At 34.7% G+C, this 72,089-nt stretch overlaps 1 protein-coding gene and 1 long non-coding RNA gene across 3 annotated transcripts; one reads left to right on the forward strand and one right to left on the reverse strand.

The window, feature by feature from the left end:
• Positions 1-25,929: 25,929 nt before the first annotated feature.
• On the reverse strand, positions 25,930-51,572 carry LOC149566600 (uncharacterized). The gene is made up of 2 exons (XR_016362261.1): positions 51,192-51,572; positions 25,930-26,301 (listed from the first exon to the last, which is right to left on the reverse strand). It is a non-coding gene; the product is annotated as an uncharacterized LOC149566600 (long non-coding RNA).
• Positions 26,159-51,353, forward strand: LOC149566601 (potassium transporter 2-like). Of its 2 annotated transcripts, XM_089819900.1 has the most exons (9): positions 26,159-26,322; positions 27,709-27,943; positions 28,131-28,376; positions 28,525-28,578; positions 48,920-49,180; positions 49,279-49,331; positions 49,430-49,553; positions 49,658-49,912; positions 50,040-51,353. In XM_089819900.1, exons 1-9 carry the CDS (start codon positions 26,278-26,280, stop codon positions 51,131-51,133), a joined length of 2,367 nt encoding a protein of 788 aa, XP_089676026.1. In that variant the 5' UTR covers positions 26,159-26,277; the 3' UTR covers positions 51,134-51,353. The 2 variants fall into 2 exon arrangements, with proteins under 2 accessions (XP_089676026.1, XP_089676025.1); XM_089819899.1 differs by lacking the exon at positions 26,159-26,322 and having other exon boundaries at positions 27,467-27,943.
• Positions 51,573-72,089: the final 20,517 nt, after the last annotated feature.

The raw sequence follows: 72,089 nt of genomic DNA on the forward strand, positions 1-72,089 counted from the left end.
TTATGTGCCACCAGCTCATCCTTATCTTCCAACTTGTTCACAAAATTCAAGGTAACCACTTTGTCAGCTTAGATTTGGCGAATCTTTGTCATTTGAAATAATGTAGCAGCTAGACACTATTGAAATACTAGTACTCGACACATACTGTGTTACTCGGCATCAACTGTGTTTTTCTTGATGCTCAGTACCTGAAGATCACTTGGCACCAACTAAGATTTTCCTGATGCTCAGCACCTAATCTTCACTCAGCACACACTAGAATTTCCTGTTACTCAGCTTCAATTAAGAATTTTCTCGGCTTCAACTAACTTGCTCGGCACCCACTAAAGATCTTAGTTTAAGCTTTGCAGTCAACCTTGTTACAACTTCTTCCTCCAATGTTTCTAAGTGTGACCAACCTTTGTATCTTTGAGTATGTTATAAATACATCATTTAACCATTGACTTAACTGATCCTTGCACTTCATTACAACATCATAACTCAACCTTTCTCTTAGGTGCTCTTGTTACATCTTGTTGATCAAATCCTCTTCATCAATCAACTAGTGATAGTACTTGGATCTTATAAGAAAATTTCATTCCTATAAATAGCAGGTTTGACATCAATGACAAAACAATGATTGAAAACGTCAATCTTCCTTCTTTGCAACAATCTCCCTCTTTGATCTTCAACAATGAGCTTTTCAATCAAATTTCCAACAAAAATAATTTAAAAAGAAATTCTCAAACAACAATATCTCAGTCATCTGAACTCCTTTTTCAAAGCAACTTTTTTGTTTTGGCATAGAATTTCAAAATATAGACGGTGGTGCATGTGATTTTGGATCTCTATTTCAGATTTTTTTTTGATAATCACAAATCCTAATTATTGCAACTTCCAAGGCTTTGTTTGGGCACATATGGTAACATTTTTAGGTGTAATTCTTTTTGAAAGTGTGTGATTTTTCATCTAGTTTCCAAATCTACAATCATTTTTATTGATTTTGAGTAGACATGTCACTTTCATAAATAGGTCTTTTTTGGCTATATTTGCATTTGGTGAATACTTAGATTTTAGTTTTCTAATTTGTATTAGTAATTTGAAGGAGATATTAGTTCATTTCAGTCATTCTTGGGGTTTATTGTGGATTTTTCAAAAGTTTCATTTCTCACTCCATATTACTATCATGAATGGAAACAAGAAGTTTCTAATCGGTTGATGAGTATTGGATTTCTTACAATGATTCTTGGACATGATCTAGAACCAGCTCAAGGTGATGCAAAAAGAAGGAAATGGTTTGATCCTTTGTGCCAATAGTGTTTGGCAACTAGTTTACCGATATCATTATATTAGTTGCCTTTACATGTTTATCCTTCTTACCAATAGTGACCAATTTACCTATTTGGTCATGTTCACCAATAAGACCTATATGTTTTTCCATTTCCTTAACTTATTTACCTCTTGGCCTAACTACTCAATAGTGTTATTTTCCTTTATCATGATTTGCTAGCAATGATAAACATGTTCCAAAATCTTCATCAATGACCTCTAAGTGATTTTGTCAATCAACATCTTCTTCATCCAAATTCATTTTAATAAAATCTAAGATAAAAATAAAACTATCATATTTATTCCATTTCAAGTTAACTCCCTCACTTGGGTTATCCATATGTTGGTCAAAGAAAATAAAAAATCAATATGTTCTTGGGGGAGTAAGGAGAATGGAAGCATGCTCACAATATCTAACAAATCGCTTAAAACAACAATTGCAAGCACAATTGTATTTGATTTTTCTTCATATTTGATTTTGTTTGGGATCAATCAACATCAAGTCCTTTTCTTCTTTAGGGGGAAGAACGAAAGGTACCTCACTAGGTTAAGAAATGACATCAATGGGAAGTTTACAAGATAAAAGAGGAGGAATAAATTAAAAGAATATAAAGGAGGTGTAAAAGGTTTATGAAAGTTCAGGTCTAGGGAAAGGAGATAAAACATCCTTAGGATCTCTAAGCTTACAAATATTTTTAAATTTTTAAATTATGATAAGATAGAAAATTCGTGTCTTTATGAGGTTGGGTTGATTGAGGCATGGAAGGGAAAAAGAATTCAAGGTAAAAATATCCTCATGGTGTTAAATGTTAGTAGAGACTGTGATCAATAATGATTATTTCCCTATAATGGGGGAATTTCAAACACTTTTGAATAAGAGAGACTATAACTTTCATGGAGATGAGCCAAGGAGGACCAATCCTAACTTGAAACTGATTATAATTTGAGATGAAAAAATGTGTCGTCTAGAGTTTAACCACCAGAATATAGAGGAAAACTAATGAAACCATGGGCAGGATAGCTAAAACCTTAACAAGTTTAGATCATAACATTTATCATACAAATCTCATTGCAGTTGTCTAGTGTAAAAATGTCGTTCAATTATAATAGTCACCATTCAAGCATTACCTATAAGGACACCATGAGAAAGAAGACCACTAACCCTTGCTAAAATGTAAGGATGATCATCATGTTCTTTGATTGTCTATTTAGGATCAAAATATAATGAAAAACTTAGGTTTAGGTTCAGATTGATCAATAACGTTAACAATATTATCTGTTTTAATACACTCAACATCATAGTCAACAACATGGGTGGAAGAAGATGATAAAGATTGACTAAGAAGGAAAGGGGTTGCTATAAATTTGCATGTCTTCATTGGAAGGCGCTAGAAATTTATTTCCTTGATCATTAACACCCTCAATGGATATATAATTACAATCAATAAGATTTTGAATTAAAAAAATCAATAGGAAACACTCCTTACCATCATACCCAAGGTTATGATGGTATTTACAAAAATATTTGTGTTCAAAGGATAAATAAGAAAAGGTTTGGATGTGTGAATCCATTTAATGTGAGGAAGTTGTATCACATTATCATTAATTAACTTCAACATCACATTATAAAAAGTTTTGGAAAGAAATGTAAAATTATGAGAAGGTCCAAAAATGGATGACAAAGGGGCCACACATTTAGGTGTTTTTATCACTTGCTCGTTGAAATGATTTGATGAATTATTAATTTTGATGATGCTTTCCATTTTTGAAATATTTGATAGAACTAAAATGTGGCATCATTCTTATCAGCTAGAGCTATTGAAGGAGTGCTCTCAAACTAACTCACTTGAAGTTGATAATTGTGAAACACTCACATAACTAGTTAAAAGAGGAAAATTTAGAGAAAAAAATCTATCCCTAAGGTATTTTTGCAAATTAGAAATGGAAATACATTGTATGTCAACATTAGGCACATGATGAGAAATGTGAGCATGCAAATACATAAATATACCAATTAAAACGATAACTTTTTGTTTAAAACCTTTTTTATAGTGTATCAAATTAGTCAAAAAAATCCGAGGAAAAATATTGTTTTGGAACACTATTGAATGAAATAATTAGTAATTTTTTTAAAGGAATTCATGTAATAAGGAGACAAAGAACAATATCATTGCAATGCATTATCTCAAAAGGTCCTAGTAAATAGTTTACAATCATTTAGTTTGAGTGATTTTTGTCATGTTCGGTTTGAAAGTCTTCTATTTGTCTTCATTTTATGGACATCATTGTGTATGAATTTAGCTTCCCCAGTTTTATTTCATTATGCTCTAGTTTGTCATATTGATTTGAGTGTTTTTTGTTTTTCTTTGTTCCAAAATCTTCCATTGGCCTTCATTTTATGGTCATTAAATTGTGACACAATGCAAGGCAAGAGAATCCCCAAAGGAGATGTCCTAGCCCCCAGCAATAACCACATACTGGAAACACAACACAAGATAAAAAAAAATGCTAGATCTAATACCAAATCACAACTCTTTATTTATAAAATAATTGTTTACATGCAATATGCCTGGTTGTAAGGCCTTCCAAGTTACAGCCAAATACAACAATAATTACAATACCAGTTCTGCAAGATCCCTCAAGATCCAATCCAAACCCTAGCTAGTCCAGATCCCCAACTGGATAAGAACACCAAGAAGAATCCACACTTGTACCCTCAGGTCCACCAAGCTATTCTTTGGTTCTCAAGCCACAACCCTAGCTGTACTCACAAACTCCCAACTCTACCACAATCATGTTGTAAACTACCTCACATTCGGTGCTTTGTCCATAGACTTAGAAAAACTCACCCTTTAGCTACTCTTCAGATTCACTCTTCTAAAATGAATGAATTACTCCATCAATGAATTACTAAAATACTCCACAAGACCCCCTACTTATACCCAACTAAGCCACAAGTCAGCCTAGCAATTACAAATTAAGTAAACCCCTTACATTAAATATAGGTCGAGCCACAAGTCAATTACAACACTAAATTAAATACCCATACATAAATTAAATGCCAAAAGTCAGCTCACAAACAACTCAGCACCAACAAAAACCAAGACCAAGCTGAGTGTTAGCAAAACCAAACTGAGCACTAGTAAATTCCCAAGTATCACCGATCTTGTAGTGCAAACCGAGCATCATAGACCATGCCAAGCTCCCAGAGCATGCCAAGCACCTAGACCATGTCAAGCTTCATAGACCATGCCGAGCTCCTAGAGCATGTTGAGCACCAACCCTTCTTCAACCAAGTACCAGTCCAAGCACCCTCCAGAGAAACTACTGAGTCTCCTCCCATGTACTCCAAAGTAGTCACCGAGCAAACCCAAGATGCTCCTGAATCAAACTCCCCAAGTAAATAGAAAAGTGTGTCCCATGCTTTGATTCCAAAGAAAGATCAACAACCATCTTTATCTTCACCAAAGGCTTCCACTCCAACAAGGATACGAAAACTAATATGCACATCATCCACATCTACATAATTCTATCAAACACCAGAATCCCAACCATCCAATTAGCATGCTCACTTCCAAGAACAAACTGAACATAATTCTTCAACATTAAATCCTCATCCACAATAGCAACTAGTGAATCCACACCAGCAACAAAAACCTCCACATCAACAACAATATGCAAATCTCCATCAACACATGCCAAACTCACAACACTGATAATCTCATTGCTTACAAAAAGATGCTTTGGAACACAATACTCACCACCAACAACAACCAGATCATCCACAACCAAGTGCTCTGCAATCTCCATGTCAAACTCAACCAACTGATCATGAAAACCACTCTCCATCCTAGCATCAACAAGGTTAGGAATATCCTCAGCAACAACCTCAAGTTGCTCTATAAGTTCTGTATCAAACTCCACAAACTGATCAAAAAAACTAAGCACTTCCACCTTGACCTTGTCATGTCATCTTCTCTCTTAAACAAGTCTCTTAACCGGCCAGACAACACTCTTCTAGATTGGTAGACTCCAACTCCATAAACATCTATGAAATTCCTTCCTCATCCTATCCTTAACTCAATTAGCCAAGCTAGCTTCAAACTTAGAAAACCTCCTCTCCACCACATCATGGAGATTTGCAATCATCTCAAGGTCCAATCCTCTTAGAGCCATCTCCCAAGACCTTCGTAAACCCTATGCAACAAATCCTTTCCATGCTCCTTGTGAACCCAAATTGTTTGGAAGTCAGAGTGCAACCTGCCACCTCGCACGAATAATTGGGAACCAAATAACAAGTTCAGGACCATGGATCTGCAATATGCAAACTCTATAATCATGCCTCAATAAAAATCAATCGTCCATCTTTGCATCCATGGATCAATTTGTGAGCCCTCTGCAATTGCAAGTCAGAACCACAATCTGCCACCTCACAACCAAGAGATCTAGGACCCCAAAAAGAAAATCCACCACTAGATCAAGATCAACTCAAATCCACATCTCTCAACCCAAGTCTTGGTGAAAACTACCACAACTTCGGTGATTTGTCTACACATTCAGGAACAACCTTTGCTCTAATACCACTTGATGCAGTGCAAGTCAAGAGAATCCCCAAAGGAGATGTCCTAGCCCCCCAACAATAACCACACAACGAAAACACAACACAAGATAAAAACAATGCTAGTTCTAATACCATATCACAACTCTTTATTTATAAAATAACTGTTTACATGCAATATACCCGGTTGCAAGCCCTTCCAGGTTACATCTAAATACAACAACAATTACAATAACAATTCTGCAAGATCCCTCAAGATCTAATCCAAACCCTAGCTAGTCTAGATCCACAACTAGATAAAAACACCAAGAAGAGTCCACACTTGTATCCTTAGGTCCACCAAGCTATTCTTTGGTTCTGAAGCTGCAGCCTTAGCTCTGCTCACAAACTTGCAACTCCACCACAATCTTATTGTAAATTGCCTCACATTCAACGCTCTATCCACAAACTTAGGAAAACTCACCCTTCAGCTACTCTCCAGACTCACTCCTTTGAAATGAATGAATCAGTCCATCAATGAATTACTAAAGACTCCACAAGGCCCCCTACTTATACCCAACTAAGCCACAAGTCAGTCTAGCAATTACAAATTAAATAAACCCCTTACATTAAATATAGGTTGAGCCACAAGTTGGCTACAACACTAAATTAAATACCTATACATAAATTAAATGCCAAAAGTTGGCTCACAGACAATTCGACACCAACAGAAACGAAGACCAAGCCGAGTGTCAACAAAACCAAACCGAGCACCACTAAATTCCCTAGCATCATCGAACTTATAGTGTAAACCGAGCACCATAGACCATGTCAAGCTCCCAGACCATGTCGAGCTCCAAGACCATGTCGAGCACCCAGACCATGTTGAGCTCCATAGACCATGCTAAGCTCCCAGAGCATGTCGAGCACTAGCCCTTCTTCAATTGAGTACCAATCCAAGCACTCTCCAAAGAAACTACTGAGCCTCCTCCCATGTACTCCAAAGCAGTCTCTGAGCAAACCCAAGATGCTCCTGCAATAAATTGTATGAATCTATCTTCCCAATGATCATTCTCATTTCTTTTAGATATCTCTCCATTGACTATTTGGTAAGTGAACATGCTCTTTTCATGAGTTTTTCTAATCATTATTTCTCTACTTTGACATTTAAAAAAAAATTGACCTTTCTATAAGGCTACCCTCTCCCATCCACTTCCTCCACTACAATGAATTTTTATTGCAATTCATTTTATATCCTAAAGTTAAGCCTTTCTATTTTTTATTTTATCTAATATAGATATATTTATCTATTGAAAAAAATAGAAATATAATACTAGTTGTATTTATTACATAGACATTTTTAATTTTTAATTTTTAATTGTAAATAAAGTCGTTATCAAACTAGCTAGCTAATCAACTTTTCAAGGTTGTCCTATTCACACCTAATTCAAGTTTACTTAGGATTCTTCATACTTTAATCACATCTCATGGTATTGAGATATGTGTCCTCATCATTTGTGACATCTAGCACATGCATATGATATTTTTATATGTTGTGCATTTTGGAAGAGTTTTGAGTTTGCATGCATATCATGACTACTTTAACATACATGGCTCCCTAAGGATTGAAACTAAATAACAGTTGAAATTTTGGGCATCTTTTTGTAACAACCCCATTTCTACTATTACTATTTTTGGGGTGGAGGAGATTGTCCAAATCAAGATGGCTGATGAAAGGATCACATGTGCCTGTGAGCTAAACTTGAGGGTATTATTGAGCTGTCATTTTGCATGATGCTTAACGACATGAATCCTTTTGAACTCCTCTCTTGAAAAGCTGATCTAGGACCAACTCCAAGGTTTCGAGCGATCTTGTGACCTACTAGAATCTGCTCAGTTGAAGATAAATGTATTTGTTCACAAGGAGTCCTTTGCTGGTTCGAACAATTTGGATAAGATGTAAAATCTGCTTGCTATTTCAAAAGAATAAAACACACACAAAAATATATTTTTAAAATATTTTTCTTCTTTTTAATGAATTCAATCTAACAATGTGACTATATGAATTCCTTAATTAACTAAGTGTTTGTAAAATCAAATAACGAAGATAGGGTGACAAGAAGTTCAAGCAAATAACATGAAAAGTAAAATCCTAATAGACATAAACTATGGAAACAATGCATCTGCGAGTTAAGCTTTTGAAAAGATCGGTAGGTAACCAATGAAAATAGGAGCAACACTTCCTCAATTTCATTGATGCAATCATTGATGGGAATTCAATAACCATAAAATGTTTCACTTTTCATCAAATCGCAAGGCCACAAAAGTGCGCTCATGCAAGACAAAAAGCTATGCAGGAACAAGATGGATGATCTCTTCTTGAAGTACGTCAGTGAAATTTGTAGAACCATAGCAAACACCAAAATTAAAAGATCGTACAACCCAAAATAATGCAATAAAATTGTTGGCTCAATCACACTTTACGAACATACATTCACAAAATATAACACACTTAGGCAAGAATCACTACACTCCAAATGCGAGCACCAAAAGAATATATTATTGCATAAAAATAGCAGTGGCCCAAAATACATATTACATTCTTGAATTTATAAGAAATATTCTCCTCAATTTGTGTTGAGAGTGAGAGATAACTTTATGCAATCATATGCTTCTAAACAAATTTAAAAAATCTATTTATGTACAAACTGACTCTCTAACTGGTGCTTGGTAGGACTCCATCCATATTTATATTATTAATTGGATGCATGAGCCTTTACATGTCTTAAAACAAAGAAAGCATCAGAAAATAAGAAAGAGAAATCCATCAGTTGATGTAGGAGTGTCTAGAAGTGCCAAAAATAGAAGCTCCATCTTTACTAGGCGTCCGTAGGAGTTAAACTGTTGTCAGAATGTGTTTTTGATGCATGGGAAGCTCTAAATTTAGAATTGGCAGTTAACTGTTGACGCACCTCTGAATTCTTCAAAACTTTCAGCACACCCTTGAAAAAGCACACCTGGCACACTTGCGCACCTCGGAAGTAGGTTCAAAAAATGCAAAATTTTACCAAGTGTCAAAACTAAAATTTTGGCTTCTAGGTTTTGCTCCCCTTTATACTAGAGCTATGTCTAGGTATTTTCCCTTGAATTTCTCAATGATCTCGGTGACTTGAGCTGCATCTAGAAAATCTAAGGCTTCATACTTATCCTTCACTTTCTACTTGTAGTTGCCCACCTCAATGCGAGTCTCTACAAAATCTCTGACTTTCACATCCAAATCTAATAATGTGTCTTCCGTTCTGAATGCTTGTCTAATGTCATCATCATTAGAAGCTTCTTCAAAAGTCTTCCAAAATTGCTCAACTACTACCTCTACCTTTATCAATTTATCCCTTGTATCATCCTCAAAAATGTCTAAAAATGCATCACTATAATGTTTCTATACCTCCAAAATTTGCTCTTGGGTTTGATCCTTGAGCTTATGAATCTCCGCATGTAATGTCTCCATTACTTTATTGCCATCCACAATCTTCTCTATTCAATAATCAATTTTATCTAATTCCTCTACTATATATACCTCCATTAACATCTGATACCTCTGGCCCTTGATTGACTGCTTGCAAGTATTTGTCCTAGGTATGTACTTCGTCCATCAAACCGAAATCTTGATTCAAAATGGCCACTAGCCTATCTGCATTATCCTACATATGGTATAGCAGCTTCAGATTTCCTTGTATAGTTTGTACACCTATTTCTTTAAAACTCTCTCTCCATTGCTAACAAGCTCTCAAAAATGGATCTAAGTGCATTGTCTTCTTATCCCTTTTCTCCAATGTTGCATTCAAAGTTTCCTCGGGATTTGCATGATCTAAAGGACCAACAACTTCACTTAGATATCCTTTTAGGATCTCATTCTATCTATAAGTATCATCAATTCATCCCCATCTTGTTCTAAGTGCTTAAAAACTTCTTTAAATCTCGTTGTCACCATCAACTTAGTCGTGTCCAACGTAGGTTTCCCAAGCATGACCTCCTTGATCTGATAATCTCTTGGAGTCAATTCTTCAACATTTGTACGCAAAGGAGGGATAGCAACATGTGCAAATAAATCTTAATTCTAATCACTCATGATGAAGGCTAATGCCCGTGCATCCTTTGGTGGCGACTCAGGTTTCCTGATAACTTCAATAAATTCCATCCTATCCTCTTCCTCAGTAGTGAATTATTGCCTTTTGTTTCTAATGACTTCTTTCCTCAACCATCTTGGAACATGTTCTATCAGAGATTTTCCTTTTGAAGATGAAGGAGTTTTCTCTGCTATGCTATTTCCCTTATCACTCCTCTCTAGAGTCTTCTCCTTTTGTGAGAGATCCATATCGGGAGTCTCTATATCTGTGGAGTCCACAATTCTCACCTCTATGTCCTTGGAAGTTTTATGAGGATACTCACTTATTTGAGCTTCCTCTAACACTTCATTGGTAGATACTTGTTGTGGCTCTTCCTCTTGTTCTACTTGAACCTGTTCTTCTTCATTGTTTGGAGGAAGTGGAGTGGTTGATCTTTTATCTACACAAAATATAACCCGATTTGGTGATGGTGGAGCTATTTAAGGTCCTTGTATCTAAGGTGGCAACTGATTCCAATCCTCTTATTGAGATTGGTTAGTTGGAGTATCTCTTATTTTGTCTCCCACCAATTAAGTGCCGATGAGCATAAAATCAAAATCTGACATCTTGAAGACATCAGTCCCCTCAACATCCTGCTCATCTATCCATTGCTACATTTCATCCTCTGAGGTTGTAGACTAAATAGGTTGCTCAAGAATGGATGGCCGTGTAATTGTGGAGCTTCTTCTTCATTTCAATTTTGTGACTCTAGCAAGACAGGTCCTCTAATTCAAAGGAAGGTTATCCTCTTCATCCGCTTCATCCTCTTCTTCTTCCTCTTTTGGGATAACTTTCAGGGTTGATGGGAAAGGAATCATTCTTCTAATTACCTTTTGTCTCCTCTTGACTGGAATCTTGATCTTTCTTTTCTTAGGAGCAGATGGGGAGGCTTGTACCTCTTGTTGTGGTGGAGACACCTCTTGCACTTCATTTTCAACTCCTCCTTGCCCTTGTTTAGTTTGTGGCACTTGAGGATTGTCCTGGGCTTGCGTAGCTTCAATACTTCTGACACTTGTGTATTTTCTATCCCTGGCTATGGAGGTGCTTGAGTTGCTTCCTCTTCTGGCTCAGCTTGTTTGGGAGAAGCTCTCTTTCTCTTTCCTTTACCTTTCTGAGTCCTATAATACCCAACTTCTTTATCAAGTTGGTACACTGTTTTTGACCTTACTAGGGACTAAGCTATAAATGTAGGCACTGTAACCTTAGCTCCTTGACCTCTTGTTGGGAGGGCTTGAGAGTGGAAGACTAACTCTTGAGGAATTAGATCCAATTTGAAAGGTCTTTTGATCCAATCCTTTTTCAATTTGATGACATGCCTAGTCCTGTGATTGATATCTAAGTTTTCTTCGTTATCAACCTCAGCATTCATAATGGGTCGATCACCAATCTTGTCCCTATTGAACAATGGATCAAGGACATCTTCAGTATCCTATTGCACAACCTTTAAAGAAACCTTAATCTTCAAAGCATTGGTTGCTAGATAGAGAGTCATCCTACAATAATCCCTTATTTGGATATCGTAGTCATCCATCGCATTCATCCAATGGTCCTCAATTGCATCTTCATGCTGAAATGTCTTACCAGCCAAATATTGCACCCTTCCAATGTTATCAAAATAGGGCCAAGAAGAATTATATTCATCCAAAGGATATTGATCTCACTCAGACTCAAAAGATGGAATATCTTGTGTTTCGGACCACGCTGAATGGTCCTATAGTAACAGGCCACACCTAGGTTATTTTGTGTTGCTTTCGTACTCTGTCATAGGCAGACAAGAGTTGTCGAGGTACCTCCAGTAGTATAAGTCTCTCACTTGGATACCTAGGGAGCTTCTTGGGATTGAGAGTGGTAACCGCTACCCTTAAATAAGTGAATGTTCGATATTGGATGTAGTAGGCTCCAACTTCTGAAATCTTTGTTGTTGCCTCCTCTAAAATTCTCTTCGCATAATCCCCTTCAATGAACCGGATTATTGCAAATATAAATGCATCATTTACTATCATGTATTCCTTGCTATGCTCTAGAAGCCTTTTCTTCACCAACTGGGGATAAACTATATATGGCCAAGCATTTCCATCTTGCATACTGCCCTTTTTAAACAATCCTGGATAATTTGTCGCCCTTGCAGCTAACAAGTATACCAAATATGATGTCATATAGAACTTTTGGTTATTCTTAATTACCACCAGCTGCTCACCCAAGTTCTCACTAAGAATGGAAGCCCAATCAATTGGCATCTTTGTTGTTTTGATAGTTTCAATAAAATGCACCATCCATATATTCAGGTGTCCCGATGCTGGCAACCCCATGACTCTACTCAAGACTATGATAGAATATCCAATATCTTCCTTCATGTAACCCCCCGTCATGTCCACTTTGCTTGCTTTACACCCTAAAGGAGTCTTCTCAATAAGGTATGAGGACTGGATGATTTCAGAAGCTTCCTCTACATGTTCCTTGTACCATCTTTCCGCTTCGTGATAGGTCAATATAATGAACTGATTTGCCCTTGGAAGATAGAACACCTTCTCTATGTTCTTGGGTCACAGATCTAGGATGATCTCTCTAGCTATGCTCTTTATGACCCTTTCTTCAAAAACATAGTTCTCAGTGAGTGTCATGATCAACACTGAGGACTGTACCAATATTGGGTGTGATGTTGCACTGACAAGTCCTGATCGGATTAGAGTGGATATCATCGAGGATCTCTTCGTAGGCTTGTTGCACAATACCAAGAATGCACTCAAATCTATATGACCCAATTCAGTGTCCCAGATCTATGAATAATCATCTTGAAAGAGTGACTTGGTCGGAACACCTTGAAACTTGAACACCATGGGTTTTGTGACCATCTTTTCAGCAAGGGAGGACGATGAAGAAGCCATTGAATTTGCACAAAAACAACATTTATTAGTCTGGATTCAAAGAAAAATTGATTAATTCAAATCCTAATATGGACACGAACAAAACTTAGAAAACCTAGTTGCTCGAAAACATGTTAAAAACCTAATTTTACTCATATGCAAAAAAGGGTGTACATGGCGTACCTTAGAGGTGCGCTAGGTGCGCCTATCCTTATGTAACTTTAATGTAAAAGAGTGCGCACCAACGCACCTCATGGGGTATGCATGGTGCACACCCTTTTTTCCTTTAAGTAATCCTTAGCAATAGACAGGGGCACAACTGGGCACCTTTCTTAAGTGTTTAACTCGTTGATGTTTTAGTTTAAGGTTTTTAATGTTTTTTAAGGTTTTGCAAAATAGAAAGTGCGTAGCTGCGCATCTTTAAAGGTGTTTTTAATGTTTCTTTGTGTTAGTGCAGGAGGAAAAGGCACATTAAGCACACCTGTTGAGATGTGCTACTACAATGCAAGAGCTCTAGGAGGAAAAAAGACAAGTGAGGAGGTAAAGGGGGGGTCTCGGGTTATATAGACTTGGGAACCCAGTGCACCCCTTGGTGCTGTGCAAAAAATAAAGTAGGGGGTCCCCATTTCTAGGTGAAATGGGATGTGCATTGTGAAACTACAATAGGTATGTAGTGTCCCTCTCCCTCCTTCAAAACCTCTTGCAGCAGGTTACTCTTTTCTTAAGGACCAACTGGATATCACAGATATCAAACTTGACTATGCCTGGATCATGATTGCACCCTCTTTATTCGGTTCCTTTCACTTGTTGATCGCCTTCGGGTTCTTAGTTGCAAAGAGGAAACTCTTCCCTCTCCCTACCAAGATTTATCTTGATGAAGACCTTACTAAATCACAAGTGGCTAAACTTAAACTGACTTGGGTTTTTGTTGTGGCTGCCTGTGAAGAGGGTAAATGATGGGGACACAACCCAAGACAAAAATGAACACAACAAGAAAGGGGGAATATTATTATCAAAAGTGATATGCTATTACATGTAGTACAACAAAAATAGACTCCACGATATGCCCTATGGGCTTGTAATGTTATTAGATTCTAGAGAAAACCCTTCCCACAGTACCTTCTCCCAAACTCCACCAAGAACTGCCTTTGCAATGCCAAAAATGTCCTTAAGTAAACCAAATTAGGTTTAGGGTTAGGAATACATTTTATAATATTCCATTTGGTATCCACCACCAAAATAGAAGGTTCTAGAAAACATGTCAAAAGTTGGTGTAAAATTAGAAGAATCTAGAAATGGTAGTCCAACTTCTAGGAGGCATAACTTTTGATCTGGGACTCCGATTGATGAATCGTTTACATTTCTGAAAAGATCTCCAAGCGCTCTATAGCCCTGTGGACTAGCTTTGATTGTCCTCCATTTTTTGCGCCCATACAAGGCCTTTTAGTGCCTCAAATATGACTTTGAAGTGCTCTTAGAAGGTCTCTAGACAACTTAAAATTGCAATAACTTTCAAACCGTAAAGCCTTTTGACCTTATTCTTTTTTTGGAGTGCTTTAAATTACAAGTATAATTATCCCTTCAGCTTACACCCTCTAACTCATTATAATTATGGATCAATTACAAAATAACCTATTTTCTGCATTGGCACATATCACAAGGTGCTCAAAAACTCTAATCTAGAAAACCAATAGTGGAACTATGAGAGTTGAAATCTTTATTTGACCCAAATGGGTATCTAGTAGTGAAAACACTCTAAATAGAAACTAACACTAAGCATATTTTTGGGTGATACAAGATTGCACTTATACCACTAAATGCTCCTTCATTAGACACCCAGGGTAGATTGAAAGGTGACCCTATCACTTTATGGCTAGTAGAGGAAAACCCAAATGGGCAACCTCTATTGTAGATACCCAAGTTGAGTCTTCTATTGGCCCTCCTTTCCACTTCACCAGGTATTCTTCATATTGCCTATTTTTGGTACTCCGGCCCACACGACTATCCAGAATTTCTTCAATGTATTCCTTCACAGAAGTAGGAATTGGACATGGCTCTAGCATCAACTCCTCATTTGCACCATCATCATGATATTCTATTAAATTTGCAATATTGAAAATAGGAGAAACGTGAATGCCATCTGGCAACTCCACCTCATATGCATTCCCTAAATCATGTTTCTTCAAAATTTTGTAGTGGCCAAATTTCATCTTCAACTTGTTGTAGGTACCCACTGGGAATCGCTCCTTTCTCAAATATACATAACCTAATCTCCAACTTGGAACTCCTTATGTCTCCGCTTTTGATCTGCCCTAGCCTTATACTGTAGGTTCATCTTGGTAATATGTGCTCACACCTCCTCATGTAGGTTCTTGACATGTTCAACAAAGTCTTTTGCCTCAACACTTGTCCTCTCTCCTTGCTCCATTTTCCTCAGCTCTAGTGCAGTCCTTGGACTACTCCCATACACAATTTGGAATGGTGATCTACCAATACTCCTATTTATATAATTATTGTAAGAAAACTCTGCTTGTGGTAGAATCAAATCCCATCCCTTGGGTCTATCTCCTACTAAACACCTCAGCAAATTGCTCAGACTTCTATTCACTACTTTTGTTTGTCCATCAGTCTATGGATGATGTGTAGAACTGAACTTCAATTCTATCTTCAACTTCTTCCACAAAATCCTCCAGAAATACCCAAAAAATTTAGTATCTCTGTCAGAAACAATACTTTTTGGGAGACCATGTAGCCTCACACCTCTCTGAAAAACAAATCTGTAATATGCACTGTGTCATGAATCTTGTGGCATGGAATGAAGTGTGTCATCTTGGAGAACCTATCAACCACCACAAATACTGAGTCATTACCCCTTTGTGTCCTTGGCAATCGAAGAAAAAAATCCATACTTATGTCCTCCCAAGGCTTCGATCGAACAGGCAATGACTGATAGAGTCCAGTATTTTGACTAAATCCTTTGGTTGTTTGACATACTTGACAAATCTACACAAACTTCTTCACATCTAGTGACAATTGAGGCCAAAAGTAATGTTCTCTAATAATAGCAATGGTCTTATCTCGACCGAAGTGTCCTACCATCCCTCCACTGTGCTTCTCCTTGATCAAGTTCTCCCTCATGGAACTCCTTGGAATACACAATTGACTTCCCTTGAACAACATACCATCCTGAATCATGTAATCTAGCCACCTAGTCCTGTCTAGAGTAACAAGTTCTTTACAAGCCTTCCAAGCCTCTGCAAAGTCGGGATCCTTAGGGTACAGATTCTTGAGTTGATCAAACCCAACCACTTCAACCTACATTACTATCAACAACAACCGTCTCCTACTTAATGCATCTGCAACCCTATTAGACCTTCCACTTCTATGTTTTAATACAAATGTATAGCTTTGCATGAACTCTACGCATTTCAAATGTCTCTGATTCAATTTACCTTGGCTATTTAGGTACTACAATGCCTGGTGATTAGTATACAAAACAAATTCTTTTGGCAACAAATAATGCCTCCATTTCTTTAAGGCCTAAACTATTGCATAGAACTCCTAATCATAGACATAATACTTCTTCTTTGCATCATTCAAATTTTCACTAAAATAGACAATAGGTTTACCTTCTTGGCTCAATACAACCCCAATAGCACTACCACTAGCATCGCAATCCACCTAGAATACTTTGTTGAAATCAAGAAGTGCCAACACAGGTTGCTCTGTCACCTTCGTCTTCAGTAATTCAAAACTCCTGGTAGCTCTTGTAGTCCACTTGAACTCTTTTCTATCCCCCCTCATTGTTTTAGTTAGGGGTACACATATACTACTTAAATTCCTGATGAACTTCTTGTAAAAACTAGCCAGAACATGGAATGACCTCACCTCAGTGGAAGACCTTGGAGTAGGCCATTCTAAGATGACCTTCACCTTCTCTAGGTCCATTTTGAGACCCTCAGCTAATACAACAAACCCCAAATAGACTAACTCCATTTTGACAAAGCTACACTTCTTCAAATTAATCAACAATTTCTCTTCCCTCAACCTTTCAAGGACACTACGAATGTTCATCCAAAGACTTACTGAAAATCAAAATATCATCTAGATAATAACAAATTTTCCCAAAAATGGCTTTAGTACCTCATTCATAAGCTGCATGAAGGTGCTTTGCACATTGTTTAGTCCAAAGGGCATGACTAACCACTCATATAGACCCTCCTTGGTCTTGAATGTAGTCTTCCACTCATCTCCCTCTCATATCTGTATACGGTGATAGCCACTCTTGAGATCTATCTTTGTGAAGTACTGAGCTCCACTCAAATAGTCCATAAGATCATCCATTCTTGGCAAAGGAAATTGATACTTGATGGTTATTCTATTTATAGCCTAAGAGTCTGTACACGTTCTCCACTCTCCATCCTTCTTTGGTGCCACCACTGCAGGTACTGCACATGGACTCAGGCTCTCTCGAATCAAACCTTTCCTCAACAGCTCCTGAATTTGTTTGTTTAGCTCCTCAGTCTCATTAGGAGTCATCCTATGAGTAGCCTTGTTAGGCAAACTAGCTCTAGGGACTAAATCTATTTGATGATTGATTCACCTTACTGGCGGCAACCCTTATGGAACATTATTAGAGATGACATCTCTATACTCACTTAATAGACCTAAAACTTCAAGTGGAATTTCACTACTACCTTCCTTATCTTTCCTAGAAATTAAAGCATAACACATATGCTAATGTTTCATGCCATCCATAAATTTTCTTCCATCAACGAGACTTACCCTAGCACTACTGCATACCTTTTCACCCTCCTTTATCAAGGGATTAAATTTGTGGTGAACTCCATCCTTTGTCAGTGAGTATGTATTTGCATGACCATCATGTATAGCATGCCTATCAAACTGCCATGACCTTTCCAACAATAAATGGAAGACATCTATTGGAATGATGTCACAGAGAACCTCATCATGGTAATGCCCAATCTTGAACTTTACCAAACATAGCTCACTAACTAGGACCTTATGATCATCCTACACCTAAGCAATCCAATAGGGTTGGGGGTGTTTCTCCCTCTTGAGATCTAGCTTTGAGACCATCTCCTCTAACACCAAGTTGTCAGTGCTTCCACCATCTACAATCATATCACAATATTTACCCTCGCACTTGCACTTGGTACAAAATAAACTCCTCCTTTGTCTAGGTTTAGTCTCACCACTCAGTAAGACCCTTTCATTAACTAGAGCCTCTTCTCTTTCTGCATCCTCTGAATGTGATGATTGTGCATCATCATCCACATGAGCAACTCTTGTTTGACCATCATTTCTCCTATCCATCATTCCTTGGCATTGAGGGCATTTGAAGGCTCGATGACCTTCTTCATTACAATGAAAACAGGTACCACAGAAGCCTCCTCTTCTTGAACCTTGTCCATGTCTTATGCCTCTTCCTCTCTGATCTCCAAAGTTTTGATCACTGGAGCGATTGAAACCCTTGTTCCTCTGATTTCGGTTAGTACCCACATCTTCATTTTTCTTCTGGTTCTCATTTTGGCCTCCAAATGACCTACCACCACCCCTTCCTCCTTGATTGTGCCCTCTTTTCCTTCCATTGAGCTTTTTGTTTAACTTCTAAACTCGTAAGGCAAACTGGTATGCCTCTTCAATGCTAGTCATTCTAACCAGACTTCACTACTCACGAATGCTAGGACTTAACCCACTAAGGTAATGAGCAACTTTCTCCTTGTTTGCTTCCGCATGCCCCGCCCTAATAAGGACTTCGTAAAACTCCTCTGTGTATTCCTGGACAGATTTTCCCGCTTGCTTTAACCCTTGCATCTTCTTGAACAAATCAAGCTCATAATCAACAGGAATGAACTGCTTCTTTAGATTGTCCACGATGTAATCTCATCTTGTGATTTTCTCCTTTCCTCTTCTATTTCTTTCCAACTAAATCTTTTGCCACCAGATTTTGGCATGGCCTTTCATTTTGGCCTTCAAAAATTTTAACCCTATCAGGGCCCCCAATATCCTCATACTCAAAATATTCCTCTAGCTCATTGATCTAGTCGATCAACTCATTCAGGTTTAGATTTCTCGAAAACATGCCAACGTCAATTTTAGGTCTTTTTCCAAGCTTGGCAATGGCCCTAAAAAGCGTCTCCTCTACCTGGTTTAGGACTTCTCCATCTCCTTCCCCTTCTTTCCCAATATTTCCTTCTTCATTTTCTTCCTCACTTTCATCGCCTACGAAAACATTCATCCCTCTACGGATCTCCTCCTGTAATGCCTAGACTTGTCTCTTAAGGGCTCTAACCTTAGAAGTAACAACTCTGGCCCTTCCACTACGCTCCCTTTGTGGAGGCATCTTCTTGTATCAAAACCCACAACCACACAACCCTAGTGCAAACTACCTCACAGTTGGCGCTTTTTCTACACACTCAGGAAAACCAACTCTAATACCACTTGATTGGGACACAATCCAAGACAAAAATGAACACAATAGGAAAGGGGGAATATTATTATCAAAAGTCATATGCTATTACATCTAGTACAATAAAAATAGACTCCACGAAATACCTATGGGCTTGTAATGTTATCAAATTTTGGAGAAAACCCTTCTCACAGTACCTTCTCCCAAACTCCACCAAAAACTACCTTTACAATGCCAGAAATGTCCTTAAGTATACCAAATTAGGTTTACAGTTAGGAACACATTGTAGAATATGCCATTTGGCATCCACTGCCAAAATAGAAGGTTCTAGAAAACATGTTAGAAGTTGGTGTAAATTAGAAGAATCCAGAAATGGTAGTCCAACTTCTAGGAGGCATAACTTTTGATCGGGGACTCTGATTGACGAATTGTTTACATTTCTCAAAAGCTCTCCAAGCGCTCTATAGCCCTATGGACTAGCTTTGCTTGTCCCTCAGTTTTTGGGCTTGTACAAGGCCATTTAGTGCCTCAAATTTGACTTTTAAGTGCTCTTAGGAGGTCTCCAGGCAACTTAAAACTGCAATAACTTTCAAACTGTAAAGCCTTTTGACCTAATTCTTTTTATGGAGTGCTTTAAATTACAAGTATAATCATCCCTCTAACTCATTATAATTATGGCTCAATTACAAAATAACCTATTTTATACATTGGCACGTATCCCAAGGTGCTCAAAAACTCTAACCTAGAAAACCAAGAGTGGAACTATGAGAGTTGAAATTTTTATTTGACCCAAATGGGTATCTAGTAATGAAAACACTTTAAATAGAAACTAACACTAACCATATTTTTGGGTGATACAAGATTGCACTTACACCACTGGATGCTCCTGCATGAGTAAATGGGTGGTGATCAGAAACCTCAAGGTAGTGATTCATGACAATTTTCCTACAGGTTGGGAGTCGAGGTCGACCTCTAAGGAAAAATGACATGCATAGTCTGCATAACCTCATCGCACTACCATGACCTTGTTCTCACCATTTTCTCTGGCTCGGTGTGTGATTTTTCGTGCGCCATCTTATTTGTACCTACGGTTACCTCTTTGCCAACAACTCTCCTCCTGTAGCACTCATCAACATTGCATTGCCCCCAGTGGCCCTCGGTCCCAATGTTTATTGCTCTCTTCTTCTTAATCGGCTTTTGTTTTTGTGCTTGTTCTTTCGCGGACACCATTTGGTGGTCCTGTTGCCTGCTGGCCCCTGCTTGTATTTGTAGTCCCTTAGGCCCGTTTGTGGTCTCTTGTTGGCCATTAATAAATTATCTTATCTTATCTTATCTTATCTTAACATTGTATTAGAGACATAATTAACACACATTCCATCTCACATCAAGGTCAGACACATAGCTATGTTGTGAAAGAATCATGAAACTAAATGAGAATGATCATTGCATCCAAAAGACCAAAGAAATTATTAACTTTTATTTCATAAATAAATGATAGTATGTGTAGCCAGATTTTTGTATTTGATGTTTCATTCTTTTATGTGACTTTTCATTGGCCAATCACCTCCATTAATCACTATTAGTTATTTAGTTTTGCATTTTCTTATCTCATGCCTCCTTCTCTATGATTTTCTAGAAGCTTGCACATACCTCATCCAATCCTAAGTAAGCCACTAACATGAAACAGTGTTTCTTTTGGGGATTACTGTGATCAAATTTTCACATGGGTTGCTAGCATATAGGATTTACTAGAGACTTTTGAAGTATTTTTCAGCACATCTTTGTTTCAATTGATATACTTCCTTACCTTCAACCTTACACTCAAGAAATTCTTCTTTGAATTATTGCACAACAAAATTACCTACATAGTGCTAACAACGCCAAGGGATTCTCTATGCACAAGAAAATGATTATTATGCTCTTCAAGTAGCTTTTCTCATATAGGAAATATGAAATAGAGATGGAATCCTAAAACTTTATATAAGCATTCCCTTTGACAACCATCTTCCCATGCAAAACAACAAAATAATTTTATTTTTTTTAGTTTGTTTTGATCAAGCTAGCTCAACAACAATGACCTCTCCATAGGTGACTATCAACTATTTAAGTTTGCATTTTATTCTCCATTGCCCCTTTCTCCTTTTTCATTTTCTAGAAACATTTGCATGCATCATCCAAACCTAATTAAGCTACTCAAAGGAGACATTTCTGATTTTGGGGTCTTTCTGATAATATTTTCACAAAGGGCTCTTATTGGCCATGAAACCTCTCGACAGCGCTCAACCAAACGCCACCAAAGGCACAACCTAGCTCATATTTTTCCAAATACCTCCTAGCATCACCAAGTTGTAATTATTGTATGTTGTTTCTAGAAAATAGGATTTGTTGGAGGCTTTTGAAGTATTTCTCAACTCTCAAGAATTTTTCCATCGTTACACTTTCATGTCCTCAATCTTACAAGTTAGAAAGTCATTTTCTAGATTTTGCACCCCAAAAAATTACCCACATAATGCCAAGAATTACAAGGGATTCTCTATTTAAATTAGATTTCTCTATTCTACTCTCAAAGTACCTTTGTGCTTATATGCAATGTGAAATAGAATTCGAAGCCCACAATTTGGTATAAAGCATTCTCTTCGAAAAACATCTACCCATGCAAAACAACAAAAATAATATGTTTTTTCTATTTGTTGTGATCAAGCGAATTCAAAAACAATGATCTCCCATATAACCTTCATCTACTAGTAATCCCTTCACGCCTCACAAAAAAATTGTTGACCCTCCTTGGATGATCATCACCTTGCCCTTGTATAATGGGCACATTAGAAAATTCCCCTTATCTCATCTTTTTCCAATACATATCAACATCACAACAAGTCAAGCCTTGATTAATCCTTGGTTGAGGAATCAACCATAAAATGATAAAACATAAAGAAGTAAGACAAATGTAAATAATTAGCTCACTTGTCAAACCTCCACTAAAGGATTTAGATCCACAAAGATGATGCTTCAATCTCCATGAACACAAATAGATCCACTAATACCAAATCATAGATCCATGAACGAATAAATGCTCTTGAATGCTCCTTGAAAGCTCGCCTAAATGGATAATGCCTTGGATGAATCTTGGTCTCAAATATATGCTCAAAGGATAATAATGAATGCTTGTAGACATCGATGAAATGTTCACGTGTACGTGATGTAGTGGATCATGGATGACTAAATGAGGAGAGAAGGCCTTCTTTTGTAATGATTTCAAAACAAAAAAACTGAGAAGGGTTGACTCAAGAAGGTGAGAAATAATTGAAAAATCCCAAGATGGGTCCTCGATCCGAAGCGAAATGCCTCGGCTAAGGGATGACCTCATCCCTTACTAGGGGTCAAGGATGAGGTCATCCCTTATCTAGGGATCAAGGAGAACCTCAACGCTTACCTCGAGGAATCTGAACCTTGGGATTCCTAAAGAGATCTCAAGGATGGAAAGATAACAACCAAAAAAGGGCTAGAAACTCAAGAGTAGGAGCAACTAGAGCATAAGCGCATCCATGGACCTAGGAGAGCATAAGTGCATGAATGGACCTAGGAATGCATTCATGGACTAATTCTACTAAAACATCTTATAATTCAAGTGCTTCTATTTTAAAACGATACATTGACAGATTAGGACATTTCTACCAACATGTCATCTTTATTTATAGATTCCTACATTACAAATTTAGAGCACTGTTGAGGGCATTTATCCTCACTTTTATTATCTTTAATGATATTACATCACCATTGTCATGATTAAATCTTGGTCTTTCCTTGCTTGCATTTAATTTTATAGCAATAGATTGTGCATGCATTCATGATTTGACATGTCTAACTTAGTCATCACTTGGTTAACACCATTTGCAACAATATTTGATTCCCATCTATTTAATTGACATCATACATCCACTCCCATTCCTCAATTTTGTATGACGCTTGATCCATCTTATCAGCATTCATTACCTGTTAGGATTGGATTAGAGATCTTTAAGCATTTTTCAAAGACATCATAAACATTATCATGTCATTGGATCATGTGCAAAATTCATATACCTTCATCTTACATCGTGCATATTCCTACGTAGAATGAGAAGTCATCTTGCTCACATTTTGTGGTGTTATTTATTTCCAAGGTGAGTAATATTTTTCTACAAACACGAGTCATCTTTAACATCTAGTGTCAAGCATCTACCAACACCACAAGTAATATTTTTTGAGGAGGGCATGGAAAGGTTTCTCATCTTACTTTTGGAGGAAAAGTTTCCTCACGTGGAGTTCTTTTTTGTCACCTTTATATGATGGTACAATGGGGGTGACTTTCTCTCATTTCTCTCCTCTCTGTCATATGGAGGGAACATCTATTGCACATTGTGCTTGAAGTAGTCTTGGGGTTTTACCACCACACCTCCCTTCTATCTTTATCTACTTGTATATTTTTAATATTTATCTTTTTTCTTTTAGTGAAGAGTTTTGTTCTTATTAAATTTTGTCTTTGCATTATGAAATTTTGTACTACCTAACATGACCTATATGTTGGGACTTGTCAATTTTTCATATATCACTGCCTAAATTGTTCTTAAAAAAAAGTGAACATAAATAAAGAGCATTAGCAATATATATACTTTATTTTTAAGAATACTTTTATTCATATATTAAACTCTTTTTTCCCTTTTTTCGATGAGTGTTGTGTTGAAGCCTTTATTATTATTATTATGTGTTAAGCTCAAGTATACCCAAACCTAAGACCTCCCAAATGCGAGATTCAATATACATATTATTCATTTTTAAATATAAATTTAATAAAAATATTCTAATTATGTAAATTATCATAATGCAAAACACAAGTCCAAGTTATTGAAGGGATTTTCTCCATCAAATGAAATCGAGACAAAAAGACATTCGTAGACAAAAAACTAGAAAATTGGGACATTCGTATAATATCTTCTAAAATAACTCTTATTTTATTTATTTGGATAAAACAAGAGCTCTGGAGGAGCTAGAGTCCCTATCTTTTTTGGGAAATAGAATATGGATTTGCATTTTCTAGAAAATAGGAGATATTTTATACTTAGCATTGTATCTAGTTATTTTGACCTAGAGACCTTTTTTCTTCATATGTGTAAAACCCTCTTAACATTGAATTCCAACTTCTATTTAGATCCAATTATAAAGTCGAAGAGGCACTCAATCAATAGCAAGTTTGATGTGGAAAACATTTGTACATTTAAGAAAATCAATTTGTTTACCCATATGATTGAACTAGAAATAGCATGGAAGCCCTAGTCTATGGCTTACAACAAAATATTACACAATTTGTACAATTACCTTTTAAAGAAAACATTGTTGGATTGGAGAGAAGAGGTCTCTAAATCTTTTATTATGCTTAGTTGATTGCACAATGGTGATTTAATTTCGAGGGATTCGATTTAATTTGGATAGAATAATTTTAGGCTTAGAAAACTTTTGAGAAACTCCTCCATGCTAACAAGAATCAATGCTTGCTTCACTTTTGAAAGGAATTAAATAAAGTAGTTTACATTTAGCATTTTTGTAAAACTTAGTTGTTAGCATATATATATTGGATGGAGGTCATCCACAAACAAGTTTTAGGTACCTGATACAGGCCCATGCATGCCTGAAACCTCTTCAGTTAAGAGCTAGGGACTAAGGAGCATTCACGCTACCAAATTCGCCCTAGGCACAATCCCAGACTCATCCCTTATGATGTCTTCGGCCTTGCACTCAACAACACTTGATCCCTGGTGAGCTCTTTGTAAGCCATTCAACTTCACCAGTAAACCAAGGACCCATTGACATTATTATATATTTTTAATATTATACATAAATAAAAATTAATTTTATAACACATATAAATCTTGTGATATGAATATCAAGATTTAACTGTGTGATTTTTGAGTCAAACTCATTGACCCATATTTCATGAGTAGTGATTCAACATGAATCCATCTCTCATGAGAATAAATGGAACACTTAGCACTCATTGGATCTAGGTGATGCTCACAGGGGTGAAGCACCAGGACTTCCCGAGAGGTATCACAATTTGACTTGCTGTGGAAAAGTATCTCCTACTTAACATATAAATCTATTAAGAAACAATTAAAGATTTGACAATGTCTGAATGTTTATTAGACAATGTTGAATGTTTATTAGGCACAATGTTCAATGTAGAATATAAACGTATTACCTTTATTTTTACTATATAGACAAGTTTCTTTCGTAGATTCTCCTCCTCCAATATACTCTTCAAACAACTGAAGAACTGTATTTTACTTGCAAAATTTTGTCAATAATTAAAAATGGCTCTCAAAACTAAAAACATGGCTCTTGGAAACGATCCCTTTAGTAAACATGGCCCTCTGAAACAATCCCGCCATGAACGGTGTTTTATCTAGCGATTCGTTGTGAATACTGAATTCCCATCGATATTTTTTGCCGGCCGTATATCCATCGATTCTTTGCCGGCAATATGTTCACAATCAGCGACAAAACACATGATATCGCAACTTACAAATGGCTTATAGTAGGCAAACCCAATTCGGCTAACAAAAGCGATCATACAAAATTTCTCACTGTTCTCAAAAACATGGAAAATTTTATTATTCATAAAACTCAACACAGTTTCTAGCCACCCCACCAACAACTAAAATCCACGTATGGCAAATGCTCACGCAATTCATTGTGCTGGTTAACCAACAAGCTAAAGAATTATTAATGGCCAGTCATGAAAAAATGGCCAGTTTTATGTTATTTGTTGTACCAGGCCGGGCATTTAACATTTCCCTTTACAGTGTGGAAATACGTTGATTGCCCAGCATTCTTTATTGCATTAACTTTTCCACATTTTGATTTGATAGCTTTAGAGGCTCAAAGCTTTTTCTTTGCAGTGAAAATATATCTTGAACTTTGTCCTTCGGTAAGATGACTCCTGCCGGTGAAGTTCACCTGCAGAAAGACACTAATAAGGTCAGTTGATGTATCGATTGATTTCCTTTCATGCCCATTTCATCTCATGGTTTTCATCTTCTTGGGCAAGGGAATATTGTATTCTTGTGTTCCACATTATATACCCTGTGAAAAGGTGGAATTTGAATTGAACTGAAAATTACATAATTTGAATTGGAACTGAAACCCACATTATAATTTGGTAAAGGATGCTTGTTATGTAATTAGTCTGCAATTCAAGATTGGTTGGTTAAGCCGAATTTAAATTTCACCATGTTAGTTACAGCTATGGGGCATGGTTTTGGCTTACAAGTAGCGGATGCAACTTTATGCAAGGAGTAACAAAGATTTTGTTTGGTTAGGACGGAACTATTGATTTAGACGGAAGGAATTCTGTTATACATTTTCTAGGATGTGAGTTACTACGCTTTTTGGGTTGTCAGTAGGTGCCGCCAAAAAAAGTGTGCTCTTGTTTTGCTCCTTTTTGACTGTAAGATTGCATCCCATATAACATAAAAACATGCCTATTTCATGCTGATGTGAGGCTAATAGCCCCTATGTCCTTTGCACCAAATTAGCCTCGTCTTCAAGAAGTTCTGTGAACTAGAACTTGCTAAGTCTTGGGCTTTTTACTTTTATCCGAAAACAACTATATTGTGCTCTGTTTAAGCTGATAGTCATTGACTTGAAGAACGACAGTTATACTTATTTGAACTTGTTCAGGGGCAAGCTCCTAATCCTATGGATGCATCAGATCTGTGCTATGCTGCGAGTACTCATTTTCCTAATGGTTTAAAAGAAAACTTGATAAGTTGGGGTCTTTCCTCGTATATTATAGCTGATGTCTAGGAGCTTTTAGGTATATTGTATTATGTTCAAGTTTAACAACGACGTTGCACTTTAGCACACAAGTACACCTTTTTAAGATTTAGTCCTGCCAAAATAAAATAAATTGGAAGAAAAGCAGTAGCATATAGAAAAGTTGCAAATTTCTAGATATCTAGCTGTTAAGTAGATTGCACATGCATTAATTGTGTCTGCAATCACCAAATTATGATTCTGTTTGTCTGTCTGTTTTCACAGAGAACCTCATTGTGGTATGATTGTTGAGTTGGAATTGTTGCAAATCTGTATTTAGTGGTGATGGCTTTGTTACATAACATTCGTATGAATATCATGGCTTGGTAGGATGATGAGATGTTTTCTTTTCAACATCTTGAAGTAAAATGTAAATATAGAGGCAGGAACACATTCTCATTCTACAAGGGAATTTTTTTAGTCAAAGTATAAGACATGGTTGCAGCTTTATCTTGTTGAACTGAGGCTATGAAGGGTGAATTGCAATCTTTTCATACTGGTAAGGTCAGTACTAACAATTGTTTATATTCATTAATTGGTGTTTTGCAGAAGCAATCTTGGAAGAGGGTTCTGCTCCTAGCTTATCAAAGCCTTGGTGTTGTCTATGGTGATTTGAGTATCTCTCCTCTATATGTTTACAAGAGCACTTTTGCAGAAGATATTCAGCACTCACAATCCAATGAAGAAATTTTTGGTGCTTTATCCTTTGTCTTTTGGACCCTGACTTTGGTCCCATTGTTCAAGTATGTCTTTATAGTTCTGAGAGCTGATGACAATGGTGAAGGTACCATTTTAGATGCCTACCACGGATTAACTTCAATTTGAATTATTCATGATCAAAAGAAATTTCTTTTGCAAATCAGATTGCATGCTTCTTTTGAAAGGGTAGAAACCCTGTAAGCTTTTTCTGTGTTATAACAAGAAAATGAAGTTTCACTCACAATTCCTCTAATTTTTAAATAATGGTGTAGGTGGGACTTTTGCCCTATATACCTTATTGTGCAGACATGCAAATGTTAGTCTTTTGCCCAACCGTCAGATTGTTGATGAGGAAGTCTCCACATACACATTGGAATTCCCTCCCGAGACAAAGAATTCATCAAGAGTAAAAAGGATTCTTGAAAAGCACAAAAATCTGCACATTGCATTGCTGATCGTGGCTCTCCTTGGTACTTGCATGGTAATTGGAGATGGCATACTAACCCCAGCGATTTCAGGTCCATATTGTCTTAGATGCTTAATTTATTTGGATAACCAGCTTTTTAGAAATAACTGGAGTCTTGTTTGATTTTTATGAAGTTAATACCATTTTCTTATTTAATAGAAACTTTGCTGAAACATGTTAGTATAATGGAATTTATGCAGTTTTCTCGGCAGTATCTGGGCTTGAACTTGCCATTTCAAAAGACCACCATGAACGTAAGATCTTTTTCCTTATCTCATTCTTTCCACTACTAATACATGCCGTAACAGCAGCACGCTCTGTGTGTTTTCATGCTACCTCAAATGAGATGGACTTGAACAAAGGCTTCCTAAAAGCAATTTATCTATAAAATTCCTTACAACTTTTTTTTTTGGGATAACCTTCGGGGATATCTCTTTTGTCGTACAACTTAGGACCTGCACATGGCTTCGTTCATCTGGGATGTGGTTATTTCAATCAATTTCAATACTTAACACCTCTTAAAGTTTGAAGCTAAGTCTCTGTTATGAAAGCCCTGATTGCTTTACCACAGCAGGTGACTACATTTGACTTTAGGAAGTCATTTATTTTCACAGTAAATATACTATGACTTCAGTTTCCTTTCCATCATTGGATAGCTTAAGATTTAGTTTATTACTACTACTACTAGTACTACTGTTATCATCATCATCTATGTAATCACAACTACATTTTTATAATTAGGGTCTTGTGTTTCGGTCGATGAGCTCAAAGATATCAATGAACCAAAACATTTTGAAGTTCCGGTACAAAAGGATGACAACAGCAGTGCTTGTACATGATCACTTTTACAGTACAAGGAAAGGTCACATTGGTTAGCTTATATTTAACTCTCCATTTTAAATTTTTACTGATTCAATATTACAAAAAATGAGAGCAGTCAATAGAATGCCAAGAATAAAACAGTAATCAAATGTCAATAAGCAAAACAAGACCCCCAAGAACTTAACTTTTACAGGACAAAAACATGAACACAACCAGTCACAAGATCTCAGGATGAATCAAGAAGCACAATTACCATTGAAATCTGAATTTGAACAAAGTTTGCAACTTTCTCGAACAAATCATCTCACATTAGTGTCTATCAAGAAACTTAAATTTAATACTATCCAAACAATATCTGATGTTGGTATAGGTTATTTGGTGACTCTTTGCAGCTGAAAACAAAGGGAGAGAACTTAAAACAAGACAGCAGAGTATAGCTTAAGCATTTGGGTTTCCTGGTGAATGGGCTGGCTTGGAAACACTGTCAAGCACTTTTGCTTCCATATATTAAGAAAACAAATTCCATACAGAATCAGACAACATTATTATGCAGACCAAAACCCAAAGTAGGCCCTTTTCCAACAAAAGGGATGATCAAGTAAGATAACAAAATGATTAAAAATGACATTCCATTTTTTGGCCATCGAACAATCCTAGAAAATATGTTTTATGATTTTATTATGCCTGTCAAAAAAGGACATCCAACTGGTTGGATCACCAAACATTACAATCTATCCCTAATTGGTAATTTGTAATATGATATTTTCTAAGTTACAATCTGGGCATTAGCCTCTGCTGTAGGCCGCCATATTTTCCCTTTCAATTTCCTCCTTGTTCTTTCATGGAGTTTTCATCTCCGTTTCTAATTCAATCTAGAATTTAGTGGCAAATACTGCAGATCTTTTTCAAAGGAAAGCTAGAAATGATATTTAGACAGACATGGCCAGACTTTGGTAAACTTACATCATATAGGAGAGAAAAATTACATAACAAGGTCCACTGCACCAATGATTTCGCAAAATTAGAAATCCTTTCAACTTGTTTAATCTAAAAGCGCACTTAATAATATCCCAAGAAGTCCATAGAAAGGAGCTAAAATCCCAAGCATCACCAAACTGTTGAAACCCTTGCTTTAAAAAACTTATAAGCATCCCTAGGAAAGCAATAAATAGAGGATGACCATGGCACTACCCTAGTCTACTCCACCAAATAGAAGAATGTCCAAATGCTGCAGGATCATCAAGGGTAGTTGGCAATCTTGCATCACCCAAAAAGATTTCCTTTTTGTTTGTCAGTTTTTCACGTCTGTTTGACAATTTTTTGTGTTCTTAGTAGCAATCAGGTCAGTTGACTCATTATCTTATGCGATCCTTATGGTGTGATCTAGGCATCGTTGAGATCCTATCTAGCTTCGCACTTCAATCTATTGTGTCGAAATGAGGTTATCTTATGGTTGGTCCAGTCCTATATTTGGTTTCTTGTTCTAATGCCCAAGTTGGCAAGATTTGGCTTGTGATGGAGATCCGTGTCATGCGGAGCCTAATGACGCATTGTTCTATGTTGTTATATATGTTCTAGACCTCCTTGTGTGTCCACACATCATGATGTATCAAATTGGGAATGTTCTTATGAATTTGGGTCCTGACCTATATGTTGTTAATATGTTTTTTTGTCTTGGAGATTGTTGATCGGATAAGCCAACTTGTGGTTGACGATTTGGTATATAAGTAGGTTAGTAGTTCTTGTTTAGCTATAGCGATCAGGTAGAGAGCCTCACAGTAGATGAATAGCCAAGATATCTGATAGTAAAGATTGAAAATAAGGCTATGTCCTTAGTAATGAGGCATGTCTATTGAATATCTGTAATTTGTGCTTGCAGGTCAACTTGATGATAATTGAAGATTATATTTCCTTATTTGTTGGTGTTGTTCATTGCTTCATTTTGTCATTTCCGATGTGTTGTTCTAGCTGCAAGGTCGGACATCTCATTTGGGGATTTTATATCCTTGATTGTGTCAGATGGTATCAGAGCATAGTTGTGATTCTTGGATTGTAGATCCAAGTTCCTAGCTTGCAAAGTTGCAGATTTGTTGCTTGTGGGGAGTTAGAATTGAGGATCTGACCTACATCAACAAAGGGCTTGCGCAAGGTGGTTCAAGATTGGATTTGTTGCTGATTATGCATGGCAACAAAGTTTTGGCAAAAGGATTGGCCAAATCGATTTTTGAAAATTATGAGTTCTAAAGATCCTAGTTGTGGGGTGGTAGAAGGTGGATCCGACTTACAATTGCAGAGGGTTGCACAAAAGGCAGAATTGGTGGATAGGTTAAAGGACAAGTCGGTGATTTTCAAAGATTGAGCTGACAATTTGTTTGAGGCAGATTGGAGGTGTTGGTAGATTGCTTGATTGTGTCAGGGAAATCAACACTTGTGATCAGATCGTCGAAGCTAAGGGAGTTGAGAAAGAGATTCCTGATTTTGCAAAAATGCTGCCTAAAAGAATGAATCTTAGAAGGCTAGAGAAAATGATGGAGGAATTCAAGAACGAGATAAGGATTGAGATCCAAAATGCTTTGACTAGTGTTAAGAGGAAAATTGAGACCGAAGATGAATTTGAAGAAGTTGTTGAGCATCTTGAGACAACTAAAGTTGAGATCCATGTAGATGAAGAAAGATTACTGAGAGCTATGGCACAAATGAGTAAGAGTCATAGAATGGATGTTTCATGCTTTGTCAATTCATTACATTCTGAGGAATTGATAGATTGGATTAATGAGCTAGAGGATCATTTTGAGCTTGAAGATATTAAGGATCCACAGAAGGTTAGGTTCACACAAACTAAGTTAAAGGATCATGCTACCCTATGGTGGAAAGAGTTACAAAAAGATAGAGAAGATAATAGTAAATCTAAGATCACTAGGTGGAGAATTATGGTTTCTAGACTTAAGGCCAAGCTCATGCCGGAGGATTATGAATTGGAATTGTTTAAGAAACTACAAAATCTGAAGCAAAAGGATTTGACAATTAAGTACACTGAAGAGTTCTCCAAGATGACTATCAAATTTAGACAATAAGAGTCATCTAAGGAGAAGGTGGCTAAGTATGTTGATCGTTTGAGGCTTAACATTCGAGATGAGTTAAGTAGGCTAAAGATTAGTACAATTGAAGATGCCTATCAAAATACCCTAAATGCAGAAGATAAATTGAACAGAAGACAAGTTACCCCTAAGGTCAAGGATAAACTGGTAGGTGATAAGAGCAAGGATAAGCCTATAATTGAAGAGGAACCTGATCAAAAGATTCATGGAAGAAGCAGTGGCAACAAAGAGTTCAAAGGTACTTGTTTCAAGTGTGGAAATGTTGGACATAGAGCTTTCCAATATTCGGTTTGGTTCTAGCAAAAGCAAAAGGAAAAAAAAACCTAGTAGTCCATCAGGAACAAGTTGATGGAGATGATCTTGTTGAAAGAGAGGTTGCACCTGAGATGGGAAAATCTCTAATGTTCAGAAGAGTCATGTTGAGTAAGAAGGGACCAGAGCTTGAACAGAGAAGGCAATTCTTTCGAACTATTTGTAAATCTGGTGGCAAATGTATATTGAAGATGCCCCTATATAAGTATTTCACGAGGTTGGAGATCCTTCCAATTTTAATTTAAGTTCTAAAAGAACAATCATGATAGTATGCAACAGATAACTTCAACCCTTATGCATGTTCTATGCAAATAAACTTATGTAAACAAGGCATTCAATTCAAAGCTAGTCTGTCTGGCTCTATCTATAATATCAATGTTCCTTTCAGAATTCCAATCTAGATATTTCAGAGCTATTTAATATAACAAAAATGGAAAAGAAAAACATAGAAGGATTGCATGTCCTGATAGAGGTATTATCACCCTCAAGTGCTATTGAAAATTGGAATGCCCAATATGGCTCCTTGCCTGTAGATTCGAGCAAACACTGGTACAAATGAGTTGCAGTTGAGGAGCAAACTGATTATGTAAGAAATCACAGGTATGAACCCACAACACTGTACGTGCAATCTTAGAAGAGAGAATATGAAATGCTAAAACCAATGTGGAACACGACACTAGATGTGCAATTTGCAGCAAAGAGCTTATGTAATATGAAAAATACTATTGCAAATATGGAGCACAAGACTATGAATGAAGCCTACAGATGGTAAAAGAAATTTCCAAAAAACTTAGCATATGCGAATTCCCCCACTAATAAATAATGAATCACATTAAGAAGATTGTCTTCTTGTTCTCACGAGCATGCTCGATTACGAGCAAGATAAACAAAGGTGGCAACGTCATGAGTTATTCTCAAAAGTCATCCAAAGAGTGAAAAGATAAATGGCTAATATAATAGATAGGCTGCTTGGAAAAGTATATAAAAGGTCGATGATATGAGTTAATAATATTAAAGCATTTGCCAATGTTTGAAATAACAATAAAACATTGACATAAGATGGAAATACTATTTTTACTCCTTATGTTTATCATAATGATACTTTACTTTATTAATATATATTACGATTGTTCTTAGTTCATTTCATGCTCAAGTGAAAACTTTTATTAGCTTATTAAATGCGTTGACCCGGTTAGCTGATAGTGATCACTTGGTATACCCTTGTTTGCCTAGTCCAATTTTTCCCTTGACCAAGGTGGTTTAGGACCCATACCTATTAGCTCAATGGTAGGTGGTGCGCTCATGCCCTTTCCTTCTCTGGCAATGCTTCCCCCCTTCATCGTGTTCCTACAACATAAGTTTATCAAGGTATTAACATATTTCCAAATTGTTTGATCAAAATCAAGTATTCATGTTAGCTAACCCATTTGCCATTCATATAACATCATAATGAAAACAATTATTCCAAGTTCCCATGAATTAATAACAAATAGCCAACACTTCCATTTCACGTGAAACCATAATGATCAACTCAACTTTGCATGAAGTCACAATGACTATAAGGAATACTTATAATTAAGCAAAAATAGGGATGCAATGGAAGGCTAAGACCTTGAGTGTGATGAGGACTTACACCTTAGGAGATCAAACTGCTTCGGGTTAGAAGATGATGGATTTGTAGCAAGTGGCTGAAAAGGTTTTTAAGGTTGTACGATTGTTGAAAGATTTGATGAATGGATCTAAACCGGTGGAGTTGAGGATTGACAACAATCAAATGGTGTTACAGTAGCAGAACACTAAAGTGGTATTAGATAAGCAGCAAGATCTTATGAATAGATCAAAGGCAAAGAAGATATTGAGCAGTGACAAAGGTGAAGTCAAGCAACAGAAGAAGCAAACATTGATTGTTTACTATAAGAGAAACAATAGCAAAAGCAATGGGTCTGGGCTGGATAATCAGAACAGAGATTGTGGCGGCAATAATAGAGGCATATTGTTTGGTAGATTGTCAGATTGTATTAGGGTAATTAACACTAGCAATTAGATCGTCGAACTTGAGGAATTTGAATATTGACATTCTTGTAAACATGCAGCCTAGAAGGATGAATCCTAGAAACCTAAAGCAAATGATGGAGGATTTCAAAAATGAGATAAGGACTAAGATCCAGAGTGGTTTGCCTGAGGCTAGGAGAAACCTTGAGAGTGAAGATGAATTTGAGGAAGTTGTTGAAGATCTTGAGATAGCTGAGGTTGATGTTTTTGTCGAGGAAGAAAGATTTTTGAGAGCTATGACACAAATGGGTAAGAGTCATAGAATTGATGTTGCATGCTTTTATGGTTCTTAACATCCAGAGGAATTGATAGATTGGATTAATAAACGAAAGAATGACTTTGAGCTTGAAGATGACACACACAGAGTTTAGTTAGCACATGCTAAGTTGAAGGGTCATGCTATCTTATGGTGGAAAGAATTGTAAAAGGATAGGAAAGATAATGGAGAGCCTAATATTACTAGATGAAGAGTTATGGTTTCTAGACTTAAGGTCAAGTTCATACTGGAGGATTATGAACTGGAATTGTTTAAGAGATTGCAAAACTTGAAGCAAAAAGATTTGACGGTTAAGGACTATACAGAGGAATTCTACTAGATGACAATCAGATCCAAACACCAAGAGTTATCTAAGGAAAAGGTGGCTAGGTATGCTAAGGGTTTGAGACTTGTCATTCAAGAGGAGTTGAGCATGTTGAGGATTGTTGGACATAGAACTCTTCCATGTTCGGTTGGTTCTAGAAAAGGAAAACAGAACCTAGTGGCACATAAGGAACAAGTAGTGAAATATCAACTAATTGAAAGAGAAGTTGAACCTAAGATTGGAGAATCTGTGATGTTCAAAAGAATTAGGTTGAGCAAGAAGGAACCAGAGCTTGTGTACTATGAAGAGAAGATAGTTAATCTGAATTGTTTGTAAATCAAGAGGTAACTGTTGTAAAGTGATAATGGATGGTGGAAGTATCATAACCCTTTATAAAAGGAAATGGTATAGAAGTTAGGATTGGGGAAACTTGAATATCCTTGTCCTTATGGGATAAGTTGGTTTCATGATAATCATATGGTGGAAGTGAAAAAACAGTGTTGGGCTGATTTCAACATTGGACCATACTGAGATGAGGTATTTTATGATGTGGTTAACATGAGTGCTTGCCATGGTTTTTGGGTAGACCTTGGCAATATGACATTGGTGCTATTCATGACTACCAAAGGAATGTTGTGTCTATTATCAAAGATGGTTGGGGACTTGCTTTACTTCCTTTGAAAGAGGGAGGAACGAAAGCTAAGAACCTAAGTACGATGAGAACTTACACCTTAGGAGATAAGACGGCTTTGGATCAGAAGGTAATGGAATTGTAGCAGGTGACTAAAAAGGTTGCTACGGTCGTACAATTGTTGAGGAATTTGATGACTAAATATGAGCTGGTGAAATTGAAGATTGGTGACAACCGGATGATGATGTTACCATAGGTGAAATGGTATCAAATGAATAGTAGAATCTTGAAAGTTGATTGGAGAACCTAAGCTTGTTGAATGATGTTAGAGGTGGAGCCAAACAACAAAAGTTCCAGCAAATATTAGTTGGTGATTGCAGAAGTGACAGAAGTCGAAACACTAGATATGGTGAGATTGATCAAAACAAAGGTTGTGGAAGCAATAGCAGTAAGATACCTTCTATTCTACCATGGATTCTTTGGGTCCGCGATTTTCCATTCCTACCTCTAATGTATTTCGCAATCGGTTGACACATGAGCAGTCCAAGCTCACATAATTAGAGGCTTGTCGATGTCAGTTTTGTACCACTACATAACATATAGGAATTGAATACTTGATATAGAATATCAAACACTAAACCCTCTCCTGAAAAGTAAATACTCATGGAGAACATGAGAAAAACTCCAAGGTTCCTTACACCTGTGGATAGTAACTCAGTTATATTAATGTGATTTGTTGGTTAATCACATAGGCGGGCTTACGTTGTTCTTTCAAGGATGTCAAACTTTTGCTATGATGATGATGAAATCTAGCTTTGCAATGTCTACTAGTGCCAAATGATGTTAATGGCGATGATGGAGGGTATGTCTACTAGCAATGCTTCTAATTTTTTAACTTTCTTCTTGAATGAACTCCAACTACTAAACTACTTGTTGCTTTACTTATACTCCTATGAATGGAAAGATTAGCAAATGGATGGGGATCAAATTTGATGAAAGCTTACTAGCGGCGCTACTTCCATAGATCCAATGATTCAAGAAAAAAAAGACTAGATTACCACGTAAGGCTTCCTAACAAGCCGCTAGGATGCTAGTGGCCTAGTTTATGGATCCCTATCAAACATCCATTAATATCACCATGCAACTATCCATCTATTCTTACTCTTGCTTAACAATTTTCTTGAAATAAAATCTACTTTAACAACTTCAATGGAATTTAACTATTGGAAGTAGAAACTATGCAATAACACCAAGTGTTCTTAATCACCATGCAAGACACAACAATGATAAGAGAAGCAATTTTGGTATTATCTTAAGCAACAATTTCTTCAACCCTTTACAAATGAGAACAAATGGCCTTATATAGGGGCCAAAATTACAACCAACGATAGAGATTAAGAGGCAAAATCAACGATCCGGATCAAATCCCAAAAACCCGAATTAGGGTTGCCACCCCATCAGCCAATGAGAAGACGCCACTTCATCAATAGACCAATGAAAAAAAGAAAAAGTGGCAAACAATGAGAAGGCAACAAAATGGTAGCCAATCAATATCAAACACCTATCCTACCCAAGAAGAAAGGAGAATTCGCCATTTGGTCTTACATCAAATGATCCTCGAATATAATTCTACCCTTTTCTTTCATCTTCTTAGCCAAGGTAATGAACTTGGCTAGCCTATCGTCGACTTCCTTCATGGGAGGGCAAGGCGTGTGCTTCATCTTGAGCTCAATTGAATTCATCATGTTGCACATTGTTGGCAGTGTCTTCTCATGATCCTTCTCATATTCTTTTGCATATCCGATAAAGGCATTGAGGGAGGTAAGGGTGCCCAAATGCTTCTTCCTAATGGAAACCTTCTCCAACTCATCCAATCTCAATCCAAACTCTATCTCATTGACATTCTCCTCTTTGATATCTTCAAATCAAGTGCAACTCCAACATCGCTCATCATGGTTGAAATGGAAGTGTCAATGCCTAGGTTGTGCTATGCAATCTCATTCTGTATCTCTTCAAGTATCCTCAATCTGATGGTCAAGGCAACATACCAAGACTCCACCGTACTCATTCCTCCTTCATTCACCAACTTGGTTCTCTCTAAATATCTCTCTGATAGCCCAATAACTGCCTATAGCCTAGGAATGGCTAAGTCCTTTACTGGAAGGAAATCCTTCCACTCCCCTTCAAATGTTCTGAATTTGTCTCTAATAGCCACTAATGACCTGAATGTCGAGATAAAAGAAGGCAAGAAATTTCACCCATCTTGAATTATATCACTGATTCAATCTTTGATTTCATGCAATTGAACTAATATCTCTTCTATGTTGTTCCCATTGTCTTGCAGAAGGGTTGCCTGATGCAACTGTTGGATAGGCTGGCAATCTCTCCAATACTTGTTTTCAGCCTCCAATTTTACAATCGTCTCATTTGCCTTCCTCAACCTTTCTCTAATTGAAACCATGCCTTCCTGGATCTCCTCACACTCCATGTAATCTGTGATTCTTCCCAAGTTATGCTCTACTATCTCATACTCTTGGGCTACAATCTCATCCACTACCTTGCTAACCATTGGTATAGAAATCCGAACTTTTCGGTGACCCTCATCATCACTCCTGATTACCTTTGCCATCGTTTTCGCATTTTGTCTCTATTGCTCGCTATCTTCTTTTTCCACTAACCCTTGAATATCTTCAATTGTTCTGACAATCATCACCTTGCCTCCTGGCATAAGCATTTGGCTTAACCATAGTGGTGCAGTGCATCTCCCCAAATTTGGATTCGATTTGACTAGCAAAACATCACCAACAACCTCAGGCGCCTGGCTTACTTCCTCAATATCAATTGGCCTATCCTCTTCTTCACTAGTGACTGTCATATCATCCCCATGTTGGTTCTTTGAGAGAGGAGAGTATTCGGTACTGTTATTGTAACCACTTGATTTCGAATCAGAGCTCACCTCTACCAAGACCCTTTGTCCACTTGTATTAACCTCTTGGCTCCTAGTCTCAATTATGCTCTCCCTTGTCTCTTTGTTGGAGGCTCTTGATGTTCTTAACTTTTCTCAACCTCCAAATTTCTTGCTCTTAACTGCTCTTTGCTACTGGCTACTACCCCCACCTTTCTATCCAATTGACTCCGCTGGACTTTCTTTCTTCAACTTCATCTTCCCATAAGTAAGTCATACCTTCTAACTTTGTAATTGCCTTAACTTCTCATTATACCATGACTTAGTGTGTAGATCAACAATCCTTGTAACTGCCTCTAAGGATCTTGATGATCATCCCAATCCACTGGACCCAATTTTGTTCCATCCACTATATCATAATCTTTCCTTAACAAATTTTCATCATCTTCTAGCTAATCGGGAATATCAAGGCCTCTCCATCTGACTGCCCTCATCAGGCCCACTGACAATCTTGAGAAAGCTAGCTTCCTCACATGAAAGTCATCCTGTGCATTGGCCCAAAAATTTTCTATAGTAGGAATATGTTTGAATGTGTTTTCGTGAGATGCTAAGTCGTACCTTCTGACTTTGTAATTGCCTTAACTTCTCATTATACCATGACTTAGTGTGTAGATCAACAGTCCTTGTAACTACCTCTAAGGATCTTGATGATCATCCCAATCCACTGGACCCAATTCTGTTCCATCCACTATATCATAATCTTTCCTTAGCAAATTTTCATCATCTTCTAGCTGATCGGGAATATCAAGGCCTCTCCATCTCATTGCCCTCATCAGGCCCACTGACAATCTTGAGAAAGCTTAGCTTCCTCACATGAAAGTCATCCTATGCATTGGCCCAAAAATTTTCTATAGTAGGAATATGTTTGATTGTGTTTTCATGAGATGCTTTGATAAGACCATTAGTATCGAATCCCTATCTTGCTCTATACCATCCTAGATGATATCACTCTAACTCCTCTGCTACTGCAAAGGCGACAGGATTGGGGCAAGTATCATTGCCTATTCTAAATGAGAAGGTAATCCTTGTCTCACCTTTAAGTTTCATCATCTTGTCATAATGCTCAAGTTGCCTAGCCAATTCCATCAAAACTATTATGTCGACTGGGTACCTTGAAAGTCTCTTGGGACAAATTGTACTTCTTGCCACTCTAATATATGTGAATTGCGAAAATTGGATGAACCAACTCCCACACTTTTTAACTTTTTCTTCCACTACCAATGAGAGCCTCCTAGCAGGTGTCCCTTGTAATATCCTTACCGTCTTCATGGCAAAGGCATCATAAAACATCTTATAATCTTTGGTGTTGTGCAAATGAAGCTATGGATAACACTCGTGCACCAAACATTGCCCCGACCATTACCAATCATTCCTAAGGTCTTAAGTCCAAGGATTTTCATATAGTCTCGCAATCAGATAGAAAAGATAGGATCTCAAGTAGAATTGCTTTTGATTTTGCATTGTCCTAAGTTGCAACTCTAAATTTTCACTTATAACTCTAGCCCAATCAAATTTTCTCTTTCCATTTTCAATTTCATCAATAAAATAGTACATCCAATTCTTGAATTGCATACCTTGAGCCACACCCATGATCCGGCTGAGAAGCACAATAAGGTCACCATACTTTGATTTGAAATCTGATCGAGTGAGCTTTGACAACTTGGTAACTCCCTTTTTGCCCTCATGTAACCAATTCTGCTTTAGATGAGTGAAGTAGGCCTCCTAATTATGTTGAAAGAACTTGGCTGCCTAATCCATCATTACCACTGTCATGCCGCTATGTTGGGGAATATTGAATACTTCTTCGACCACTTGTTTGTTGATGTTAGCCAACACTCTCTTCCCCTCATCAAAAATGATGGATTTGGTCAAAGTGGGATGCACACTCCATTACCAATTCTAGACAAAGAAAGGTAGGAGGGAAAGCTGCAACGTGTACAATTTTACCCTTGTAGACCTTCTTTGCCATTGTCCTTCCTTCAATCTATCCTTCAACTGTACCATGTTTACCGTGCCGATATTGGTATCACTTATTCGCCTCACTTTCAAGAAGAAGGTGGTCTTAGGCATCATGTCTTTCTTGTCTTTTTTGGTATTCGTTCCCTTTGGGTTCTTGCTTGCACTAACATCTACCATCCTAAACACTTATTTCTACCCCCTTTCATTCTAAATGATATGGACTACATGTACCAATCTCCAAACTTCTTTCTATCAATGGAATCTAGCTTATTTCTGCCTCTCAAAATTCTATCTTTACACTTATCAATTTCCAAACTTCAGTCCTAAGGGTGGGACTACCACTTATTTCTGCCTCTTCGTTACCTTAAGATGGACTACACGTATCTCCCAACTTCAATCCTCGGGTGGTCTAGCTTATTTCTACCTCTCTAAGTGTCCTATCATGAAATCTACACTTATATCTCCCAACTTCAGCCTATCAATGGAAATGATGAAGTGGTGGATGAATAGTGCAAGAAGAAGATAAGGGAAACAAACCAAGCAAGAACAAGGAATAAAATCCACCTCCAATCTTCATCTCTAAAAACGAATGCAAATCTTACCTTAAATCTGCCTTCTACCAATAATCAGGCTTCTTCAAATTCAAATCTGATCTCAGCAAATTCAATCCTCCTCCAAAATGTGATGCCCTACCAAATGAATTGCTTGCAAAAATCTGCTCTTTTCACCAAATTTTGAACTCCTTGCCAAAATTGCCCAACTTGAAGGAAAATCACTGCCCTAGGGCATAAAACTCTGCTCCAAATCAGAATTTTGACCTTCTAAAATTGTCCACACTTGCCAAAAATCAGATCTCAAATCGCCTTGCCTCTCCAACAAATAAAATCGCCATAGCTGGAAGAAAAAATCGCTGCCCTAGGAGAAAAATCAGACCCCAACATCGCTGCCAATCTTGCAAAAATCAGACGACCTCCTCCAAATTCGCCTTAGGGCACAAATTGACCATCTCCAAGGAAGAAATCGCTGCCAAAAATGGAAAATCAGACCCTCAAAAATCATTGCCAAGGAGAAAATTGCCCAACTGGAGGAAAAATCACTCAACCTTGCAAGAGGAAGTGGAAATGAATGAGGAAATGGGGGGAGAGGGGGGAAGCCCCTTGTTATATCCTCTTGTTGAACTCCAGAGTGTGCTGACCTGCCTGGAAGGAAACAAAATTTAAGTTAAACACCTAAAGATGACCCAAAATTAAATAAAACATGAAAATAACTAAGTCCTATAGCGAAATTGGCCCTTCTAATTGTCAATTTGACCCAGAATTGCAAAATAGAAATAAGGTAAGCCTAGGAGATGTCAAAAAATTTATTTAACAACATTTTGGCAATTAAAACATCATTAAAATTGTATCTAGAAAGCCAAAATCAATTTTCAGTTCCAAATTACCAATTTCCTTTAACATTTCTAAAATCCTCTAAGCAACGTTTCAACCAAATTAATGAGATTTTGCGAGTTAATCCAATTTCAATTTTGCAATACAATTTCAATTTTGAACAAAATAAATCCTTTTCCTGGGAATCGAAATCCAAACTCTAAAAATTCAATTTCATTATCAAAATTTCTTTTCACCGAAAATTTTTCAAAATTTCTAAAACGCTAAATTTAAAATTCATTTTGAAAATGTTCAAGCTTGTTTATTAAATCAAATTTTCAAAATCTGTCTAAGTCCAAAATTTGCAATTTTATCCTGCCAGATATTGTTTTAACCATCAAAAAAATGTTGCTTTTGAAACCTGCTAGGCCCAAGGATGAAATCACATGTTTTGGAAAATCAAGTTTCGCACAAGGTGAAAACAAACCAAATCCCTTCGTGGAGACCAAGATGTCCAAGGTGTAAAATCACCAAATCAATAAGCTCTGGACAATTCCAAATTTTGCTAAGGCAACCGAAAAATTCCCAACACCCGTGAAAATTGCCAAGGCTTGCTTAAAAAAAGGGGGTCCCTAAAAATTTTGGGGCGATACTGTGAAAACCTCACAACAATGCTCTTCTAGGATCAAATAACCAAACTATGTTAGCTCAACCATCTCAAGGGAAGCAAGAGTAGAAACAAAAGCCACAAACTACAAATCCTAGTAACGATTCTAGTTCTCAACACGCCTCTGGCCCACTTTCCCCTATGGGGGAAGAATCAAAGAAAGATTGACCTATTTGTGCTTATTGTAAAAATCCAAAATATGATGAGTCTAATTTATGAGAAGAAGATAGATGGATATACAAAAACAATTTAAGATTTCACAACTCTTATGAAAAGCAACATTGAACATTGTGGTTTAAGTTTTCTAATGGTTTGATATGAGTTTAAAGTTTAAACTTAGTTTCTTGAATAGGATAAATGTAGCAGAATCCGGATGTTATTTTGTTGAACATGCCTATCAATGCAAATGCAAAAAATGTTTTTGATACTAAATTTGATGCTACTCTTCCCATAAGGCAAATCAAACTGAAATTGTTGTTGCTCCCTTATTTATATAGAAGGGAATTCAAGGTCATTTGCTAAATCTAATGGGTGTAAACTTAGTACTTATAACTCATGACTATGAAATTGGGTATTGAAATTTAACTTTTGCAAAATGATTTCTTTGAATTGTATCTATTGTCATGTTTAAATAAAGTAATGAGAATCAATATGAATTTTATCATATGAATTGCTATAAATTTTTCATAAAATTAATGAAAATATTAAAATAATCAAGGATTGTACTAGAACAATGTATTATATGAGCAATAAGCATAATAATGCAAATAAAAATCAATAGTATTGATAAAAGTTATATGATTGATGGCATCATCTAACATACAATGTACATGTTTGTTTGACATTAGAAATTTAGAAAATAATATAACTTATTATGCATGATAAATGATGAGATATAGAGAATAGTGTTCAGAATCTAGAAAGTAGACTATAGTAATTACTAATACATAATAAATTCAGAGTTGCCACATCATACCATAACTATTAGAGTTGCCACTACATCTCTTCATCTGAATCTTCAGATTCCTTGCCATCAAGCTCAAAGAGTCCTTCATTATGCTCCATGTTTTCTCCAATTTGTCTGCTTCAACATCAATGCTACCACTACCATTACTTGAGTTATTGATTTCATTGTTTAAAATGTTGCCCAACCCTCTTCTTTGACATTTCTTCCTCCACAACTTCAGTGCCCTTTCGTGAGGAAAATTTTTGACTTCGTATCTAGATGTATACAACCTCAGGCAATTTTCCAAATTCTTGTCTAGTTTGTGTCTTAACTTTGACTTTAGAAACCCCAAAGCACTGAAAACTCTCTCATCCTCGACAGACCCCAATATCATGGTCAAACATAATTTAGCAAGCTTGAAATATTATGATATTGAATCCCTCAACACTTCGCTCTGAGCCAAATTTCTCCAAAGTTAGGCTACCGATCCCTCTTCACTGGGGTTCCGCATAAGATCATAGTGTTCCTTCATTGTCTCTACAAAACAACATGATTGCTCTCTCAAACGAGATTTGTCTAAAATTCCATTTATGGTTGCCCCATTGATTTTTTTCATTTTGCAAAATTTATCTATCAAAACCAATAACTTATCTCTAAAATCTTTCGGACATCTGAGACTCCAATAATGGGGAAACACAATACACATTGCTTCAAGTAATTTGTGTCGAGGCAATCTTTCTCCAATTTCTGAGGAAAGCTTATAAGCAATTTTCTTCACAAAATCAATTACAGACTAAACAATCTTATCAAACACTTCCTTTGTAACAGTTAATTTTGGTTGCATGGGTTTCTTTCCTTCTCTTGTGGACATAGGCCTTCCATAGTAGTGCATTGGTATCTCAACACGCCGTATATTGGTACATAAGTCCCCCTTTGCATCAATCTTTAAAAAGTTATCAAGATTATCCAAACCTGTGATTCTCATCCACCTTGAAAGTTTTTCATCCACAGAAAATGAATCTAGAATTCTATAGAGATTATCAAAGGTCGCGCATGTCATTTTATGTGGCATATTATATTCTACAATATACATAAATCTTTGCTAGATCTTCATTATATTCCTCATTTTCTCTAGCATGGGAGAATGGCTGCTAAAGTTAAGAGTGTCTCTATATTGCTTAATCTTTCAAGTAGCTCACCATATTTCCGTTGGCTGAGTTGACTCCATTGTACCAAACAATGAGGAATATGTAGAAAAAATTTGATGCATTGGTCCATCCAAAGAGATCCATCTGGTATCATTATCCTTAAGAAGCTTCCTCCCATCAATTAGTCCCTCAACAAACTGTTGAAATTCCCTGAATCGTTTAGGACTTAGACAAAAGTGTCTATAGATCTTTTTGATTAAAACTTCAACTCTATATATTTGCGAATAGTTGCTGACAATTCCAAAAGCTAGATTCGTAATGTGGGTCATGTAATGAATGCCAACAATGTAAGGTGCAAGAAAATATTTTAACTTTGTGACAAGACTATTCTTGTGGCCTTGCATTACTGAAGCTCCATCTACTCCAACACACGCCAATTTTTGGGCAATCATCAATTCCAAAAGCTAGATTCATAATGTGGGTCATGTAATGAATGCCAACAATGTAAGGTGCAAGAATATATTTTAACTTTGTGACAAGACCATTCTTGTGGCCTTGCATTACTGAAGCTCCATCTACTCCAACACACACCAACTTTTGGGCAATCATCATGTCATCTATACCTCCATGTTTAATTAGAGAACTCTTTACTAGTTAAAATATGTTTTCTATTGTTGATAGTGTAACATGGTGACACGTCCCCCCCCCCAAAACTGGGGCGTCATGGAGACGGGGATGTCCCCAGGACGAGAGGATAGCGTCTCGGCATTTCGGGCGGCGCCACGTCTACTGGAGACAGTGAGACGTCTCCTATGTGTGGGTGCAGGGGGACGCGATAGAGTCTCCTTTATTGCAAGGGGACACAACGAAGTCTCCTTCAATGTGGGTGTGGGAGACTTGTAGTTTTTGTTTGCATTATAATATTATATACTTATTTTGATATCATGATTCATGGCACATGATACTTATTGTTGTCATCTTTATGTCATGACTCATATGATCATTGATTACTTTTAGATAGTATAATCTAGATACTCATACTATTGATCTAAAGACTGATATATAGACTAATATTTGCTGATGTTCAATATCAATGTTCATTGTTTGTTTGTCATTTGATCATGAATCATGATGTTCCAATTCAAAACTTCAATGCAATGTTCAATGTTCAATTTTTTATTGTTTAAGTTTACTATTTTTTACATCTTTATATGATTATATCAAGTTATATTGTATAATTGTAGTAAATATTTCATAACTAGCATTTTAAGTACCATATGTATAGTATATATACACCTGCTCCCCCCGCCACCATCCCCTTACCATCCCCAAATCAAGGCACCTCTATCCCCTCGTCTCGGAAACTTGTCCCCTCATCTCGCCGTCCTCTCATCTCTCAGGGCGATGTAACTATGGTTGTTGAATTATCCTTCATTTTAACAATAGCTAGTAGGTTGGGTTGGCAACAAAATTGTGTATAGTAGACATGAATGCATATCTAGGAAGTATTGTCTATTGCTATCACCTCATCGAAAGATAATGCAATAAAATTTGACTCTTTAATTTTTTCCTTGACATTTTCCTTTTCAACCTTAGCAAGACAACTTGGCCATTCCCATCCATTGTTTATTGACCAGTGACTCCTTAGATAATAACGAACTTTCAAAAACTGTAATAAAGCACTCATTGATGGCTGGTCTATCATGGCACACCCTTTGCTCAAAATATAAAAGACAAAACTTAACTGAAGACCTTTACCCATTTCTTCCATTGCTTTTCCAAGAAGAGATTCAATTGAGCCTTTTATTTCAGTAGGCTCCATCTGCATTTTCTCCTGAAATTTTAAGATTTATGCAATATTACCATATTTTTATGCATTCTTACCATGTTAACATTCCTCGGTTTTCCATCTTGTCATTGATTTTTCAACTTCATCTATGATTTTCTTCTCATAAACTTCACCCATATGCTTTTCTATGGTGTTAGTTTTTAGCTATAACCTTTTTTCCTTTTTATTTATCCTTGTGCATATCATACGTTTGCATTCTACCAGAGGCTCACCTTTAATTAGATTCCACACAAGTTCAATGAATAGATACCTCGAGACCCATTCTATTTGAAAATTCCTAATCAATAGATCTCAATTCCATTCTTTTTTAGATTTTGTATCATTATTTGCTTTGTATTTCCTTTTTCCCTTTCCTGGTCATGCACCATCACCATCTTTGGAATTGTCATCCAAGTCGATTATATTGTTCCCGCTACTCTAGGTATTGACTTGAAGATCTTGGCTACTTTGGGTATTTACCTAAGACCTTCTTCAAGTGCATCGTGATCAGAGTTATCAGGTTCGCCAACTTCTTCAATATGTGTCAGTGGCACTAGCAATGGTTGGGAATCTTGTAAATGTAATTGTGATGTCGTAGCTTCCTGATTTTGGCCACTAAAATACAATGACAAGATTTTGTGAGTGCTTTTGGCTGGCCTTTCTTGGCTTCCACCACATGTAGGACTCTTGCTCTTGTTTGTGTTCAACATCTCCAAAGAAATATAGGCTGCCAAAAAAATCAACTTGTTGAAAAAAGTGAAAGTTGACTCTTGCATATATTTATCTAAATAGGGTTCATTGGTTGTACAACCTACACTATAAAATATAGATGTCCTAGGTCTCCCTAATTACTGGATGACTCAATATTGTCACTGGTCCTCAATGATAACTGACTAGTAATAGTCTAACTTGTACCTACTAAATAAGAACGAACTAAAATTGCAAAGTCCAGACAGATAGGGGTCTGGGTTACTCATATTTGCCTAAATTGCAGTTGTCCCTCACCAATGCTCTCAGCAATTTGAGAAATTGAGACTTCGATATCAATTGGAATGGAGATAACCTACTGATCTATGAATGTAACTATACCAATCCTTTTTGGCGAATTCCATGGGAATATTATAGCATATAAAAAATATTTGGCAAAACCCGCATAGTAAAAACAACTCATATAATTTCCAAGGCGAATATGGTTCATCCAATATATGGCCATGCATAATATAGTTGGTGAAATTAAATTAGTGTGGGACACATGTCCGCATATTTGTGGGGCGAATGTCATCTCTCTCCCAAAAAAAACTTTTAAAACCATAGGCGAATTCAGGTCGTCCAAAAAGTTCCCTTTGAAAATCATAGGCAAATGTGTTTAATTTGCCGTATGCAAAAAAAAAATTGATTGGCTATATCGTGTGAAAAGGAGAGCCGATGGCATAAATCCTGCGGCGATGGGCCCGGGGTCGATGGGCCCGGGGTGTGACCCATTTTTGGTAAAGTTTGGGTGACACGCCCTCCCACATTTGCGGAAAAAATTTGCCAAATCGACGTAGGCCGATGAGCGAAATTCGCTAATTGGCAAATATTCGCCACTAGAGTTAACCCTAAAAAGGTCCTTATTCGTGGTGACAATCTTTGATTTTATTTTGGCTATTTGAGAGGATGGTGATAGTGAGGGTTCATTGACTCTTGCAATGAAAAGGCACAATAAGATAAGTTTCTAATCCTTGCATAATCTCTCTTCTACAGTAGGAAAACGTATTTAGCAGAGGTCCTATAGAAGGTACACTAAAAAGATAAGTATAAGAGAATCAATTTGCAAAATTAATTTTGTAAATAAGGTTCGTTATGTTATTTCTTAGTTGTATTGGAAATCACAGACTTTGCTTTATTCAATTTCACTGGTAAATCATGATTAACACAAAATGAGCTCAGAATATCAATGTTGTAAGTCTGCAACAGCATGTAACATAAGAATGAGGTCATTTGTAAATAATAAAATTGTGTGATTTGTCATATAAAATACAATCAGCATTTGTTTATTCTCAATTTACAATAATATATTTTAATATATCTACATACAGACCACTTGTTAGGTGAAAGCAGACAGCCCTGTTTAACATCAATGATGTCATTGGTATCACTTGTAAAGCCAGAAAGAGTTATCATATAAGATTGCCATTACCTATATTTTGTTTTCTAACATTATAAAGTTCATTTTGCAGATGCCGTTGTTCCTATCACATGTGCTATATTGGTTTGTCTGTTTGCATTGCAACATTATGGTACACATAGGGTGGGTATGCTCTTTGCTCCAATTATTGTGACTTGGCTAGTGTGCATTAGTGTACTTGGTCTGTACAACATTATTCGCTGGAACCCACAAGTTTATCAAGCACTTTCACCATTCTATATGTACAAATTCTTGAGAAAAACAAGAAAGGCAGGATGGATGTCACTGGGAGGTATTCTATTGTGTGTGACAGGTAAATCCTGTTCAGACCAGAAAATTTAACACAGTTACTGTATAAAAGTTTGTCAACCTTTTGTGCAAGAAATCAACCTGATCAACTTTTTTGATCAGGTTCAGAGGCGATGTTTGCAGATCTGGGGCACTTCTCACATTTAGCCATCAAGGTATTGCAAGTTCCAATGTTATTGTACTAATATTAAAAATTACAAGTAGATGGAAGAATCAAGACATAATTATATAATGAAGTATTATTTGACTGCAGATTGCTTTCACTTCTATGGTTTATCCTGCTCTAATCTTAGCATATATGGGTCAAGTAGCCTATCTTTCAAAACACCATTATATAGACAATAGCTATCAGATTGGATTCTACGTATATGTGCCAGGTACATTACTTATGTTTCTGTTAAATAAACCTATATATTGTGGACAGCCTTTCTTCTTTTTGGATAAATTTATGAATTAATGAACTTGTATAATACCTTGGCAGAACCTGTAAGGTGGCCAGTTCTAGCAATTGCCATACTTGCATCTATGGTTGGAAGTCAAGCTATCATCAGTGGGACATTTTCAATTATCAATCAGAGCTTGGCACTAGGTTGCTTTCCTAAGGTGAAAGTAGTGCATACCTCTGATAAAATACATGGCCAAATATATATTCCAGAAATCAACTGGATTTTGATGATTCTTTGTCTTGCTGTTACAATTGGTTTCCAAGATACAAAACACATGGGCAATGCATCAGGTATTTGCTGCTTTTATGTTTTTAGCATTTGAGCAGGTGTGGATTATTTTGCAAAAATGGAAGGATAGATTTCTAAGCTAACTATAAGGTTGACAGCTTGCTGCATGTCTGATTATTTCTATCACAGGGTTAGCTGTTATCACAGTTATGCTGGTCACCACCTTTTTTACATCATTGGTGATTATTTTATGTTGGCACAAGAGTGTTCTGTTAGCACTCTGCTTTCTACTTTTCTTTGGATCTATTGAAGCCTTCTACTTTTCTGCATCCCTTATTAAGTTCCTGGAAGGGGCTTGGGTGCCTATTTGTCTAGCTTTCATATTTATGACAATCATGTATGTATGGCATTATGGCACAATAAAGAAGTATGAGTTTGACCTGCAAAACAAGGTGTCTATAAAATGGCTCCTTGAACTCGGTCCTAGTTTGGGGATTGCGCGTGTTCCTGGTATTGGCCTCGTATATACAGAACTCATCACTGGGATACCTTTAAGTTTTACACACTTTGTGACAAATCTTCCAGCATTTCACAAGGTGCTTGTCTTTATATGCATTAAATCAGTACCAGTACCATATGTGCCACCAGAGGAACGCTTTCTTATTGGGCGTGTAGGATCCAAAGAATACAGATTATACAGATGCATCCTCAGATATGGTTATAGGGATGTCTACAGAGTTGATGATCAGTTTGAGAATCAGCTTGTCTTCAACCTTGGGGAGTTCATAATATCTGAAGAAAGAAATGCTTGTTCGAGGAGCATTTACTCTGCAGATGGGAAAATGGCTGTGATTGGAACTCCTCTTGTGCATACTGAAATGGAGAGTGATCTATGTTATGAAACACAAGAAAGCATACACTCTACAACTGTATCTTATGTTAGGTCACCGTCACCCAGCATTCAAAGCATACAATACCTTACAGAAATTGATTCTCCAAATTTACCACGGAGAAAAAAGGTGCGATTGATGGTTCCTAACCATCCAGGCATTGATTCTGATGTGAGGGATGAGCTGCAAGAGCTTTATAACGCAACAGAAGCTGGAGCTGCCTTTATATTGGGACACTCTTATGTAAAAGCAAAGAGAGATTCATCTTTTCTGAAAAGGCTAGCTATTAATGTGGGATACAACTTTTTGACAAAGAATTGCAGGGTTTCTTCTCTGCCGGTGGGCATTCCTCATACCTCTCTTATAGAGGTTGGTATGATTTACCTTGTTTAAAATTTTGATTCAGGGTCTAACCATAAAATGTAATTACCAATGCTTGTCAGCTACATACCTGTCCTTCTAGTGAGAGATCGCCATGGTTTTTAGTTTTGAGCCATCATCCACTGGGCAGTTGCTTCTAAATGATGTATTGCGACTATCCCGCAATAAACAGTTACAGATGTAACCCTTAAATGCTGAAAATTTGAGATCATATTGAAGATTGCAGGAAATACATCTTTTCAATTCACCTGCAATTAAATTGTGCATACCGGGTTGCTCGTACCTAGGAATGTAGTTTCTGTACATTCTTTGCCCGTTTAGGCTAACTTCAAACTAAATTTCTAAACACCAACAAGCTAGGACATTTCGTACAGAAATTTTGAACTTCGATATCAAAGATGAAAATTTTCCTATAAAAAAGATTGTAAAAATTCAGAAAACACAAGGACGCGTCGAGTTTACTTCCTCAAAGTTGTCAAGATAAATTTAATCTTTACTTTTAAATATTTGTTTTTAAATGAAATTTACTTTTCAATATTTGTTTTTAAATGAAAACATTGTTAAAACAAGAAGAAGAAGTGATGCAAGTGTCAAAGTTCCACCAATTGCTCATTTATGATGTAGATTAGGTTGAAGAAAAAGAATAATAACAGCTGGTAATGAATGGAGAAAGATACAAGATGTAAAAGTGAAATATTAGGTATAATTAAAATATTATTTGTATAAAATAAATATGTAATACATAAAGTTAAGCTTTGTGAATAATTGTTAAAAAATTATGGACAAAAAATATAATATATTTTTTGATATGTATTTAATTAACACAATTATTTTAAAATCTAAATTTTAATTTTTCATATTTATGATGTCCAATTATATTTATTTCTACAATTTTAAGACAATGATGACATAATACAATTTTTAGAAATAATATTTTGACCAATTTTATATAAGAATGAAAATTATCTTTGTACATTCCCTCTAACTTGAGGTCTTATGTTCTAAATTTCTCATTATATTTAATACAAATGGACAACAAAGTTCAAACAATAGAATAACTTATTATAATTTTTCTATTTTATTTTATAATTTTTCTATATTTAAATAATATAATAGATTTAATATTTTAATGTGTATCTATATATACTAGCTTATATATATATATATATATATATAAGTCGAGAGTTATCCTTCTTGAGGTGCCTATTTTCAAAATCTAACTCAGTGCAATAGGCACATCGAGAAGGATAAGAAGGATAACTCTCAGCTTATATATATAAGCTAGTAGCAGACGTGGTGCACAATTAATAATGTTATTTGTTTAAATATATTATATTTGTTTGTTTTATTATTTTTTTTAAATATTATTTTTATTTATTAAGTTTAATTAATTATTACAATAAATAATTTTAATTAATAATAAATATTAAAATAAAATTTGGCATAATGCATTTGAATAATTAATTTTGAACAATTTAATAAAAAAGTCAAATTTTTAAAAGGTTAGTATCAATTTTATATTTATTGGTATTAAATTTGATGATTATGCATACAAATAGCTCAATTTATACATTTTATCATTAGTTTTGATGATTGTGCATAGATAATATAGCATCTAACATATCAATGAGAGTATAAATTTTATACATAATATGCATATCAATGTTAGTATCAATTTTATAAATATTATTACGAGTGTTGATGATTATGCATAGAAAATGTAACATCAAATATTGTAAGTATACCTTTAAACAACATTTCAAGAGTGGAATTTATTTATTTATTTTGTTGTTCATAAAACTCACATAGATGAAATAAAAAATATGTGTCCATGACTTGAATAGTGAAAATAACTTATTCATGTTGTTGTTCATAAAACTTAAATAGATGAAATAAGAAATATAAGCCCAAGTAGAAGTATTTAGATGAAGTATAGGAAATATGAGAAGAAACTAAAAAAAGAACATTTCTCCATAATGATGTAGGTGCATCACATATTCCTCAGTGATAAGGATGGTGTTGCGACCTTTATTAGAGTAATGATCGCGGTAGACTTCTTTCATCATTTATGGAAATGCATATGCTTTTACAGATGTATCACGCATAACTTTGGCAACATGCGCCATTTCCACTATTTCTAGTTCATTAACAATGTCAATTGACAATGCAACGTTCTCCAAAGCTTTGATTATATGTGAGCATGATTCTCGGATTATTTGTTTACATTTATCTAAATCAGTCTCAAAGAAATTATTTGAGGTCACGAGAGTAGCAGGACTCGTAACAATGATATTTGACTCTACAATAGAAGAATCCATAGCTCAAATGATATGCTGCAAAATTTTAAACAAATATCAATAAAAATATATATATAACCATTATAAAATATAATCAAATATAGAACACACAAATTAAATTTAGCACTTATACTTAAATATAGAACAAATAAAGTCAATAGAAATATATTTTGTTTTTAGTAATAATATTATTTTATTGTACCATATCATAAAAAGTTAAGTTCACCAATTTTAAAAGTATGAAACAAAATCAAATTAATATTGGAGGATAATTAGAATAAATAAATTATATTCATTAATTGTTTCTTTGAAATTATATAATGAATCCTTTATTTAATAGTTTATTGATTTTTTCTTTGAAATTATATAATGAATTCTTTATTTAATAGTTTAAATAAAGAAAAGTTATCCATAATATTGTCATCAAACAATTAAGAGATAGTAAAGAAAAAGTAAATATAACTTGTAAACACAAACTGATATTACTCAATGAATTAGTACAATTATTACTTACAACATCACTACAATTAGTTAAGATATTATTATTATTATTTTATTTTTATCGGTAAATGGCTGAAGCCTAGATTAATTATTATTATTGATTAGAATTAATTATTATTATTATATGTTTAGCAAAGGTAGATTTGAACCCAAGACCTCCCACATGAGAGGCTCGCAAGTTACCATTGTGTTGTAGGCTTTTGCCTAGTTAAGATATAATTATTACTTAATACATCACTACAATTAATTAAGATCTATAAAAATAAAATATGATAAAAAAATATTGGGTTTCTGAAAATAAAATAAATTAAAATCAAGAATTTTTTATATATTAGTTATGATTGTACAATAGACATTTTTAAAACATGGAATATAGTAGGAAGTGTTACAAACAAAATACTAATGTGTCCAAAAAGACTTTTACAGACACAACATTTAAGAATAACATATCACATCAACTTTGTTCAAGGTGCTTAAGTCTATTTTCTTCATCCTTGCACTTGGAAGTTTATATACCATTTTTCATTTTCTCATAACTATCATATGTGAAAGGAGGCATAATTCTCAAACACTAGAGAGATTTTACACGTGAAATTGCCACAAATGTTAATCTTGCTCTTTCTCTTGGTCCTATATCAATTGTTGCTTTGGGAAGAGTCAATCCTTGAGATTTGTGAATAGTTAATGTCCATGCCAACCTTAATGGCAATTGAAGTGTTCTACCCTTCTATATTGGTGGTATTGGAATTATCTTTGGATTATGATCTTCGAATGGTAGTCCTGAATAACCATCAAACTCAACCATCACATATGTTGGAGGCTCAGGCAGAGCACTGCCTTGCTTGTAGACAATTTTTTGAATGTATCCAAGAGCCCCATTTACAAGACTTGCCTCTATCCATAGATCTGAAGTAAGCATGACCCTTGAATCCTTACAGATTAACAACTCTGAATCAAGCTCATCATTTGAACATTCATCTCTTGTATTGATAGTACCTCCTTTTGATGCAACACAACGTGCAATAGGATGCTTCAATGAATGTAGCATTTTTTTATTATGAGCATGAACATTTTCATTTGTTGAGAACAAATGGAGAGCATTATCAAATTCAATTTTTTTTGCAACATCTATGTTGATAGGGGTCCTTGACATTAGCAACCTCTAATCATCAATTTGTGGGTTTGCATCTCTTAGATTCGTCAAAAGTTGTCGAAATCTTTATTTCTCAATATCTTCCCCATCTTGTCTAAATATCTTATCTAATGTGACAACAGTCTTGAACTCTTGCCACAACAACTTTGTCCATTTATTGTTGTCATATGTTGCTCTATCATTAACAGGAGGTAGTTGGCCCAAATCTCCCACCAATATTATAGATGCACCTGAAATACAATTGAGGAAAATAATTATTTTTAAAACTATGTATTAATTCATGTATTTGATTCAAATGAAGTATATTTGACACATGAGTTAGCTATTCATGATGTAAAAAAGGAATCTTTACCTCCAAGGCTTATATGTGTAGATTGTGGGAATGCTTGTCGCAGTCGTGAATCTATATTTTCCAACATGTTTTGACCAATGAAACTCATTTCGTCAATCAAAATATATTTTATATGTGACATTTCTTCTTGAAAACTTGTGAGTCTTGCTCCTTCCAGTTGAGAAAAATCTCTTATTGGTATCTTCAATTTTGAATGAATTGTAGAAGCTCATATATTGAATGTTGCAACTCCTGTTGGTGCAAGTAATAGAACGGGAGAATGGGAGGGCATTGCCGCATTTTGAAGATATTGACTAATGGCAGTAATTAGATATGATTTTCCTATTCCTGTTGTTCCTTGAATTATCATAAACAATGGTTCTCCATTTTGATTTCTATGGTAGTGTGTCATAATTATGTTGACTGCCTTTTTATGTTTCTCACCAAGGGTCATGTAGTTTATGCATTGAGGAATTTCATTATAGATAAGGCACCCATGATTCTTCATGTTACTTATGAAATTGATTGCTCTAGCAGTGAACTCTTCTCCTTGATAATCAACAAACCAATTTGTTTGTCTATCAATGTCTCTTCTCCCCAACATGTCTATTTCTAAGCAATGTATATTTTGACCCTGGTGCAACCTAGATATAATCTCCCATTCATGTTCTGTAGTATTTCTCTAAACATCTTCATTGTCTTCAGTTTCAAAATCATTTGGGTTTTCAACATTTTTTGCAGACACTGTACATTGAACATGCCAAGGGTTGTAATTGAATGTCTCCCAATTTTGTATGATAGAGGCATCATCATGATCAATATCTTGTTCAATATCATGAAATGGCTTGTAGAGAAGTAACTCTAATAAAAAAAACTCAATCCATTTACCTGACTCACGTGAAGGGATAGATACAAACCTAGGAAATACTTTGACAATTGTAGCTTTTTCCCTAGGCTCCCATTTGTTGTCTCTTTTTCTCTTAGGATTATATATCCATGATCTAGCTGCATCAATTAATGTGACACCTTCCATACATAATGGCCTTTTTTATAACCATCAATGAAAGATTGTGGTTTTTCTTCATTGTTCTCTTCATCATTTTCATTTTCATTATTTAGAGTTACGGGTTTGAACATCTCAAGTGAGACATTTAGATTGACAAATCTTCTACTACACTCCACCAATGGAAGCTCTAATAACATATGGCAAGTTTCTTGAGCACCAATGTCTCTTTCTACAATTGTCTCAGTTAGAAGCCTCCTATATGCTTGTGTTGCTAAATCATCTGGATTTTCCATGTTGGATAGATGTATCAACATTTGGTGGTACGTTTCTAAGCTTTTCTTTGCTTTTGCTGTATACTTGGCAATATATTTTATGATAGCATGTTTGGAAAGAACAGGTTGCCAATCTATATTTTCTCTCCATAATTTTAGTATATGGTGATTATGTGAATTGACTCTATCATCATTTCTCATTGGTTCAAATTTCTTTTCCCCTATTTCCATGTCTTCATATCATTTTGATCCCCCTAGGTTCAATGGCCAAGGAGCATTATACATACACTCCATGTAAGAAAGATTATATTTAGCCCCGTCATTTTGTAGTAATTATATATATTTAATAAATATTAATTAGGATGAAATAATTACCTACAAACCATCTTCCCATTTTTTTTCGTAGGCATGCACCCTCCTTATAGATTCTGCATCGCTCCACACAGTTTAATATTTCTTCATAGTCACAGTCCAAATCCACCTCTACAAGTTGTCTTGTGTTTTTGAGACATGGATGTTGTTGAAAATTGATGAATGCCTACAATTCAAGGTAAGAAAAAATAAGTACATTAATTAATATCACGTTACATGAATATATATAAATATTTATTAATGTGCTTGTATTTTCATTGATGAGGATCATTTCTAGGGTTCCATGCATGAACAATGGAATGAAAATATCTTTCAGCACTTCTTCTTTCCTTCTCATTTGACCAGTCAATTATATCCACATCAGGCACTCCTTCAATCTATATGAATCCATGTATGTGTGGGGACCCCCTATGTTCCCATTCATATCTACACCAAAAGTCCTTGACATTCATTCCCTTTTCTAGAATCTATTTTCTAAATATTGAGCGTCTTAAGTGCATATAGTGTGTGACTATGTGAGGATAGTTGATAATATTTTATCTTGTCCAATTATGAGCTTCTCATGGATCAGTCGGCATTGTTCCTAGCATAAGTGTATGCAAATCAGACCAATACATATCTATTGCACTTAATGTGAAAAATATTGTAGGAGTACCAATTTGACGAAGCAAATCTATCAATTATGCACAAGATTTAGTCCAATAAGACCATTTCCCCCTTAATGATGTCCCAAACTACATCAATTTATTTGCCAGACTAGAGTGGTTGTTTTTTCCATATGTTGTCGCAACTCATGGATGGTAATGGGCATGTCTTTAAAGCTTCTTTTCACAAACATTGATGATGAGTTTTGTACATGATATCTTATTATCATGTTCAACACAAAATATCTAAATCTAGGATGTTTGCCAAAATGGTTATCCCTATAATGCATCAGATGTTTCACAAATTCATGAAGATAAACCTGCCACAATCGTGGCTCTAGCCAATCACAGCTTCCATTAGGAAACAATGTTGAAAATGCCATATCAAGTAATCCTAATGTGACATATTTATTAATGGGAGATACACCTATACTTGGCCAATCTATCAATGATGTTGGATTCACATCAGGGTTATTGACCCATGCACGAATAAGTTCCATTTCTTTTTAGGCATTGGGTGGTCTTGAAGCCATTGATATCGTATGATCTATTATATTTCCTTCATCTGAATCCATGACTAGACCAACAAAAACAATCTCATTTGCATTTGAATCAAATTCCATATTGACTATCTTTAATCTGGCAAAGATATTTTCATTTGCATTTCTAGGTAGATTATTGAGAGCATTTTCATTAATTTGGACATTTGAAGAAAATTTATCATGCTCTACTTTGTATTTGAGTGCTTTGTAGACACGATCCCTATTCACAATAAAGTTATAGTGTGTTCCATGTTGATCTCTTCATCTAACAATAATAATTGGCAAATTGTCTATTGTGTGTGGCAATATATTGGAAACATGTTCTATATTTTGTTGAAAACTTATTGAATGCCCTTTATATTTATATTGACCACCTATTGCATGTGTAACTTGAAGTATGGGACTAACACATGCAATTAGCATTTCCTCAACTTGGGTCAAGTTTGCAAGTTCCTCAGGTTGTGGCCCTGAATTCATATTATTTAAAGCAAAAAATCTATTGTTTCCCTTTTCTTTTTGACATCTATTGCATACGGGACCTTCTGATGTATAGAACACTTTCATTCGTAAATAGCATTCCTGACAAATATAACACATATGTGGCATTCTTAGGCTATCCAATTGTTGTCAAAACTGCATTTGGAATCTATAGAAATTATCTTGAAGAAATGTAGTTGGGTTTTGTATATTTTCTCTATTGCCTTGTCCACCTAAATTTATCCTTTCTTGGCTTGTAGGATGAGGCATTTCAAGAACACACTCTATTGTTCTTGAATTTTCATTTTGGTGAGTCATTTCCTCAAATGCAGACAATGCTTGATCGTACCTCTCACTTGATTCAAAATCAACTTCATGTCTCCCTTGTGTTTCAAAATGAGATACTTCATCGGATGTTTGTTGATGACTATTTCTATGCCTATTTTGTAATTCCAATTCTTGTAACAGAAATTTTGCCCTTCTTCTAGAGCATAATTTAGTCGTCGAACTTCATTTTTCCTTCTTTCTTCTTCTCTTTCAGCTTCTGTCATTTGTTCTCATCCTCATCTGCAATACTCTCTCTGGTATTCTCTCTGGTATGCTCTTCGTTGCTCCATTTGGTATTGTCTTCTTTCTTGATCTGATTGGAAATTCATAGTTGATTGATTCATTTCTATGAAATAAATTTGTAACCAAACATTAAATAAAATAAAACAATTAGTAGATCTAGTAAACTCTTTTTTATAAATTTCATTTAAAATATCCCATAATTTTAGTGGCATTGCATTGCAGATAAGATAGATATTTATTCATTTCTATTTAATAGTTCAACAATTCACAAATACATATAGAAGGAACATTTTGTGTGGATAAGAGAAGAAGATCTAAGAAGATGTACAGATATACTATTTATACCAAATACTCTTGTATGTGTAATACTAAATTTATTTAATAGAAAGGAAAAATAACATATGTTTGTCAAAATTGATATGTTGAATAGACAAATTTATTTAATAGAATTGAAAAATAACATATGTTCGTCAAAATTGATAAGTTGAATAGACAAATTTATAAAAAATGACAATGTCAAATAATATGACACCTAGATTTCATTATAGTGATGCAAAAACATGTGGAATTCATCAGTGAGGAAAATGTTGTTTTTGCCATCCATGTGCTCTTCATCATAGCGGATGTCTTTCATAAATTCAAAGAACCCAAATGATTTCTTTCATGCATCATGAATTTCCTCTGTATATTGTCCCATCTATAAGATTTGAGAATCTTGTACACCTTGAACATGAAAGCTTGTGGTATGAATTTCATCTATAATTTTTTTACAAGAATCATAAATGATTGTTCCCAATCCATCCAAATAAGTTTGAACAATTTGATTTGATTGCACCAAGTCATTTGGAAGATGTGGGCTTGTGATAGTGTTTTCAGAATTATTTTGTTGAGCATCCATAGTTATTTTTTTCCTGATGTCTATAATGTAAGGAATAAAAATGGTCAGTATCAAAATGACAAGAATTAAGCTATGCATATATAGCAATAAATTGGTATTTGAAAGAGAAGAAGATTTCTTTGATTCTTTCCTATTGACATAGATTTATGCATATAATTTCTTTTAACAAAAAGCTTTTTTTTTTTAATATTATTTATATAATATTCTAATCTTTGATTTAAAAAATTAACAGTAAAACCTAAATTCAAAATTTTCTTCGATGATTGAAGATAAAAGATGTTTTAATAAATGTACTCTTTCTTATTAATGAAAATGCACTTAATAAGGCAATATCTAGTAAAATTACAAAATTTTAGTTTTGAATTTTAATAGTGAGTAGAGTATCATAACAAGATGCATCAAGCTACTATGACAAACCAAAATTTAACACTACTATCACATGTAGTGTATTTCAGACCAAAAAGTGAGACTACTATGACATGTACTACATGTCAAATCCAAAAGTAAAACTGAAATCATGAATGCCACATTGGTTGGACCCATTGTCCCATGAATCATTCCTTTGCAGGACGTAGTTGTTCACATGAATATGGTTGAAATGTAGATGTATCAGGAAAATACACTTCAAAAAAATGTTTTTGACTAATAGGTGAATCAAATGTATCAAATATCACCCCCCGCCACCAACAATCATTATCAAACTCTTCAACACAATATCGTATTGGTATAAAATTAGGAAAGTTGCTTGGTGGTGGAATTGGTCTCAAATACTCTACGAAAAATTCTTCTATGAGTGGTTCCCTATCTCATTCATTATTGATGAAGTGATCGTAATGAACAAAATACTTGGGTCTTTCACTATTCTGAAACCTCCCTATTATGGTTTCTTCAAACCATGTGCCTTGAAAACCATCCTCATCACATGAAGCTTCAACTCTCATTCCAATGTAAACCTCCATTAGAAAACCTTATGTATAATTACGAATGAAAAGAAATCATTACATATAAAGTAATATTTCATAGAATCTATAAAAATCAAAACTTATGCAAATTCACTTCAATATTGAAACTGAAAGCATATATATGCATTTTATAAGCCCTGGCTATCACGTTTTGTTGAGAAACAAAATGAGATAAAAAGAAAACAAAAATTATAGTTTGGGCATGCCAGCAACAAAATCCTCTTTGAAGTTAATAAAATTTTATCTAATATTTTAGTCTCACGAAAACTAAATTCACAAAGTTATCTTATAAAAATATTTTAACGATTGAAATATAAAACTAATTCTCACAAAGGAAGACCAATTTGGAATTCTTTTTATGTTTCCCTTATTTGCATTATATGACTAAGTTGCATGTAGTTTTTTTTTTATTTTCCTTACTCATTTTAACAAAAGCTAATAAAAACACACATTAATTATTTTATCTACATTGATTATAAAACCACACATAACACATACAAAAATTCTAAATCTTATTGATTAAATAACAAGATCAATTGCATCGAATGAACCAATGAGATAGGGTTGCTCTCTTACAAATATGTATTACTATCTTGATTTTACAAATGCTTATTACTAACCTTGAAATCTGCTCCAATTAACATGAAGAAAAGTAAAAACTCATGCTTTTGGAGTAGTTCTAATTCCATTAATATTTTATATTGTTATTAAGTCTAGAAAGAGATCACATGTTTAGTTTTAATTTCAATGCAATTGCTTTGATCACAAAACATGATATTAAGTGATTGTTCCGATGGCACATGCTTTGCCAGAATATCTCTCTCAATACACTTGTATTGTCTTTTGGCATTTTAGAATTTAGCTTGAATCTCAAGGCTCTGAAACAATAGACAATCTCTCTCTGAATATATGTGTCAAGAATCTATACTATTATGGAGGATGAAAAGCATGTAATAATGAAAGGTGGAGAAGATGGAGATGTCTTGCTTGCTCAATCAACCAAAAACAATAATAATGCGACTTCTCCCTTCACAAGTGCCAAACCCTAATTTTCTTTCTCATTCTTGGAATATGAATAGAACATGCCCATTGCCCATCACTTCCAGCAGCTCATCAGCTTTGTCATTCTCTTCTGATTCATATTGGACAACTTGCCTGTACACTACAAATTAATTCAATGGGCCTAGAAGATTGTTTAAGCTTCATCCAAAACCCTAAAACTCATCCTAGATTCATTGATATGCTTTCAGACTAAAACATATCAAATGGAAATTATTTATTTTTCCTCAGTGTTAATATAATATCACACACCATTATTAAAGTATGCTTTTACTTCTCATTTCTAGTTTCTCTGGCTACATTAGGAAACTATTGTTTGATGTCGGGCTTCATCAGAATACCAGTTGATAACTTAGTTAAAATTTGGTGTTCTAACACTACACAAAAAACTTAATTCTCAAATGAAATTGAGGGCCTTGAGCAAGATCAACTTTGAAATATTTGCTTGGCAAAGTAAACATTGATCATTGCCACCCAATCCATATAAAGGCATAGAACAACCTCGTAATCACAAAGTTAATTATAGTTGTATAAACAAAAACAATAGTGAAAAAATGGGGATGAAGTAGAGTATGTGAAGAAATAGTGAGAGAAATACATAAACATAAACATATTTAAACATAAACAATGGAAGAAATCAAAATACACAAAAATACATACTTTTTGAGGATATTGGTCGATACTGTTGCTCAATCCAATGTTTAATAGAAAACAAAATAAGCTCTTGCCATATATAATGTGGATGCTTGATGGTTCAGCTTCAAAAAATTAAAAACACATGTATATTTCTGTCTTGTACATTATATTTTGCTCTTGTTGTTTATGTTTTTCAAATTCTGAAGAATGTAACATCTAAAAATTCCAATAAATTCTGAAACATGTAACGCAACATCTTTTTCTTTTCTGCTTATATTCCTCTTCACGGTTTATTTGTATATGCTAGTTTATGTCGTATGTAGCTCTATTATCTGCACCTATCATTTGGATCGTATGGGTTTATCATTAGGTGAGCTCTTCTCGCTTTCATCAATATACAATCTTTTAAAAACTATACAGTATTTTCTTTTAAATGCTAGATTGTTTACAATGAAATCTGCTCCCATTGTAGAAGCCTCTCAGCTTAATAATATTATACTTAGAAATATTTAAATAATATATAACATGTCTCATTATTTTATAATTATAATTATAATTTTTTTAAAACTTACTATGTCCATATTTATGAACTATATAAAATATCTTTTGTAATTTGCATATAAGATCTCCATGATTTTGACCATAAAGTAGTAGCATTAAAATGAGTATAAGATAGATTAGAAAATAAGAGAGGTAAAGGTCCATGATTTCTGATTAAGGAATTTTTAAATTATAAAAATGAATAATTATTAATGAGAATTATTAATTGATCATAGATTTTATTTGTTTATATGGATTGATTTATATTAATTAAAATAAATGCAATCTTAAATATATTTAATAGGTGAACTATGATGAATTGGATTTTTGATTTATTTACATGTGGTAAGAATTTAATTTTAGATTTAAGAATAACCAATCTATTATTAGGTTGATGCTTATTTAACATCAACAAAAAATGATAAAATATTGTATATTTCTAACATTTGTCAAATTTAATAGAATAGACGTGTGAATCATATTATGTTCCTAATCTAAAAAAATGCAACAATTTGTTGAAATGTATAAATTATAAATATTTTTATTAATCCTTGAATTTACCTATAAATAGATTATAAACTATTATTTACATATGTACTAATTATATTAATAAAAGAATTATATTCAAATAAATTGAATATAGATTTATTTTTTAAAAAGTAACATTATATATATATATATATATATATATATATATATATATATATATATATATATATAAAATAAAAAATAAAATCATACAATATATTTTCTAAAATCATTAGATTTGTTATTATATATCATAATACAATAATTATTAATATAACAAAAATATTAATGAATTAATAAAAATATAAATATTATTAAGAAAAATAAATAGTTTAACTTTATCAAAAATTAAGATTGGATAAAATATTTTAGAAAAGCTAAAGGTGCAAAATTAAACTTTACGATTTATAAGAAAGAGTTTGCATAATTCAAAAGAATATGAAACCTATTCAATTTCTTCCGTGCATGTCAAATCATATATGTTGCCAATTTAAAATGGATATCATTATTTCTAGTCATAATTAATAACTAGAACAGTCGTTACATAAATGACACTGGAGAGTATTTAAAGTGATGATGACATTTTTATGGAATTATAGTTAGAGAATATTATTTTTCTCATTGCTATTTTCTATGAGAACCAATAGGATTATAAATAATTTGTATTATTAAATTTTGGTAAATATAATAAAATTATCAAACTATATCCTATACATATATGTTTAAAAATTTTGAAATTTGATTGGAGAAAAATAAATACAAGTGTATTAAATCAAAACAATAGTTACCTACCAAGATCAAGAACTAACAAGAGCTCGGGTGGAGCTAGAGTCCCTGCCTTTTTGCTTAAAAAGAAGGATAGATTTGGCTCATGGTAAAAGTGTAATGAATGCTACTTCTTTCAAAGTTTTGACATTTGACTAGTAATTTTTTGTTTGAAATATTTTAATTAATTTGCGTCGTCTTGAAATTTTTATGTCTTGCATAGGTCGTTGCTCAAACCTTCTACTCATTGAGGTAAAATACTTTACATAGTGACATCAAAGTTTGAGATCTTTATTTCATGTATGTTATTAAGATTTTGAATCTTTATTAGGTGCATGGCATATAGATTTAAAATATTTCTTAGATGTGTGAGATCAAGATTTTGGATCTATTTTCAATGTGAATTTATATTGATATAAGAATTCCATTAAGGAAAATGTAAAAATCTATAAACACAATTATAGTATTAAAAATGAAAATTTTACATGGGGTAGAATTTATGAATTTAATCATTCTCCATTATCCATCCATAGTACATGGTCATGTCTATATAGATTCAATATCATAACATATATTTTCCTAAATAACTATGGTAAAGATATTGTAATCTATATGATATTTAGATTATATTATATATCTAACACATATTTCAAAATGAAAGAATTAATTCCTATAAAAAGTAAGCTAATATTTTATGGCAAAATGCATCTATATGTTGATTGACATGCTATGATGCCATAACATTTTGTAGAATTTATATAATTTTAAATAAATTTAAATTTTATTAATTTTGTAAATTTGAGCATACATATATAATAGTACTTAAAGTTTGTGCTTCAACTTATGTAATTAGTCTTAAGTAACACATCCGTATTGTATTTTGTTTGGATGAAAATAAGCCATTCAAAAATTTAAAATATAGCTTGCAATTAATGTTTAAAATTGTTATTATTTTTTCAAAATAATTTTTTTAAAAAACAAAATACATTTTTGTTATCCTCTTCTAAAAGTTTCAGGTGTGGAGAAGCTTTTCATGGTTCTTTCTGAAACTTCTGTTCTCATGTTGCCTTTCCCCAGAGAGCTATGTGTAGAAAATAAGTTGTGAAAAAGCTTTAGAATCTTCAAAATAAATGCAATCAATTAGTATTTACTATTATGTCTTTATAACCTTTTCAAAATTTCCTTTTTCCTGTGCACAAATTGGGAGCCCTATACCAACCTATGAGTTACATCAAAGCATATATATGAACATAATTATAAGATTTGCACAAATTAATTTGTTGACTGTGACATGTGTATTGTTTGAATTTTGCAACCTTTTGTGGGTGTCTTGCTTGGCTATGTTGAGCCCAACTTACGTGTTTCTGCATATTTCATTTACTTTTAAATATGTTACTTCAATTTCCAATGCTTCTAAAAATGCTTGCCCTACCCTAGATGTTCTCTTCTTTCTTCAGATTAATTACTATCTATGTATTAGGGTTTTACTAATTTGATCAATGGCGAGCAGACATTGGTGATGTCTATATGAGGCCAATGACATTTACACTGGTGAACATGTGCAAGCACACAGTATAGCTAGGCATACAACCAAGCATAGGCAAAGAGTCTCCTCCCTCACCTAGTCATGTCCATCAGCATGCCCATTGGATGGTTGGGTCACCTATGGGCATGACACAATTGTTCCTTTGATTGCACTGGAAACGGTTCTTGCATTATGGGTGACTGTGGCTTTGGCCTCTTTTGTAATTGTGATGGTGTTGTCCCTTCTCTAACCCTAGCTTAGTTCATTTTGGGCACCCATCATGCTAAAAAATTAGTGAGGCAATGATATTTTGGAAGTTTCTGGAATATAATTTTTGGCAATTTCTTGTGATAGTAAATCAATTTTAGCCATGGTTAAATGGGGATTAACCAATCATAAAATAAGAATTAATGGTTAAAATTAATTTAAAAATAAATAAATTTGAAACTTTAGCAATAAAGTGACTGTAGTCATAAAAATTAATTATAAACCCCAACTGAAAAAATTAGTTCGATGCCTTAAGGCAGGGACTAACAACAATAACAATTAGAAAAAGGTCTCTTTTAATTAGAGAAATAAAATATTATAATAACACATAATAAACAATAGTTCTTTTTGAACATGAGTCGTAGTCTATTGTGGTAAGTATCTGCACCAATTGGATTACAAATGCTTAAATACTTGTCTTAGAATTGTTGAAGGGATAGATTTTGAAATTTATCTACTTCTACATTACAATATATTCTAAAAAATGAAAGCAAAACTTAACAGAAATAAAATTACACAATCCTTCCAAATAATTTTTTTTGTAGTAATGGTAGATTCCATACAATAAATGTAGATCCAATTCCTAGAAAGCCATTTCTCTTCTTAGAGTAAAAATAAACCAAAGATGCATGCACAAGAAGTCAAGTAGGAAAACAAAACATATAAAGCTCACAAAGTCTACTCTCATGTTCATATCAATATTGAAAGGAGTCACAATCAAATGAAAGATTCCAAACATCATTAATGAAGGTGATAATAAATAAACTTATGGACAATATAAATATTGGACTACAAACAACACAAAACCTGCTCCTTTCCTTCCACTTTTGACCCTGCAGTTGTTGAAGCATGAGTGTATTCCATGGCCCTCGGTTTCTTTTGTCAATTTTATAGCTTATTTATTAAGCTTACTTAAGTGTGATTAATAGCCTTGAGGAAATAGAAAGCTCCAATGATTTTCCTGTTGTGGGCCAATGGGTTGGGAGTTTCTTAGTAGATGATGAGCATACAACCAAACAACTCTCCATGCTCTCTAAAGTTGCAATCTTGACTTTTTCATGCAAATTCATGAACATCATATGTATATAACAATAAGTCTTCATCATATGATCGTGAACTTGAAGTTGCCTCCTTGGTGAGAGAAGCATACTAGTGCTCATGAAGTGAAAATTGTCGAGGCTTTAAGGATTTGTTCATGTGAACAAAATATATTTTCCTTACCTAATCAGACACAATTATGCTTATGATTAATGAAAATAGAGTGACAAAGAAAGAAGGGAAAAGATAGTAGGATTGGTCATTGCTATCAATAGCTAGCAAGGGACCTCTTCATTGCATCTTTTTTTTTAAATGGGGCTTTTCAAAATCATATAAAGCATATTGCCTCAAACTCAAACTTGTATAATGGAATGTATATTAGCTAGCCACAAGAGACTACAAACTTCTAGCATTTTGCTACAACAAACATATTTAAAATGTTTGCACATACCAACTTATAAAAAATGATGCTTAGGGATAAGAAATGTTTATTAAACATCTTCCAATTAAGTTCTTCATAACTAGAAAAAAAACATTATTTTTAATCACTATGTATATAAACTCAATTAATTTATCATGATAAGTCTCACATAACTATTGCATTTCAACTTTCAGCATCTCATATGTGAACGTGAATTCTATACGCAACAATAAACACCAAAAAAATTGATTATCAATGCATGAAACTAATTAATTAAAATCTAGAACACATATATAACATCAAAATTTCCATACAACTTATTTTGATAACAACGAGAAATTTGGCAAGTCCTCAATCAAAGTAAATAATTCACAACACCTAGAATGTGAAAGAAAAAAATGAATACATTCAATGCCATTTGATTCTATAAAACAAAATGTATGCAAATACTTTAAAAGTGTCATACTTTTGAGGAGAGTCACCTAATTGCATTGAAGCCAACATATGAGGAGATTCACCTACATGTATTGAAACACAATTAATAAAATATCTACTACTTAAAAAAAAAATAGTTGATAAAAAATAATGTGACATCTACAAATACATAATAGTTGAGTTTCAACAACTTACAAATATACAAGTTTAGATTAAAAAAATACTATTAACAAGGTTCATGCATTCTAAGCTAACAAAGAAAACCACGATTAAGCTATGGTTTTTAATCATAAAAAAAAATACAACTATTTTATAACTTACATGATTTATAAGCAACAAATTTGTTAAATATTTCCTTGACAAATTATGTATCCAAGAAGGCAATGTGATGAAAAATAACATACAATGTCACTTTTGGAGTAATCTCTACATAATAACCTTGATATTCTATTCAAATCCAACAACAAGAATATGATTGTTCTCATCCAACACAATAAATTGAACATCCAAAAAAATTGAAGAGCCTTGATTCATAATCTCAATATGCAACCAATAATTCTAACGACCATATACAAACCCCTTATGATGTTGTCAATTTGGATATCCATTGTTAACCCACCATAGCAACCAAGTGTACTGAGGCATGGTACAACTTGTATAAATTCTTTTCAACTTGTCATGCAATCTCACGTGTATGATCCAAAACTAAAGCCAATAGATTATAGTCATGTATGTAGATGCAACATCATTTTTAAAGAAAAAACATAACATGAATAATGACTTAGAATATAATAATAGGTTGACCTTTGATCATTTAAATTGTACTCAAATTAGTAAACATAACTTGAAACAACCCAATATGAAATAAGAACAAACCCATTTTTGCAGTTGTTTTGAGCGATCTTATCTAGAATGGGAATTCAAAATTTGGAGTCTTCCCAATTCATATTCTAGTTTGACCAATCATGTCATGAACTTTCATTGTTGGATCCAACACCATTTTCTATATGTAATCGTATCATCTTAAAATAGAAGCACTTTAATTTAGTGATGGTTTAGCACCCCTTTAATGTGATTTAATGATGGATTCACATTTAAGATGCATTTCCCCATTTCTTCTTATCTCTTTTAATCTCTCCTAGATGGAATTGGCATAGGATCTAATGGATCCTCCTTTCTCATATTCCAATCACAAAATTCATTTTCTGCACAGAAATCCCAAGGCTTTATTCAAGACCTACATGTGACTTTGTAAAGTAGCACCTATTCTAGGACCCTAAAGGAATCTTGGGTTTTTGGGGCCCTCGGATGGAGAATTATTACATCCCCACCCCAGATCAAGGATGTAGTGTGTCCCTAACCTATTTTAGGGATGAAGAGCATCCCTACCTCATGACCTATTTTGGGCCCCCTTCTCGACCCTTATGTCAGGGTTGATCTAAGGCATCATTTCTTTTGCTTGGTCAGCCGACAAGATAAAGAGTATTCTGAATCCTTTATATTATAAGCACTCTCATTTTATCCATTGTGCATCCAAATTAAGCATAACACAATTTCATCTCTATCCATGCACATCAAGCAATCAAAAATTCAAACATTTTAGATGTTCAAGCAAGCTCCTCATTAAAGATAAAAAATTCAAGCACTCAAGCAATTGAAGGAGTTTATGAAAGTCTTTCATAGCATTTACAACATTCAAGATCTCCCTTCATATACTTAAGATCCTTTGTTTCATCTTAGACATTTACCTCTCCAAGATCTATATTCATTCCTAAAGCAAATTTCAAGCACATTCCTTTATGAAGGTTTTGATTTACCTTGATTTCTTTTTGTATGGTTTTTGAAGTTGAGTCAAGGCTATTGCATCAATATACTTGATTACATTCTAAATTCAAGAGCCTATCAATAGATTTAGATTGCTTCATGTTAGATCCACCTCTACTACTTGATGGCATTTTCTATTTTAATTTCAATTTAAAGCATAATTCAAACACTAGGGTTTAATGAAGAAAAACCCTTTATAAAAAAAAACCCATTTTTCTTGTAGGTTAAATATCTCGAAAAGAAGAATGGAGCACATATTCAAATACCCTATTTATAGAAATTCAAAGGTCCAAATCCCATTTTGTGATCAGATATAGAAGGTTAGGTACGCACTACATCCCGATTACTATAGATAGACTATGTCCTAGATTGACATTGTCCCTATAGATTGACTCTACCCTAGAGGCAAACAATCTCTAGATTTTGTAGATCTTGTAGTTTCAAGTCTACAATTTGAGTTTTAGTTATTTTAGATGCCATATAATAGTGCATTTACAAGTTTGTATCCCTCAAGGTGAGTCTTCTCCTCTTTTATATTTAAATACATATTTCCATCCATTTGCTTTTAGATTTTACATTGCATATCTACTTGCATAAAACCCTTTCTTTGTGGAGGTGAGGGAGAAGCAATTTCAATCAATTTACCCTTTTGCATAGGTTACAAATTGATACTTTATCTTATGTTAATTAGGCCTACATTAGAAGGTGAATCTTGGTTTTCACCCTTCATCTTTGCATAGGATAGTGGATTTATTTGTCCCCCCCCATACATTTTGGTGAACTCAATGAGTCTTCTCTTTTAAATTTTGGAGTTCAATTATGCCGTGCATGGTTAAAATGAAGATCTTTACGATGCTTTAGTGTATGGTTTTCTTTCTTAATATTATCTTTCTTGCATCTCTTTATAACACTTATGAGGTATATGAGAGTTTCTTTCATTTCATAGTGTTTATGAATCTTCATGCTTTGTTTGTTTATGTTATCATGAGATTAACAAATATATATTTTCCTTCTTTCAAATCTATGGTTAGGTCTTTATGCAGTTGAATTATTTCTTCTTTGGATTATGAAAGGACCTTAGTTGGTGTAGGAGCACCTAACCCTCCATTCTCCAAAAGAATATATCATTTTAACTCTACACGAGTTCTACTCAAGGGAATTTGTGCCTAATAGACATTTGTAATAGGTAGTTATAGTTTCCTAATAAATTGAGCCTAATTGTAGGACCTAGTCCCCATTTAGTGCTTTCTAAACCATGGGTTTTGACTATGGTCAAAGAGACCATTCTAGACCTAGCATAGTTTAGGATCATTCAAGAGGTTTCTTATATGTTTTAGGCCCCTAGAGCACAAGGCAAAAGTCCTAGATGGGTTGGATTGCACAATTTGCAAAAATTGCCAAAAGTTGCATAATGCAAGAAAAGTTGCTTGAAAACTTTTGCTAAAACACTCCCCAATGGTCACAAATTTTGAATATTGGCTGGGATGATTGGGGGAAGTCTTCAAATAGCCATTTCAGGTAGGTGGAAGATAGAGAATGTAATGTTTACATTTGAATCAATAAAAGATCCCATTTTTCCTTGTAAAACACTACATTTTCATAATGTACGGATTGGTACGGATTGGAACATGTGAATGAATGAATTATTTGGAATCTAAACATCTTAGTATAAGAATGAAAATTTTTGGAGGGTTTTAAGTACTTTTTAACTAAATTTATTTAAGTTTCTTTCTTAGGTGCACCAAAACCCTCTATTCGGTGACTAGTTTTAGGAATGATGCCCTAACTTGCATTCTCACTGTGGGAATTTCATGCCACTTGGTAAAATTAAAGTTAGGAGGATTTATAATATGGTCCCTTAAGGATTGGAGATGGAAATCAAGGCAGCCATTTTTTCTAGCAAGC

This window comes from Cupressus sempervirens, chromosome 3 (assembly GCF_028749045.1).
Source record: "Cupressus sempervirens isolate cs-2001-9-10 chromosome 3, ASM2874904v1, whole genome shotgun sequence".
Taxonomy (NCBI): domain Eukaryota; kingdom Viridiplantae; phylum Streptophyta; class Pinopsida; order Cupressales; family Cupressaceae; genus Cupressus; species Cupressus sempervirens.

Excerpts from the sequence above, each read along its gene's own strand:
- LOC149566601 (XM_089819899.1), top strand. The coding sequence starts at position 27,628 with ATGAAGGGTGAATTGCAATCTTTTCATACTGGTAAGGTCAGTACTAAC. Across the intron at positions 28,377-28,524 it reads ACTAACCCCAGCGATTTCAG|TTTTCTCGGCAGTATCTGGG; the intron begins GTCCATATTGTC and ends GAATTTATGCAG. Across the intron at positions 49,554-49,657 it reads ATTCTACGTATATGTGCCAG|AACCTGTAAGGTGGCCAGTT; the intron begins GTACATTACTTA and ends ATACCTTGGCAG.